This window comes from Malania oleifera, chromosome 4 (genome assembly GCF_029873635.1).
Source record: "Malania oleifera isolate guangnan ecotype guangnan chromosome 4, ASM2987363v1, whole genome shotgun sequence".
Lineage (NCBI taxonomy): Eukaryota > Viridiplantae > Streptophyta > Magnoliopsida > Santalales > Ximeniaceae > Malania > Malania oleifera.
In genome coordinates this window covers 119,301,022-119,373,110 of record NC_080420.1, presented here as the reverse complement: position 1 = coordinate 119,373,110, position 72,089 = coordinate 119,301,022, and the positions used below count along the sequence as shown (strand labels likewise).

Here is a 72,089-nt window from a genome sequence, read left to right as displayed (position 1 = left end):
TAAGAGCCCCTAATTAAATCATTCGCCTAGAGCCCCATATTATGAAGAGCCGCTCCTATTGAAGGCCATAACAAATCAACCTTGTTTTACTATATCTAGAATATATGATAAGCATAGCATCGAGACACCTTGCAATTATGAGGCAATCAAGTTGTATATATGTTTGAAAATAAATAAAGGACAAGTTAAATATCAAGCCAAGTTTTATTTAATTTGTAAACCCATTTTTGATTATTATTTAAAATGATATTCAACATAATTTTGCTTCCTAGCCTATTAAAAATAACTTCTTCTCACCTAAAAAGCCAAAGCTTTTGGGTGAATCAGTTCTTCATATTGTATTACGAATTTGTCCTCGTTTTTATGATTAAAATTTAGCAAATTGTAGCACAAGGTATGTGGGTCCTCTTCTGTATCTACTCTTCAACCCTAATGCATTTTAAATTGTAGCACAAATCTATTTTGCATCATATCTTAGGGATTTCTTAGTTCGGACCTAAGAAGCAATTTTCAAATTGACTATAATCTTTTTCTGTTTGTGAGCATCCCACTAGAGTGATAAAGAGAGGTTCAAAATCATGGGTAAATTGATTAAGCTAATATTACTATTTTACAAGCTAACACATTATAGATTCAAAATTATGGATAAATTCATAAGCATATAGTTATAGACCAAGAGATTCAAAATGAGGGCCTCAATCATCTAACAAGCTTAAAATTTTAGGCAAATTGATACCTGATATTTTGCACATTTTTTTAAAAGTAGGAGGTAATATCATTAAAAAGAAGAGAATTCAAGCAAGATGCTTGAATTCTTTAATCGAGACAACAGATGAAGGTGAGGATAGAATCGTCCTCCCAAATTAAGGAAAATACAAGAGAACTCTTCTCAATCTAAGGATGACAAAAGGGTATTGGACCTAGACCAATGATACATATTTGATAAACAACGGTCAAATACAATTGAAACTGTAGCGTAATTCTCCCTGAAGATTCTCTCATTTCTTTCTTTCCAGATTTCCCAACATATAACTACCGGAATTGTTGCTTTCAATCTTCTAAGACATCCTTTAAGCTTTGAGACGTTCAAAGCTAAAAACATTGTTGTCAAGGTATTCGACGTGATTATGTGATTAAGAATCCTCCAACAAATCATAACCCAAATCTGCTTGCTGAAATGACAATGTAGAAAGAGATGATTGACCCTTCACATTCCTTTTTGCATAAAACACACATAGATGCTAACGTCTAGCCTCTTTTTTGAAGATTATAGGTGGTGAGAATCCTGTTATTAGTTGCAAGCCAACAAAATATACTCACTTTTGATGGGATGATTGAGTTTCACAGCTAATTATAGGGAAGGCTTGGATTAATCTAAGCGTCCTTATGAGCAAGATAGTTGTAAAGACTTTATACTGTGAAAGTCTGGGTAGTGGAGAGCTCCCACAAGCATGAATCGATCTTCCCCCTACTTATCACGACATTGTAAACCAAATTGAATAACTTGATAACTTTGTTGGCCTTCTTACCTCTAACATATCTATTAAATGAGATATACCAAAAAGGCTTGTTGTTGTGGAAGCTAAGCAAGTCGGCCACTACAACATTCTTCTGTCTGGCTACCATGAAAGAGATTCAGGTATAGCTTCTAAAGCATGGATTTTGCTAGCCATTTGTCTAGCCAAAATTTTGTTTTTTGTTTTTTTTTTCCATCCCCTACGTTGATTCTCAGATTATCCCAAACGGTTCGCATGAGGTTAATGTTACTTCTCCATGGGCTCCACCCAGCTCCTCCCGAGCTTAACAACGAATACCATTTAGACACATTGTACATACTTAATGCAAATTATCAATTTCCAAAAACCTTTGTCTTCCCTACTGAATCGCCATGTCCATTTCCCCAAAAGATCTTTGTTCATCTTCTCTAGGTGTTTAATACCCAATTCGCCACAGTGGATATTTAAATGTTTCCTCTGTACCTCCCCAAAGAAAATTTCCTTGCAGCCTCTCTAAAGCTTGTGCCACCTACTTAGAAATGGAAAACATTGAAATGAAATTAATGCGTTGATTAGAAAGGACTGCATTAATAAGAGTCAATCAACCTCCCATAGAAAGAAATTTAGACTTCCAAGTGGCCAGCTTCCTCTCCATTTTTTCCACCACTGGGTCCCAAATGTGCCAAGAGTTTGATTTAACTCCCAAAGGAAGACCCAGATACGTTGTAGGGAAGGAATCCAGGTTGCAATTAAGAATTTCTGTCTTTCGCTCTGCACCTACAAAGGCTCCCATAAGAAAGACACTACTCTTGGAAAAGTTGATATTAAGACCCGCTACTACCTTAAAACAAAGGAGGATGGCCCGCAAATTTCTGAATTCTAATAAAGAGTTGCTACAAATTAATATCAACGTGTTATATGCATATAAGAGGTGAGATAAGTGGTGGAGTGAGACGAGTTATGGATATTAACTCCTTTCAATAACTTCTGTTAGCCTTGGTGGCTACACTATCATGGTTTATATGTTTTGATGATATTAAACCTATATGCGGTAAATCAATTAACTTCTGGCCCACTTGGAAATGAAAGCATAAAATTGACTCATGGACTGAGAGATTCGAGTACAACCTATTCTTTCATTGGGGTATCTGATCTCATTGAAATCTTTGCAAATGCACCATGGTAATCGTCTACCTTCCTTGTGTTTTGACAGTTATTCATCCCAAAAATTAGGTTCCTCTAAACTACTTTGTGGTCCATAAACTCTTGTGCATTTGTGAGAGGTGTTTCTCAAGACCTAACCTTCTATAATGATTGTTTAAATTCAAGTCTCCAGGCTATGCTTTTCTAATTGAAAATAGGCATTTCTATTTAGGTAGAAAGGAGGTAAGGAGCAAATACATGACTTTGATAGATTAATCAAATGCCCACAATTCGGACACATTGTATCAAGTAGATATCTAGGAGCTAAGGAGTGGACCCGTTGCCTTGACAAATTAATTAAATGCCTGGGATCCTAAACAAATAATATTGAAACAAAAAAGAATAGGAAACCTATTCATGGACAAGCCCATCACCATTAAGTCACCCTATGAATTTTATTTTTACAAGTATATTTAATTAATTTTTTTGTGCGAGCTTGTAAAATAATACTACTACTGTGCAAAAAGAAATGCCTATTTTCAATTAAAAAATATAGCCCTTGAGACTTGAATTTAAAAAATCATTATTGAAGATCTTGAATTTAGTGAGCCACCAACTACTACAAAAACTTGATTATGAGTGATCTATCAAAATCATTACTAATGATGCCATTAAAAATATTTTTAGTCACGGATTTTCCAATTCGCCATTGAGAGTTACTTAAAAAATAAGTTTGTCTCTAAAAAAATATAACTTTTGTAATGGGTCTTAGGAAAAATAAATAAATTAACAAGTGAAATCAAGTTAGGTTAACAATTAATATAAAACAAGTTTAAGATAGTCTCCATGTCAAGCCTAATCTCATGAACTTGGATATGTCAAGCACAACCCCCGAGATCTAATTCAAGCTTGATCATTTTTTTTTTTTCACATTTAATTGAATTCGAAAGCACGTGTTATAAGGTGAATACATAAAAAATATGCTTTACGCTGAATTGAATTAGAAAGCTATTTCCATTCAATATTTTTTTTTTTTTTTTGTATTTCATAGTTAACGTGAATATATAAAAAATATGCAAAGCCTAAAATACAAATAAATTTTGACGTTCTACTTTCTCAATCAATTGTTACTGTCTAATGTGACACATTTTTCAATTTTAACACAGACATAATCTGTTTTTTTATGAGTAATGTGTCAAGATTGTAGATACGGTGATAAAAAAAATTGACGATCGGCAGCATGATATTATTGAAAGCAAGAACTAATGAATAGGAATATAAATTAAATTAATTTAGCCCTATATATATGCACACGTGCGCAAGCTATTTATCCCCTTGAAAACATTTTAATGGCTAAGTCTCGTGACTTTAATATTAAAATTTTAATTGCGTTGAAAATAATATATCTAGTCGGGATATTAGTTGGGGAAAAAAATTTTAAAAAATAATATTTTATACACTTTCGATCATATATACCAAATCCTTGTGTTGAAAATAATATATCTAGTCGGGATATTAGTCGGGAAAAAACTTAATCATAGCATAAATTTCTTAGTAGGCCCAAAGGAGTATTTTCATTTTTCTTTGTTTTTTCAAAGTAAAAGTTGTGTGAACCTAAAAAAAAAACAAAAAAGTTGTGTGAACCTAGTGCAAATTGACATTTCATAAATGGTAGTCAAAACCGTGTACCCTATTTCCCGGCTGGCAAAGGAGACCGGCCGGTTCAACTCCGAACCTTCATTGGGCCAACTCGCCCATCCTCATGGCTCCCATGAAGTTTCTTATTTCCTACTTTCCCCAATTTCCCCTTACCCAAAACCTATAAGTTGGCAAAGCAGCCTATGCTAGGGTTGGTGTGGGTCAAATCCTCAACCCATTGGTTCAGTTTGGCTTTAAAAAATCGATAGTTTTGTTACGATTTAATTTATGGTTTAATTTAGCTTATGTGAAGAAATAATTAAGCATTTAATTTAGGTCGATTCAATTTAACTTGTTCTATAACTTGATTTAAGGAAATTATACTCAATTTTGAATCAAGCTCAAACTCTCTAAAAGGATATTATTTGAATTAAAATTTTGCAAATCTCAGCTTTTACTTTAGCAATATTTTTTGGATGGATTAAAAAGAAATTAACTTTTTTAAAAAAAAAAATTTGTTCAATTATTATATACGGCATGACATAAAAATCACCCTTTTAAGGATAACATGACTTTATCATTACATGTGTTATAATAAAATATAGAATTAATTTAGAATTTTTATTAGCATAAGACACTCACTTTTCTTGAGTTTTATCAAAAAGACTTTTTTGACTTCTTTCAAGATTTCAAAATTTTCGACAACTGCTATCATGAGGTTTCAAGAATTCCATAGATCTGCCTTGATTCTTGAAGTTTGTACATTTTGAAAATATCAATTGAAGTTCATAAGTTATTTATTTATTTATTTTGTGTTACATTATCTTCACTTTAAGAAAATGAAAATTCGACGCCAAAGTAATAAGCAGAATCCTTTTTATATATGGGTATGAACCTAATTTTATAACTCAAAGCCTAAATTGCATATGAATGAACAAGATATGGCAAAACCAGATTGAACTATCATGTATTTCACACATCATTTATAAAGAATAAGATAATAAAGATATAGAAGAGCCTGCAAAGATGGCTCAGGTGGTAAACTCAAGGCTCTCTCAGTTATATAGTTAGGGTTTGCGTCTTGGGAGTTATGACTTTTTATTTGAAATAATACCTTAATAGTTAATTGAATAATCGTAGAGGAACATACTCATTATCCCGATAGATTAGTCAAGTGTTCAATAAGTTTCGAACACTAATATTTTAAAATAAATAAGGACATAGAAAAATTCTTAATTTATGATTTTCGACTATTCAAAAAAATATCAATTTACAAAGGCTAGCTAGTGAAGGGCAAGAGGGTTGATTGACTACTTTGTCCAATAATTTATTTTAGTTACACCTAATATGAGTTATTAACAAAGCCTATCCTCTTTTCCAAAAAAAATAAAAATAAACCAAAACAAGTCTTTTGTGTGTATCTTAATGCGAGTGTTACACCAAATTATTCTTAGGTCTTTGACATTAGTTTATTCTTCAGTTTTAATAATTAATTTTTTATTACTAATCCTTATTAATTTTGTTTGTGTTGCAACTTCTTTTAATTATGTGTAAACGTGACTTATGTGTTCAAATTAATTAAAATTCCTTTATGACATGAGGGTTTTTTAAAATAAAAAAATGGTCAGTGAGAAAAATTCTTTGTCAAAGAGTTAATTTATATACGTGTGATGTGACTCGTAATTTTATTAGTCTCCATTTGAAAGTATTTAAAAAATATTTGTCACACTTATCATTTAAAATAAGCACTTTTATAAAAAAAAAATAACAATTAATTTATAATACTTTAACGTTGCGTTTGGGAGCATGGATTTTCAGCATTGAATTTAGATTTAGATAATTTCAATACAATTTTATATTACATTTTATTAAAATCCAATACAAAGCTGAATCTAAAGTATTAAAAAGTATAGGGTAAGTACTTTTAACTTTTTTTCAGTTCAATATTTATCATTAGCACTTAGTAAATTCAACCCTTTCTCAGAAAAGCACTTTTTCCTAAGTAGTTCCAAATGATGCCTTAGTCAACCAAGAAAATACATATATAATATTGTGTAACCACCTTAGTGAGCACAATCAATGAAGTAAATACAAAAATACAACAAAATAAAAAAATAAAAAGAAAAATCATCACTTGCAATGGTAGAATTCATGAGCTAAAAACATTTTTATTTTTTTGGGTCTTAAAACCATTTTGCAGCTTGCATGAATTTCGTATCTATATTTGCTCATAAAATTTAACAGCCTATAACAATTATACACACACACACACACACACACACACACACACACACACACATATATATATATATATATATATATATATTTAATGGTTACCAAATACAAAATTGTATTTGGAAGTTTTTTTTTTGGATAATCGAGGAACTCCAGACATCATTGCGCCAATTTTGACAATATGGTGTGACACCAAATTCGGGAGATGAAAATCGTCCGTCCATTGACGCACCCTTGATAATTCACCGGCATAATGTTTCAAAAGGGAATCAAACATGTGACCTTAAGATCACCAAAGTCACAAATTTTGTCTTACCGCGTGGACGGACTTGACGGGACAAGTCTAACCTTGGAAGTTGGCACGACAACATTCGATACGGATGTCACAATACCAAATATAAAAAATATAATCTCAAAAACGGTTACTAAGGCAACTGCGAGTTTGTAAGCTATAAAGAACAAAAGTCAATTTCAATTATAATACCAAACAAGGCCTAAAATTTATTATATATTAATTAAGTGAGAATTTGTCAGATGGCTGGAAAATAATTGCTGGAAAGCTATTATCCAAGGAACTTCCAAGATCCATCCAACGCCTTTCAAGTCAACTTCCCCTATATAAATAATTTATATATAATATGAAATCGCTCTGTAGGCATGCGTAGTAATTAATTGGCTCTGGCGTGTAATCAACAGTGCCCACTTGCTTAATTGATTGAAGAGACCTTAATTTTGGCCTACTCCCCTCAAGAATCAAAACCCTCGAATTGTCAAAATTTGACAACTTTATTTATTTTAGTACGCGTGTACGTTGGGCCACACATATATAAAAACCTAAAATCGAATATATATATATATATATAGAGAGATTGATTGGGAATTGAGACAGAGACAGTCATACAATTAAATCCCTTTCTGCTTGATTATTTCTGCAGCCATATAAATTCCCTTCTGCTTGATTATTTCTGCAGCCATATAAATTCCCTTCTGCTTGATTATTTCTGCAGCCATACGTATACATCTTCATTTTCAGTAGTGTGCGTACAACTTCATTATGGGGTGTTCGGACGTAAGCATGCTGCCGAAAGACTGCATTTCCGCAATTCTCTCCCTCACCTCCCCGGCAGATGCTAGCAGATCTGCCATGGTGTCGGCGGCATTCAGATCGGCGGCAGATTCCGACCTTGTTTGGGACAAATTCCTTCCTTCTGATTACCGGCAAATACTGTCCAGATACTTCACCACCACTCCCTTGAAATTTTCTTCAAAGAGAGAGCTCTATTCCCTTCTGTGTCATCCCAACCCCATTGATGCCGGCAACAAGGTGAGTACATATATAACCCATGCATGCATGCAGAACTAGTTTTTAATTAATTTCTTTTCTCTTTAATCATCCTCAAAAGAGAATGTATGTGTGTGTGTGGAATTTGAAAACAGGAAAGAAAACTATAAAGGATATCAAGAAAAGTGAGAAAAAATATATATATATATATATATATTTTTTTTAATGGTACTTAATATAGAGAAAATATATATATATATATATATATAAAATAAAAAATAAATTCTCTTATTTTTTTTTCCCCAGTAAAATTCATAATTCAAACTCAAGCTTCATATTCAATTTCCTTTTTCCTTGTAATGCAGATTCTGAGATTAGAGAAATGGACAGGCAAGAAATCTTATATTCTGTCAGCAAGAGAACTTTCCATTGCATGGGGAAATGACCCATTGTATTGGTGCTGGAAGTCCATACCCCAATCAAGGTTAGTTCTTCACTTCTTCCCATGCATAATTTCTTTTCTTTTTTTATTTTTTATTTTTATGAAGATGTGTTGAAACTCTTTCTAGATTCATTATTTAATGTTCGATATGCAGCTACGAAAAAAATCGAACTGATCTTTATATAACACTACAAAAAATTTGATTGTTAGTGACGGACCAAAACCACCACTAATAATCACAAATCATCACTAAATAGTAGTAACGATTTTTGTATAAAAAAATAATAATAAATTATTACAAAAGGCGCCTCATTATCAGTGATGGCTTCAGAAAATTGTCGGTAATGATAAACTAGAATTTATCACTAAAATCCCATTTCATATATAATGATTCAAGTATCCACAAGATAAGATTGTTCCAACCCGAACCAACATTAATTATAGAATAGACATAGTATGTGGCTTTGCATGCAGGCACATTCATGTTTTGTTAATTTACTTCTCTAATTGCAGATTCCCAGAGGCAGTCGAACTCAGAACAATATGTTGGCTAGAGATCCATGGCAAGATCAAAACCCAAATGCTATCACCCAACACAACTTATGGAGCCTATCTCATACTCAAAATCTCCAACCGGGCCTTCGGGCTCGACTCAATACCTTCTCAGGTTTCTGTCGAGGTGGGAAACATTGCGTCCACCGGCGCGGCGTATCTACGCCGCCACGACGACCAAAAAGGGCAGATGGAGGGGCTGTTTTACTCAAACCGCATGCAGATGTTAAGGTCAAGGGTGGTGAGTGGTGATGGAGTAGTGCAAAAAATGGCTTGTGAAAGAGAAGATGGGTGGATGGAGATAGAGCTGGGAGAGTTCTTCATCAATGGTGATGAAGGTTGTGATGAGGTGAAGATGAGTTTGATGGAGGTAAAGGGTCATCATTTGAAAGGTGGACTCATCATAGAAGGCATTGAAGTGAGGCCTAAATAAATTAACAGCATAAATGATGTATGCATATATGCTTTTGTTATTTTTCATGTTTTTGTGTATGTGGGGTTTAGCTACTTGATTCTTTTTGTATAAATTAATCAGGAGTTTTCTTCACAATATGAGGCCTTCAGCAAATAATTTAATTAGGAATCTTTAATATTTTATTAAATTTTTATTTTTATTTAAAATTAATTTCACCAAATACAATGATTTAATTAGGAATCTTTAATATTTTATTTAATTTTTATTTTTATTTAAAAGTAATTTCACTAAACAGAATTTTATAAATAATATTCACATTATTATATTAAAAATAAAAATTGGGGGCCCCAAAATTTTTAGGACCCTAGACGAGCACCTCAATTGTCTAAATGTTGAGATAGTATGGTTTCTCATTCAATTATATTCCATGCATATTGATCGTTTGCAGGCCAAGAAGATTTTTCAAAGTTGAAAATTGAAATGCTTTTGAAAAAGAAAGGAATGGAGATTGGTCTTTTTTTAATCTTAACTAGCCTTTCAATTAAGTTCGGTCAAATTCTTTAATGTGATATATATATATATATATTTACAGTTTGTGTGTGAAAGTTTGAAACGAATGTTCTGCTTTCTCATTTCTTAATTTTTCTTATTTTAGGTAATGATGAATATAGTTGTCTCAAATTATAAAAAAAAAAAATATATGGGACGAATGATGACTCAAATAAGAATGTTCATTATTGTTGCACATTTTAATATCATAGAATAGATTCAAGAACGAGACTTTCTCATGGTGTCTAATAAGAAACAATTCCTTCCGTATGGGATTTAGAACCATCCAATCATAAGATATTATATTAATATTTGGACGTACTAAATTAATTGAGACCCACAACAAGCAATAAGTGTATGGGTCTTGATATTGATGTGACATTTTATAATCAGAGGTTCCATATCTTACATGGAAGAACAACTCACAAATCTTTCTCAAATTTAATTAGGCTACTGTTACAACTTAAGGACAGGTACTTAGAAGGAACATTTTCTTTACTGTATGATTTGAAACCTATGAATTATAGGAGTGTTAATATTTGGACCAATATAAGTAAGAGGTTTGAGTTGGAGCGGGTCCCAATTATGTGGATCCCGCAACATCTTAGTGAGTGAGCCTAAATATTAAAAGAGAATCTTGTGCTTGGTGTACCACAAATCCTGGTAAGTATTTATTCAATTCAAGTCCTTAGGTACTGAGTTATTTGCGAGGGGTAAACTAAAACTGGCATGGGCTTTTTAACCTAAGGTCAGTTGAGAAGGCGGGGCACACTAGAGCTTGATCGTGCATGTATGGCTTGTGGTTCACTAATATTGATCAAAACATATGGGAAATCAAGAAGGGAGGAGAGGTCGCAGTTGATGCATGCAAGCAAATAACATCCCTTATTGGAGATACCTTATTTTGTCCGACACTTTATATAGTAGAACTTGAATTTTTTTCAGATTTAATTTTAGTGGCTTCTTGGGTCTTTTCCTAGTTCAATTTCAAATTTGTATACGGTTTTGTGAATATTCATTATTACAATGAAAATGGGAAAATACATAAAAATAAAAATAAAACTGAATGCATGGAAATAATTTTAAAAAAAAAACCCCAAGAGGGGGTGAATTGGATATTTTTCGAATTTTTATGACACTTACTCCTTCTATCAAATTCTTGGTGAGTGATAGTCTAGCATGTATATTCGACTAGTGATTGCAATTCGGAAGCTTAGACAAGAATAAGTTTATGTTCACTCACAACTCACCCTATATGGTTCAATAACCCAAGATTAAAAAAAAAAAAAGGAGAGAGAGAGAGAGAGAGAGAGAGAGAGAGAGAGAGTAGGGAGAGAAGTGTTCAAACTCTTTTATAGAGGTTTGGTCTCATTCATAGGAACCTACATCCACTCTCTCGACCAAATCCAAGCAGAAGTTTCACTAGCAAACTTCTTCCCTTTCAACTTGGCAATAGCACAATTACAAGACCTAATCTTTCACTGGGGCTAGAACAAAAAATGAGCCCTTCACCAAGGTTCAAACAACACTTACAATGATGAGAAATTACAAATGATATGTGGCTTAATACCTCTAAGTAGATTGATTCCACAACTTATGTTACGCCCTGAACCCGCAGATGGGTCTCATGTGTGATCAAAGTAACCTAACACGCCTCTATATCAATTAAAACTTACATGATACAATACAATAAAAGGGTCCGACCCCGTGGGGTATACGGATGTCCTATACACATATACATATACATCCATACTCATCCAATACGTAGCGGAAAATGTTTCATCTATCCATAATACATACCATACCAGAGTCTGTACAAAGTTGGGATACACAAACCCATACAATACTAAGGTATACAATCCCATAAATATCGTACATACTCCGGGTGTCTACAAAACCACCACGACAACCCAGTTACAAAATCTTGTACCTAATCAGGTTCTATCAGCAGCTAATGATACGCCTGCTTCCGATTTCTAGGATACTAAATACGGCTACCTGATGGACTTGAAAACATTGTACGTATATTCGGGATGAGACACCTCTCAGTAACGAAGAAAGCAGGTTATATCAGTGTGTGACATACCAGTGTTATTTTACGTAAAACATAACACTATACAATACGATACAGTTCGAAAATATTTACATACAGTTCCAGTATTTTCACAAATGTATTCTAGTACATACGATACCCAAAACATACGGTCATTATCGTCACACTAATACTCAACTACGCTATGAAACCCGAAACTTCACAGTGATTACATTGCCAATACGATGTAGCTCACACTAGTACGTGACTACTCCATGAATCTGAAGCCTCACAGCAATTTCATTGCTCATATGCAACTACTCCGTGAAACCCGAAACTTCATAGTGATTACATTGCCATTATAGTGTAGCTCACACCCTTCGGTGACCAATCGGGATACGTAATGATATTTCACACCCTTGGATAACTGGACACTCTCGGCCACGGTTTTCATACCAGTACATGGCGCAACATACAGTAATTAGCCGCCACATAGCTTATTCGGCGTACGGTAATTAGCCGCCACTAGCCGATTTCGCAAAACGTGGAATTATTTTGGAGCTTACACTCCTATACATATCAGCGTGCGGTAATTAGCCGCCACTAGCTATTTTACAAATACTTGGAACAATTACATCCAACAATACATGCCACACTTATTTGGTTTATGGAAAATCATATCGTTTTCCAATTCAAGTATACAGTTTATACAATTATGGATAACAGTCATTTCAATAATATAGTTTAAACAAAATAGACAGTTTTCCAAACAAAGTAGAGATGATACTCGAAATCCCAAAATTTTTCCAAAAACTGTAACCCGAAAATCCTATATTTTACCTGATAGATTTTCTCAAATAAGTTATCAAAACATACATACGATCGTAGCCTACAAGCTTTCCGATCCCAATTTCAAAAATAACTGATATAAACTGAATCCCCTTACCTTAACTCGAATTTCAACTACGAACTCTACAGTCCCCAAAACTACGAATCGAGATTCTGAAACCTCGACATTGTCCCAAAACACAAAACTGCTCGAAACGAGATTCTAATCCGCTAGAAATGTAGAGAATCCTTCCCTGATCCTCGCAGTAACGTCAGATTTATGAATCCGGCGACGAACGGCGAAGAAATCAAAAGAGAGAGAGAGAGAGAGAGAGAGAGAGAGAGAGAGAGAGAGAGAGAGAGAGAGAGAGAGAGAGAGCTTCGAGTTCTAGAGAGAGAGAAAAAAAATCAAGCTAACTTAGCTTGGAAGCAACCTTTTTGGATATTTATAGCCCTCTGACTCGGGTGAATTCGTCAACGAATTGGGGTCCTCGTCAACGAGTCTGCCATTACCTTTGTCGACAAGACGGTGGCCTCGTCGACAAGCTGAGGTTCCAGATTTTTCATAAAATCCCTTGGGATCTCCTTGTCGATGAGACACTAAATTTTGTCACCGAGAACATAAGGGACTTCGTTGACGAAGCTTGCCCAAATTACCATTTTACCCTTCTTTCAAATATTAAATCCACATACTACTGTTTGGGTTCTTACAACCTCCCCTCCTTACAAAAATTTCGTACTTGAAATTTGCAATCTCTCATTACGAACACATTCATACTACTACATACATAGACACTCTGAGGTGAACCGGTGGCCATGTATACGTAGTCCCTCTATGATACATATATACTTTAATGAAAACGGCGGCCATTTATACGCAGCCCTGTCATGATACATACATACACATCTATACATACATAATATTAAATCCACATATATGTTCCCTGCAACTGGTTAAAGAGATCATCTATACGAGGCAAAGGGTAACCTTTCTTCACCGTCACTTTGTTGATCTCACGGTAATCAATGCACATACGCATCGACTCGTCCTTCTTCTTTACAAACAAAACTGGAGCTCCCCAGGGTGAAACACTTGGTTGAATAAAACCCTGGTCCAGTAATTCTTGCAAATGCTCCTTCAACTCTCAAAGTTTTGCTGGAGCCATCCGGTACAGAGCTTTAGAGATCGATGCTTTACCAGGCAGCAACTCTATCGCAAACTCCACCTCACGATCTGGAGGTAAACCGGGTAAATCATCAGGGAAACACATCTGGAAACTCATTGATCACCCGAATATCCTTGAGTCTTAACTCATCCCGCGGCGGTTCCTTCACACAAGCTAGGTATCCTTGACACCCGTCCAAGAGTAGCCTCCTCGCCTGTAATGTAGATAAAACCTGTAGCGTCGAATGCACACACAATCCTACGAACTCGTACTCCTGCTCTCTAGGAGGTCTGAACATAACTATCTTCCGACGACAATCAATCACTGCAAAACTGGAGAATAGCCAATCCATCCCCAGTATGATGTCAAAGCCATACATGTCATATACTACAAGGTTCGCTGGTAGTAGTCTCCCCTGGATTTCCACTAGGTAGTTCCCTAACATCTTACTACAGATCGTTACACTCCCAGTCGGCGTAGTCACAGACAACATCTCATTCATCACACAGGTTTTAGCCCCACACAACTTCACAAATATAGCAGATATGAACGAATGGATTGCCCTCGAATCAAATAAAACAACAGCTCTATTTGAAAGCAGTAACATGGTACCTATCACCACGTTCCCAGCGTGTTCCGCATCTGCTGAAGTCAGTGAATATACCCTCGCCAGAACCGTGGTTGCCTGGTAGTTCCCTCGAAGCATCTGATTACTCCCATCGTTTTAGCTCTGTGCAGGCGTATCTCTCCTCAGTGCCTGACATCTCCGTGACATGTGGCCCGGCTTGCCACAGTTGTAGCAATTTCCCTAGAACGGTTGACATTTGCCATCATGCCTTTACGACTCTTGGCGCACGGTGCGGGGGATGGATCCCTCTGATAACGCTGCCGCTCGATGTTCTGCTGATAATCGGAACTATAGCTCTTCTTCTTCTTCCACTATCCCTGCCAAAGACCACCCTAAGGACCAAAAGATACTGGCCAATTCCCTTGATCCTACACCAGAACAGAAAACTCATGGATCTGCAGCATCCTCACAAAACTGTGGATGTCTTTCCTCAGACCTCTCTCAAACCTCCGAGCCTTCTCGTGCTCATTCAGAACCAAGTACGGCACAAATCAAGACAACTCGATAAACCTGGCAGCATACCTCTACACCGTCAGAGTTCCCTGCGTCAGGCCCGAGAACTCATCGGCCTTCACAACTGGAGTGGAGACCAAAAAGTATCTCTTTAAAGTGGCCCCACATCATACCAGATGGACCAACTTTCTGCCTCTCAAATAGACTCACCGCCGTCCACCAACCTCCTGCATCCCTAGTCAGTTGGAAGGTAGCGTATAAGACCTTCTACTTCTCAGTGTAGTGGAGGACTTCCAAAATCCCCTCGGTCTTCTCAACCCAGTCCTCCACCACTCTCGGATCAAGTCCTCCTATAAATGTCGGAGGGTGCATGCATGTGAACCTCTCGATGGTACACCCCGCATTAGTAGGAGAGCTCTCATGTCTCCTAACACTCCGCCCAATCTCTTGGATCACCTACCTCGCCAAACCACGAGACACAGAAGGAGACTCATCACTTGTCATCTCCTAGGAGCCACTCTGCAAGTTATTATCCTTGCGCTCCATTCTGAAAAAATATTAGGAACCGGTTAGAATTCCTATATCGTACACAGTTAACACCATCATAGACCTAATCATGTCAACTATTACTCTCACAGGTCTAAGCCTGCCCAATCATACCGACACGAACCCATCAATGGTTTGCCCTGTCTTTACTTAGAATTGTCATCCCAGGAAAAACACGAAATACAACCGACAAATCCCGGTCTAACAACAGAACAACCCTCGACCAACACTACCCATTTCCTACATCCTATACTCTGGTATGTACACATCAATACTCCTAACCAAGTCTACAAGACCTAGTAACCTGATTAGCCCTGATACCAAGCTGTCACGCCCCAAACCCCCAGATGGGTCCCAGGTGTGATTAAAGTAATCTAACATGTCTCTGTATCAATTAAAACTTACATGATACAATACAATAAAAGGGTCTGACCCCGTCGGGTATACGGATGCCCTATACACATATACATCCATACTCATCCTATACGCAGCGGAGAATGTTCTATCTATCCATAATACATACCATACCAGAGTTTGTATAGGATACACAAACCCATACAATACTAAGGTATACAATCCCATAAATACCATACATACTCCTGGTGTCTACAAAACCATCACGACAACACGGTTACAAAAGCTCGTACGTAATCAAGTACTATCAGTAGCTAATGATACCCCCGCTTCCAATTGCTAGGATGCTAAATACGGCTACCTTATGGACCTGAAAACATTGTACATACATTCAAGGTGAGACACCTCTCAATAAGGAAGAAAGCAGGTTATATCAGTGTGTGGCATATCAGTGTTATTTTACATAAAACATAACACTATACAATACGATACAGCTCGAAAATATTTCCATATAGTTCCATATAGCTTTAATATTTTCGCAAATGCATTTTAGTAAATACGATACCCAAAACATACAGTTAGTGTCGTCACGCTAATATGCAACTATGCTATGAAACCTGAAACTTCATAGTGATTACATTGCTAATACGATGTAGCTCACACTAGTACGCAACTACTCCATGAATCCAAAACCTCACAGCGATTACATTGCCCATACACAACTACTCCATGAACCCCGAAACTTCATAGTGATTACATTGCCATTACAGTGTAGCTCACACACACCCCTCAGTGACCAGCCGGAATACGTAGTGATATTTCACACCCTCAGATAGCTGGACACTCTCGCCCACGATTTTCACACCAGTACATGGCGCAGTGTGCGGTAATTAGCCACTACATAGCTGTTTCGATGTACTGTAATTAGCTGCCACTAGCCGATTTCACAAAACTTGGAATAATTTTGGTGCTCACACTCCTATACATATCAGTATACGGTAATTAGCCGCCACTAGTTGTTTTACTAATACCTGGAACAATTACATCAAATCATACATACCACACTTATTTGGTTTACGACAAATCATATCGTTTTCCAATTCAAGTATACAGTTTATACAATTATGGATAACAGTCATTTCAATAATATGGTTTAAACAAAATAGGAAATTTTCCAAACAAAGCAGAGATAATACTCAAAATCCCTATATTTTCCCAAAAATTGTAACCTGAAAATCCCATATTTTACCTAATAGATTTCCCCAAATAAGTTACCAAAACATACATACGATCGTAGCCTACAAGCTTACCGGTCCCGATTTCAAAAATAACTGATATAAACTGAATCCCCTTACCTTAACCTGAATTCCAACTACGAATTTTACAATCCCAAAAACTACGAACCAAGACTCCAAAACCTCGATTTTGTCCTGAAACACGAAACTACTTGAAACGAGATTTCGATCCGCTAGAAAAGTAGAGAATCCTTCCTTGATCCTCACAGTAACGTTAGATTTATGAATCCAGCAACGAATGGCGAAGAAATCAAGAGAGAGAGAGAGAGAGAGAGAGAGAGAGAGAGAGAAATCAAGCTAACTTATCTTGGAAGCAACCCTTTTTGGATATTTATAGCCCTTCGACTCGGGTGAATTCGTCGACGAATTGGCGTCCTCGTCGACGAGTCCACCATTACCTTCGTCGACGAGCCGAGGTTTCATATTTTTCCCAAAATCCCTTGGGATCTCCTCGTCGATGAGATACTGAATTTCATCGCCGAGAACATAAGGGACTTCATCGACGAACTCTGGCTTCGTCGACGAAGCTTGCCCAAATTACCACTTTAACCTTCTTTCAAATATTAAATCTACATACTATGGTTCGGGTTCTTACAACTTAAGCTTACAACTCAAATTCTCTCAAAGAAATAAGACTTGGAGCTTGAAGAGAACTAAAACTAATGAAAAAAAATTTATACAAGAAAGTGTTCTCTTAAACAAGAACAAAACACTCAAACACTTAGAAATATGGAGGAGAATGGGAGACCACTTTGATATTGATTTCTCTTCTACTTTTTCCTTGAAATTGTAGTCATTTTATAGCCAAAATTGTCCACTAGATGTTGGAGAGGTTTTTGGCTCTACATGATTAAGGTTAGAGCTAAACAATCAATTATATGAAAATAAATCAAATTTTTAGGTGAGATGATATATTTTATAAAATAAAAAATGATCAGTAAATATCAAATAAAATTCTATAAAAATTCATATCGATTTATCAACGAATCTAATTTCTAAAGAAAAAAGAATCACTCCAATTGGAATAGTCGTTGTAGAAACAAAATTCAAAAACTATAGATATGTTGAGCTGCTTTTATGACAGAGGACAAAATTTGTGAATTGAATTGTACAATTCATAACAAATCGGATATTTATTCAAATTAACTGTGTCATATCGTTATGGAATCCCCATAACGTCTACTTTCATATAGAAAAAGAAATAAATATTTTCATAGATTCTACAATAAGATATGTCCAATTTACTGTAGCATACTTATTTCTGATTCTACTTTATGAGAGTGCAGAATGACCAGATTGTTTTATTTATTAATTCTACATTATAGTTCCAAAACGTCTACATAAAATTTTTCTAAAGAGAATGATGAGTCTAGTTTTATGTGAAATAATATTATAATTTTCAGACTTACGTAAGATAAAATATAGAATTAGATTCACAAATAGTATAGAATTATAGTCTGACTTTTTTAACAAAACAAAACATCCATTTTAGTTCTAGGTATATAAGAGTCAAATTGAATGTTTTTAAAAATATTTGAGTTAATTTTTAAATATAAAGGGTCTTGTCATATTTGGAGTTTTCAATAAAAATATATAGTCATTTTTACCATATGATACTCAAGTTGGTACATTTGCTTCCTAGCTAGGTATAAACATACTTAGCCCTAAATACCAAAAATGATTTCCATATATAAATATAAAAGAAAATAACTATCAGATAATAATTCATGGAGCAAAAATTCATATAACACATGCACTAATTCTTATTTAATTTATCATCATCGAAATCAACATGAACCCTCGTCGGCTAACAAGAAATTAAAGTTGAATGATTGAAATTGAGTGATTGGAGAAAGACAGAGGAGTACGAAATGCAGAGAGTGGAAAAAGTTGGGCACTAGAAACTTAGAAGAGTTCAAGTAAAGAAAGAACAGGTTTGCAAATTGGGAGATTTAGAAGCAGAGGTTGGTTATTTAAATTTTATATTAATTAGTTCAATTTATTTTTATTTTTTGAATTTCTAGCATGTTCAAAATTATTGAATTTTAAAATTCAACACTTTGTAATTCAAGTTCAAATTTGATCAAAGCTTTGAAAAAAAAATCTCAACTTCAATTTAATAAACCAAAAAAATAATTGCTCCTGAATACTCCAAACAAGCATAGGTATTTTGTGACCACGCTTAAAATTTCGTTTAAATTAAATTCTCTGATACCACCTGTAGTGACTTGAATATTTCATATAGCGGAAGACCTCCAATACACATTACCAGAGTACTAATTATCCTAATATAACAACATCGTTTTCAATATCACAATTAACACCCCCTAATACTCTAAATACATCAAAAACATAATTTAATAAAGATCTATTCTAAATAAAACCTTCTATCCCACCTACACTTCCACTGCGCTACTCTGATTACTTGCTCCTCAAGGCATCTGAAAAGTATTAGATAATGATGGGATGAGACACTTCCTAATAAGACGAAATAGATTATCATTAGTGTGTGGCAATATGAGTTCTGGTGTAACATGAATATATACTTCAAATAATTAACTTTAATTGATAATATCATGTAAATCTGTACTCACACCTATATATATATTGGCCTTATAAGGCTTAAAATTTTGTTTTGATAATAACAAATTAGAGGAACTTAACATATTTGGTAAAGTAATAATGTTTCAGGAAACAAGCATAAAAGTTCAAGATCGGATGCTCAAAATGCTCACAAGCCTTATCAAAGGAGAAAACTTATATTTCAAAGACAATCAAATGAAAGCTCACCGGATATTGAAGCTTAGATTTAATGAGAGATAATAGACAACTCTAATAAAGCTTGAAGTATATTGAGACATAAAGTCAAGATGGACTCAAAGACATGGAAAAAGCATGAAGACTTAGTGCTTAAAGTGTTTACATTTAAGAAGTCTTATGTAAGTACTTAATTCAATATCAATATGATTATATGAAGCTCTTTACGATACATTATAGACTTAGAGGCCAATTTTTGAAAACCTCAAAAAATAATTTTTTAAAGTTACATTTGAGTTTTTCAAAAATTAAGGATTAAAAGTATTGAAAATTTGAAAATTGTGAAAATTTGACTACTCAGCCGACTGACCAGAAAGCCCAGACGACTGACAATTTTTCAACTGAATTTCTGCTCAAACAGAATGGACTCAATCGACTAACCACAAGCTAAATAGGCCCAATCGACTGACTTGCGGAAATTTCAAATTTTAAACAGCAACGAGAAATTTCCAAAAATAAGTTTTTGAAATTTAAACGTTGTAAAAACTTGGAAAACACTCCAAGTAACGTGGGAAACAAGGAATTACTTTCTAAAACTCTATATATACTCCCTAAACCCAAGGATTTTTACACATCAAGCAATACAATCAGCATTCCAGCACCGATATTGCAAATTCTTCTAAAGCCCTCTATTGCTCAAACTCTTACCGAAGAATACTACTGATATTCTACTAATCAAAAGCCTACGGTTATTAATTTGCTATTGCGTTTTCAATACTAAGAAAGAACCTCCGGTGATATTCATTCTTGAGCTTCATATTGTCTTTATTTGATATTTGATTTGAAGTATATTTAGTGCTGAATTATTGTACTAATCTACTCAGGTTTGAGAGTGTCTTTGTATACCGATATTTGTTTCTTATTTTGTAGACAGTTCAGGTTCTTGAATTATGTTGGACCAAGCATGGGGTATCGCTTGGAGAAGAAAGCTTTATCATATTAAAAGAGTGACCGAGCGTGGGGTATCGCTTGGAGAGGGAGCTCCACCCTAAATGAGGGATTGTAAAAGGTTCGTTCCTCCCGGAAAGGAACGGTATAGTGGAATCCTTAGGTGGTCTTGCCTAAGGCGAGAACGTAGGCTGGGTATAAGCCGAATCTCGTAAAAACTCTCGTCTCACTCTCTTCCCTACTCTCTTTAATTTTTCGTTCATATTAGTTGCATGGTTGATTGTTTATTTTTCAGTTCATATACACTGCGTGAATTAGATTATAAATAAACTGAAAATTAATTTGACATTGGGATTGCAGAAACCAAAAAGGGAGTACATTGGTTAATCAATACTAATTATGGAAACCATAAGAGAGTACGTTGATTGGTTAACACCCAATACTCATTAATTGAAAGCTTATTTAAAATCTAAGTTTTGGAAGAGTGTTGAAAATTGATATTGTGTTTCATATTGAGAAATCAAGTTCACTAATATAGGGCTATTATCAGCTACATACATACACTCTACTTTGAGTTACTCAAGGTGCTGTAACTTTGAAAGTATTGCTAGAATCATTGTGGATTGTGTTGTGGTCATCTTGATTGAATTGAATTGAATTGCTGAAATGGATATTCAAATTGGTATTCCCATTCATAAAGTTTTTAACTAAGTTAATTTTCCGCTAAACTGATAATTGTACAAACAACTTTACTTGTAAGGTTGCTGAACTTCTTAAGTTGAAAAAAAAATTATTCACAGTAAGCATACTCATTCATTAAGGTTGATAACTAATTTAATCTTTCACTATACTTAATGGTTTTAATCAATTTCACATATGTAATTGTTAAAACTAAAGAGGAATGAGAAAGAGTTTATTAAAAAGGATTTAAAGAAAATTTTAAAATCTCAATTCACCTCCCTCTTGGGAATACACCTTCATTTTCAATATCTATATCTATATATATATATATATATATATATATATATATATATATATATATATATATTCAAAATACATACTTTTCAACATAAATATACTTTATTGTAATAAATTTCTCTGTGTACGTAAATCATCTGATATTTGTAAACATAAAGAATTTTTCCATAGATGGACAATCATATAGTATCATATAATAACCTCACATGATCGGGTTGTGCGGGCCGTGGGCGGGACTTGCAATGACTGACCTACCCTGCTAAGTCAAACATAAAGCGTCTATAAGTATGATTGGCCCACAAAGCCTGGTCCGGACTGCCGAGGGGGTACTCTACTCTTCTCTAGACACAATCGATTATCCATACATCAACACTCTATCTGAGTAGTGTGGTGGCACTGACTGATCTGGTTAGTTACAGTACCGTACTCTAAATATAATTGGTCCATTAGAGTTCTAATACCATATAATACTGTCTACACATATATATAATAAAAATGATACATGATTTCATTTCATAAAACTTGTCTAAAAACTATCATATCTTAAATCTGTTTGAGTACTATCATATCATAATTATGTCTGTATACTGTTAGATAATAGATTTATCTGAAATTGTCATATCATGAAACTGAATAATATTGTTTTGAATAATACTGTCGTATCATGATTCTGTATAATTTTGTCATAATCATAAATCTGTCTGAATTCTATCTTTTCATAAATCTGTATAAAATCATACGCTGTCGTGTATCAACATAAAATATTACACAGACTTATCTATGTAGTGAGTCATACTCATGCGACAAAATTTGAGTAAATATTTCATAACATAATAATTTGCCTAGAAAAACTATATTCTTCTATTGAAAATATTGGTATAATCATCTTTAGGGTTTACTCAAATTCAAATACCAGATTTCCTCTCAAAACATACATATAATAAATTCAAAATTTACCATTCTCATACGCTTGAATACTCAAAAAATCATATATATTATTCTTGTAATCATACTACAATTTAATAATCAAATATTACAATTTAATAATCAAATACTACAATTTAATCGGTTAAATTTTTCTGAAAATAACTGACATAATATATTCCTCTTACCTTAACCCTGAAGTGGTGTCTACGACGTCCCAACGACGAATTCACTCCGATTAAAACATTCAGGAGTAGAGGTGGGACCTGGATATGGTGTTAGTTTTTCGATTCGGTCGAGAAATGGAGAGAAATTGAGGGGAGAGAGAGAGAGAGAGAGAGAGAGAGAGGGCTTTCAAAAGGGGGGGTTTAATGGATAGCTTATATATAATATTATATTATTATATTATATTATGTTATTAATAATTATTATTTAATTAATTTATTTTACTATCACACTTACACACATTATTTTTGGAGTCGTTACATGTTTCACTGGAATCCCAAATGTTGGACCCGAATTTGAATCCGGCCAGATTTGAAAATCCGAACACCCATGCCTATCCAATAATCTAGATCCGAATACCCCAGATATGACCCGAAGACCTGGGTCAACTTAACCATATCCAAGTCCTTTAACCCTAGAACCCAAGTCCACCGTATTCAAACTCAGCCCATTCATAATCCATTAGACTCTGACCAATTGGCCAAGTCTAATTGAATTTAAGAGCTAGGCTCATTCTAGTTCTGTTCAAATCAAGCTCAATTGGGTTTTGAATTAATTCAATTTGATCACAGCTTTAAGCCCATCTATCCAGGACCAATTAAGTCCTATATCGCAAGACCCCAAATGGGCTCAACCCAAGGCCAACCAACCCAATTGGATTTAACCTACGCCTAGAGCCCAGAACCCAGCCAATTAATCTGCCAGAGCCCAGAGCCCAAAATTGAATAATTCGGCCTACCTAAATCCAACCATAGTTGGTTTGATTTAACCTCAACCACCCAACCTAGGTCAATGAGCCTTCAACCTTTTGTCCTATTTGGATCGAGAGAAAATCACAAGAAAATCTCAGGAAAATAGAGAGAAAACAGAAAAACAAAATGGAAATGCAGAGAAATAAACGTATCTGCATAAATTGGATTGGAGATATTTTGGTAAAGAGTTCAAAATTCTGCCTTCATAGATTCGTTTTTCAACCTGCAGAATAAAAAGGAAAAATAAAAAAGAAAAACAAAACTGAAAGAAAGAGATGCAAAGAGAACGAAATCGAGAGAGAAAATGAAATAAAGAGGAGGAAGAAAAAGAGAGAGTGAGATGTGTGAGAAGAAAAAAGTGAGCGAAGCTGGGAGAGAGAGAGAGAGAGAGAGATCTATGAGAGCTAAAAGAGTGAAATCTAATAAAGAGAAAGGGGCAGAGAGAAGAGAGAAGATTGAGAGAGAGATTTGTGAGAGCTAAGAGAGTGAAATCGAAGAGAGAAAAAGGGGAGCAGAGCGAGAGAACTAAGAGGGAGAGCAAAACAAAAGAGAAAAGAGGGTAAGGTGAGATCTATGAGAGAGAGAGAGAGAGAGAGAGAGAGAGAGAGATCGGGAGATGAGATGAGAGAGATTCAATGAAAAAGAAAAGAAAAGGAAAAAATAAATAATATATTTTTAAAAAAAAATAGTGAGACATGTGTCACCGTCAGTACGGTGACACGTAGCACAGCCAAGACCGCGCATTCGGGTGTGCAATTCTAATAGTCCAATATGTGTTTTCACTAGACATCTAGATTGCTGCATGATCTGTGTTATATTCCTAATGTCCATTGCATCTTTATTCCTTTTTTCTGTTCATTTGGGGACCGTTCATCTTTTCACAATAAATTTAAAAATAATATTAATGAAATAAAATTAAAATTAAAAATAAAAATCTCCTACTCCATGTGACACCTTCAACTGACGCATGATAGCCTTTTTTTAAACTGGGTCAATCGGTTTGACTCTAGTCAATTTAGGTTGACATGTTGACTCGGTAAATCAATCTAGCCAATCCTGAACCACTCGCTTTATTTTTTATTTTTAAAATTAATTTTTAATCTTTATAAATTGGGAAAATAGTAAGAAATTCATGAAATATTAGGAAACTTATGAAAAAAAATTATAAAAATAAATAAATATTATTTGAGTCATTTTTTACTCATATGCTCAAAAAATGAAAAAATAAATAAAAATGGAGAAAATTCTTTTTAAAAAATCCAGAAAATTGCAAGAAAATATTATAAAATTTTCAAAAAATTCCTTAAAAAAATTTGGAAACATGGGAATGTTTTAAAGACTTTTTTGCATGAGTTTGATGAATTTTTTATCATTTTATGTTTTATATATATATGCAGAGGTGAGAACTCCCTATTAATTTGGTGATTGTCATTGCAAATCACAATTGAATGACCCAATAAATTTCTTCTATTTTCTCCACTAACTAAATTAACAAATTTTTAAAGCATGGAAGTTTAAAATGTGATAAATTGACCTTTCAAAATGTTAAAATAAAAAATTTTAAATGACGCTAACCTCTTTGAAAAAAAAAAGAAAAAAAAAAAACTCTCCTTATATTTCAAAAATTCCTTTAAGATTTCAAAATTTTTACAAACATCGTACATTTGATTTTTAAGACATTTACACCCCTCAAGAAACTTGTATTTTTACAAAATATAAAAAGAATTTGATGTCTCTTTGGTCCGTGAAATTCTTAAAATCTCAAATAACATCTCTAAAATTCTTAAATTTCAATAAAAACGAGCCAATTCTCATACCCATCTTCTTTGGAAATTCAGCCTTCCTTTATATCTTCGCCATCTATTCGAAGGACTCGTTATTCTTTTGATGGTGGACCTCATTAAATCAATGAAGATGATGCGTCCAATCGCACAAAAATCTTTTTTGATATTAACTTTAATTTTGCAATATTTTTCTTTTTTAAAAAACTTTAAATAATAATTAGTCCGTTCTAAACTACCCAAAAAAAATTTAACACAGCACACACACACCTATATATTTCTTATTTCAATAACTTCATCTTTCTTTTTGCAATATTTTATTATTTTTAAAATATGTGGCCATTACCAAATCATCTTAAGGCATTGGTTGGTCTGCCAGATATTAAATATCTGTAATATTCATCATATATAATCAGATTCAAATATAAAATATATAATCATGTATTAATTGACACTCGATTTTTGAAAATATTCTATAATTTCAATTTTAATGTGACCGCAAAGCAAATAAAATTGAAAGGTGCCAAATAGATATAATCTTCCTGTTCGAATTGTAAAAATATCGCATTATTTTTTATTTTGAAAACCAATAAAAATATTTTTAAATTTATTGTTCGAATTTAGAAAAATAAAAAATAAGGTGACATTTTGTTATTATTTTGAAAACTAAAAATATAAAATAATGTTCTTTTCTGCTAATGATCAAGGACTATTCTTTTTATTTATCAAAATAAAATAAATATAATTTTTATAAAAATAAAATAGAAATTGACCCCAAATTTGAAAGTTTAGAATTCAAAAGTTAGATTAGCATTTGTGTGCATTTAAATAAAACACAACATGAGTCATATTGAGTTTTATGTAAATTTACACAAATTCAAATATGAGATTTGAATCTCATACTCCCAAACACAGCCAAGATAATATTTAAGGAAAATTTTCTAGGTAGTCTAGGACTACCACATTATTTATGAACTAACCCAATAAGACGGTAACCACTCGGGCATTTTTTTTTTTTCTTTTTTGAGTTCTTTTGAAAAGAAAATAAGTTATGGTTTGCTTGTAACACCCCGACCCCGAGGGGCCTGGGATATTAACTTTTTACTTCTGATTTACAGCGGAAGCAAAATAAACTCAATTTTTATTAAACCAGAGCGCTAATTATTCATGTTACAATCACTTATTTCAAAAGAAGAAAATTACACAAACGTAAATATCTGAAATCATACTAATGTTTTTAATTAATCTTTATTTTTCTAATCCCCACCCGCATGCTTGCTAAGCCTGATTTCCGACATGTCCTTCAGAGTTATCTGAAATAAAATATGATTGGGGTGAGACGACGCTCAGTAAGTAAATAAGATTATTATTAGTGTGTGGCCAAAATGAGCTTTTAAAGAATTTCGTAAAACAATATTTAATACTATAACTTCAAAACTGCTTTTAGAATAAACATAAATTTAAAAATTCCTGCATAAAACTTTTTCATCAATTTTAACAGTAAATTTTTATAATCATATACTATAACTGTTAAATTAAACTTTTAACTTTAAAACTGTAAAAATATTTAATGATAAACATACATATACTTTTCCTTGTACGTTTTCCTTAGATCGTCATTTAAGCACCAAAATGATCCTTTTCACGTAAACTTACACTTTTCCTTCAAATCATCAGTAACTTTGTACACGTAATTAAATATGTATAAACATATATTGTAAAAACCACCCTTAGGCCTGTTTGCCGTAAGTCATGTTTACCCCCATGACTGGGTTGTGCGGTCCGAAGACTGGACTTAGCTGGCTGGCCGACCAAACTAAATCAACGTACGTAAACTTTAAGTGAGATTTTCCTTATTAAGTCCTGGACTTAAACCAGGTGTGCACTCAGGAGAAATCCACTAACATAAATAACCACTCTGTAAACAGTGTGGGTGCACTCTGATCCGTATAAACTTTAAGCTGCGGTACCGAGCATCTGTAACTTTGAACTTCCGTTGCCATAAGGGGTTTTAAAATCATCTTCTTATAATTTATGCAAATTTAAAAATAATATCGTGAAAATCTCATCTTTACTCATATTTTCTTAAAAATGCAACATATAAATAAACTCATGCCACACAATTTTTGTGTTAAAAATATATATAATTTTATTTTTGAATAGAAAGAAATGCTGAAAATTTACCCGAGGGGATTGGAACATTTCTTAACCCAAAAATAGATGCAAGTATATTAAAGATAGAACTGGTATAATTAAATATGCGTAAAAATAAACTCATGGAAATTTTGTGGAACTAAGTAACATAATTAAAATTTACGTACAAAATAAAATCGGGTATGAATTTAAAATAAAAAGGAACTAACATAATCAAAATTTACTTACCTTCTTCTTTTACCGTGTGCTACGAACACAATAACTATCTTTAAGATATGAGATCGGAAAGAGTGGGTGAGTGAGAACTTACTCAAAATTCTCACTCCACCACAAATTCTTTCACTCACTAATCCTTCTCTTCCTTAGAAAATTGTTGTGAAAAATGAAGGTTGAGAGCTCCCTATTTATAGGAAAATTTTGGGGAAGAAATAGAATTTATAAAAGTGTGGGGAGATGGGTGAAATTATAATTTTTTTAAAATTAAATAATGGGCAAGGGATGGGCAAGGTATGGGTTGAGTATGGGATGGGGATGGAGGCCATGTGGGAGTGCTTGCCACCATTCCCATTAAATAAATTTTTAATTAACTACTTACCTAATTAATTAATCAATTAGTTAATTAATTATTTTATTATTTTATTATTTTTCTTAATCATTATTGTCATTATTATTATCATTGTTATTACTTATAAACTATTTTAAGTATTTATTTATTTTATTATTTATTTTTGAACAAGAATTAAATTTAAATTTTGAAAACTCATGTGGGTCCCACATGGTCTTGTGGGCCCCACACAACTTCGAGACCCGAATGAATCCTACGTAACTCGAATAACTCTTATACGATTTTATGCATCCTACATAACTTTGAGACTCGTGTAAACCTCCATACGGCTTCGGGACTCATGTGGGCCCCACACAGTCTTGTGGGCCCCGCATAGGATACCTATATTATTATTTTATCATATATTTCTTCAAATTATATCAGTTAAAACATTATTTTATGTACTTATTTACGTATATAAACAGTGTCTTGTGGCTCCGGGACTCATGTGAACCCCACATAGTCTTGTGGGCCCCACATATGATACCTATATTATTATCATCTTATTATGTATTTCTACAAATTATGTCTGTCAAAACACTATTTTATGTATATATACTTATTTACGTGTACAAACAGTGTCTATCCTGTTTATCCTATGAAATTCCATTTTGACCAGGCCGACCTCCAGGGAGCGACTGAGCCGCAATGGTCTCTGAGCACTCGCTAAGACAAGGTCTTTCTTAGGCATCAAACATGGAATCAAGGATCCTACAGAAAAACACTTCCGTATTGATATTAACTTAATGACTATTTTTATTATTTTATTATTATTATACTTTAATCATATATATATATATATATATATATATATATATATATATTTTTGGGTCATCACATTGCTTATGTGGCATAGTGTATGAATTGTTTTACTGGATTAATCTATGAATAGCATAACAGACTTAATCTACCTAATTATTTCTCGTATTTGAGAGCATGAATTTGAGGAATTATATTTAGATATTTGAAACAATTGTTCTATGATTATCACAGGTCCACATGACAATAAAAGAAAGAAGAGTACATAGGCCCATAAGCCTCTCTCTTCTTTTCACTTGTTACTAAGTGGACCCATAAACTTCAATATTTTTATATCTAAAATAGGTGTTTCATACATTTTATTTTATCTTTTTTTAGGTGACGTCCTGGGTGTCCATGTCTGTTTTATGGTCCGTGACTAATCCCACGCCCCATGGAGTGGCCCCACAACACCATGAGGAGGTAAATTCAGGAGCCCAGGGGAAGAATCGAACCCAGGAGGCGCATTGCTGACCTCGTGAGAGGCACTCCCAGAACCCGACCTTACCACTGGAACCACGCCCTAGGGGCTACATTTTATTTTATCTTGACTATGTCTAGATGTTCCCCAAGAATGATTGATGACATAGGCTCATGTCATCACAAACCCACGTGACAGGCCCTCATGCTATTTTATTCAATCAAGTCCTACCATGTGAACATGTGATGACATGAGCTGTTTGATTGTCTTGATTACTTTTTTGGTCAATTGAAAGTCCATAATGGACTTACTTTACACAATAAGAGGTAGTCCATCTCCTATCTTAGATATATCCCATCCCTCCCAAGATTCAAACCCAAGATATATAATCAGGATTTTACCACTAAACCTTGGAACAAAGAACACTAAATTTTTTGTTAAAAAAAACACTAAAATTATTATAAATGCTAATTATCGCAACTTCCCGGAGAAGGGTCTAGAATGACGAGCAATAATAATGTACGTTTGATGGAGTTACCACTAACTTGTTATTTACCTAGGTGTGGTTAGTTCACCTAATTACTACTTGTCGATTAGTCTCTAGACTAATCTTAAGGTCAAGGAACTAGTAGCCTCGGTCTACAATTATTAGAGTTGGGATCAAGAGTTCAATTGTGCGAGGGGAATGTACTAGCACCCCCTAGATACCCATTCTACAAACGGTACCTAATTAACCTTAAATTATCCTTAAACTGAATCTAATGGTCTTTACTTAACTCTTTTAAAAAGAATAAATAAAATTTTAAATTTTAAAATAAAATGTAAAATAAGGTGCGATTTAAGAATGTCTAATAAGACCTCCAAAGGAGGATATCTTATTAGATAATCCCCCCCTCCCTCGAAACTAATATATGTGAGGTCTAAAATACCACTTTACCATTTGTTTAATTACTAAGACGAACACACACAAAAATAGAATATATATATATATACACACACACACACACACACAAAGATAATAATCAAACAAATTCATCAAATTTGATCAAAAAGAGTCTTTAAAACATTCACAAATTTTTTTCAAAATTTTTTAGAATCTTTTTAAAATTTTCTACTGTTTTCTAGGAATTTTTAAAGAATTTTTCCTCCATTTTTGAAATTTTTATTTTCCCATTTTTTGTATCCAAGTCAAAATAACTCAAATAAACTTTATTTATTTTTTTTCTAATTTTTAATATTTTATGATTTTTTACTATTTTTCCAATTTTTAAAAATTAAAAATCAATTTTAAAATCAAATAAATTAAATCAGCGATTTGGATGAGCCAGACTAGTTCAATCGGTCTTAACCAGGTCAACGAGTCAACTTCGTTTGACCAAGGTTTTTTTTTTTGTAGTAGGGTGACATCACTGTGGCAAGTCCTGATTGATCCTGAGTGTTTTGACATCGATCGCTAACATGGCAGCAATCTATTCTTCCAAAGAAAACATACATTGGACGATTAGGATCACGTCACATCGTTTCTCAAACATACGGTCCTAGATGCGCCACATGTCACCATCCATACGGTGACATGTGACCCACTAATATCTTATAAAAACCCTTTTTTCTCTCTCTCTCTTTTTCTTTTCCTTTCTTTCCATTCCTCCATTCTTCCCACTCTCTCTCTCTCTCTCTCTCTCTCTCTCTCTCTCTCTCTCTCTCTCTCTCTCTGTTTCTTTCCTTAATCATTTGTTCTCTTTTCTCTTCTTTTTTCTTTCTATCTTCCTCTCTCTCTTTCTATCCTCTCTTTCTCTCTATCTTCAATCTTCTTCTCTCTCTCTCTATCTTCGATCTCTCCTTCTTTGTTTTCTCGCAGATCCCATTCTCTCTACTTTCTTTTGTTTCTTTCTCCTTTCTTTCTATTCTCTCACTCGATCTCTCTTTGTTACAAGTTTTAATGAATATTCGTGAGGTTAAAGCTTTTTATCTCGTTTAGATCAAAGCTTGTATTTCTCAAAGAGGTAAATCTGATCTTTCGATATCTCTCTCTCTTCTCTCTGTTCTTTTAATTTCCTTTTTTTTTCTCTTTTGATTTTTTCTCTTTCTAAATCTTTTCTCACTTCTCTTTTGCAAGTTTTGATCAAGAATCCCAACTAACAGAGTGTAACTCCCTGAACCTGAAAGTGGGGCCCGAGGTGCTACTTTAATAATATATGTATTTTTGATACCATAATCATCATATAAAAGCAGCAGAAATAATTTAAACATCTTCAAATACATTATCAGAATTCTAAACTACTACCATATGTAGGATCTCCAAGTATCAATATTACAATCCAAAATAAAAGGCAGAAACCAACTCCGTTCTTACAAACCACATAACATACTAGACAATCTAAAAACCTAGCCTCTTAGCTCACTGAGCACGGTCCCTAGAATCTCCTGAAAAGCCTCTCACTTCTTCTCTTTTGTTGCTAGGTGGACCCATAAACTTCAATATTTTTGTATCTAAAATTAAGGATGGCAAAACGAATTGAAACTCAATGGGTGACCTATGACCCGTTGGGTGACCCATTTATCTTAATATATATATATATACAGAATACAGTGCTATAAAGCCTACATAGAACACAACCTACACTGCCACACTGCTACACAGAACACAACCTACACTGCTACACAGCCTACGTAGAACACAGTGCACTGGTCCACCACCTTGTACCTAAAATTGTTTACAAGAGGCGGCACTAGTGGACTTGGCGCCTAGTGCCCACTATGCAGATTGGCAGAAAGTGAAACTTTGAATCCCTCATTCCCCATTTCCCCCAATTTTACAGTTTATGCTTTTTTATTTAGATATTAATAAATAAAATAAAGGAGTGCTATTTTTAAAAAAAAAAATTATGCCTTTTTTACATTGTATATGAAATTTTTAAAAAATTTAAAATAAATAAATTATATTTTTAAGCGGGTGATCTATTTATTAAACGAACGGATTTAAGTTTATATATTAGTCACCCGTTAATAAACAGGTCAACCCAAACCCAAACTCATTAATCCCTATTCATTTATGACCCGTTCAAACCCGCCACGTTAACCCGTTTTACCGTCCCTATCTAAAATAGATACTTTCACACATTTATTTTGATCGTAGTTATGAGCCTAGACATTTCCCATAAATACTTGATGACATAGGCTCATGTCATCATAGACTCACATGATAACCCTGAGTGGATGAAATTTTATTTGGCTCATGTTATTTTATTCAGGCAAACTCTGCTACACGGGCCTATGATGACATGAGTCCGTGTCATATAGCATTATTATTTGTATGTCTTGATTATAATTTTTTTATCATAATTGGAAGTTCACATTAGACTTAAGCTACGGAATGAGAGTTAATCCATCTTCTATCGCATCTCTCTCCATCCCTTTCCAAATTCAAACTTAAGACTTACAAATATCTCACGAGACATCTTGTCTTGATTATGCATGCGTACTTGGACCAAAGAATCCATAAATGCTAATCAAGGATGACATATAACAAATTCAATGTATACATTTATACAAGTTCAAGTACCATACTTCAACGGACATGTTTATCATGCAACTATGCAACACCATGCATGCCTACCCAATATTATGACCAACCTTCCATCCTCTTCAATTAATAGTGTGTTTGTTTGTTTGGCTTGTCAAAATCAAACTTAGGAAATTTTTCTGGTACACATTTTTGGACATGTCACATCAAATTCTTGAATTTTAAAATCAAAAAAGAGGAAAAAAATGTGTTTAGTTAAAAGACTGCTCTATAAATTAGTGTACATCACAAAAGAAAAATAATTTTTAATAGCCAAAAGTAATTCGAATATTTCATTTTAAAGTAATATTTAACAGTTTCGATTAGTCAAAAGGAATTTAAATATTATTATTTTTTATTTTTTTTAGAATACGCATCGGGTATCCACGCATCCGTTTTACGGTCCACATGACTAATCCTGCGCCCCTTGAAGTTGACCCCACAATTCCAAAGGGAGGGTAAATTCAGGAGTCTAGGGGCGGAAACGAACCCGGGAGGGTTTGAACACCTGACCTCTTGAAAGGCACTCTCGCAGCCTGCACTACCACCTGAACCACACCCTAGGGGTATTTAAATATTATTCTTGAACTGATATCTAATGGTCAAATCAATATAAAGGCATAATTAGCCCAATTGTAATTAATAGAAAGGAATCTTTTAAAAAATAACTTGATTTAGTTGGACATTCGGCCAACCTGACCCCTGGGACACATCTCCATTACCATCCACAATCCTCGCTGGCTCACAGAGAACTCTCACCATCCACGGTCTTCGTTGGCTCATAGAGCGAACTCTCACCATCTACAGGCATCGCTGGTTCCGTGAGTGTATCTACCTGGAATTGAACCCTCGATACTCCTTCTTACGTGCTGATGTCTTTCCACCGCGCCATGCTCGTGGGGGCTATATACTTACTTATTTTAAGTATGCAAATGTGCAATATATGTGTTACAAATGAGAGGAAAATGGTGCCCCTTTATAGGGACAATAAAGATAGCAAATCATTTATTGGGGTGGAAAACGACTATTAAATCTTTATGATTTTTATAATATTTTTCACAATAAAACTAATTGAAAGTTAATTTTTAGAAAAACTCAAACTCACTTTAAAAGTTATTATACTTACTATTAATTTACTTTTTTAAAAGAAGTAAATGAAGAAAATAAAGTATTAAATCTACCAACCTACGTGACCTTACCAAATCAAACTGAAGTATTTCCAAGGAAAATAATTGCATTCCGTTGGCGTGGAAACCAATTACGAAATACTAATTTTAAATATGAACTACAAACAACCAAAGTTGAGATGGCCGAGTTGGTCTAAGGCGCCAGATTAAGGTTCTGGTCCGAAAGGGCGTGGGTTCAAATCCCACTCTCAACACAAAACTCATTTTTTCTCTTAAAAGGAAGGGATATAGAAAACAGTTTTCTTATATATATATATATATATATATATATATATAATTGTCACACAGTTCAAAACAAGTATTTTTTGCACCTATTTTTCCATATATTTTTTACTTTTTTATTTATAAGGACCCACACAATTTAAAATAGTTTAAAAAATTATTAAGAAAATAATTAATAGTTTAAAAAATATTTAATTTCAATTTTATATTTATTATAGAGGAATTTTTTAAAATATAAGAGTGTTTTAGAATAATTATAGCAGTATTTTGATATAGTTTGAGTAGTTATAGAAATAAATTTGACATAACCATAAGGACATCGTAGGGTAGTTATAAATTATAAATGATTACAATTTATTGAATTATTATACTAGTTGTGAGTGCGTGCCCTACAACTCTTATTTTTAAAAAATTATAAAGAAAATAGTTAACAGTTAAAGAATATATTATAGAGGATTTTTAAATTTTTAATTTTATATTTATCATAAAGGATTATTAAAAAATTTAAGAGTGTTTTAGAATAATTATAGATACTTATAGGAATAAATTTGACATTATCATAAGGGCATTTTGGGATAGTTATAGGTAGTTATAGGAGTATTTTAAAATAATTATGAGTACTTATAAAGATAAATTTGATATTTTTTATAAAAAAAACCATAAAAGGAGGAATATCCTTTATAGTATTGAAGATTTTAAATCGTATTGTTAGCCTTAGAGGTTATGTGAGCTTAACTGCATTGTTTTGATGATAATAATCCATTAGTGGTTCTAGGTAAGCTTATCTTTGCATATCAAACCATGATTAATATAAATACAAATACAAAGATTAAGTAAATTAGTAATAGGTTAGACATTATCAAAAAAGGAGAGAATGTTGGCCTTAGTGGCTACACCATCATTATTTAATGTGTTTTGATGATATTAATCTATATGTTGTTCTTAGTGTTTTCCTATCTTTGCAGATCTTATTTAGTACAGGTACAAAGTGTCGGATACATGGAAGTACCAAATCAAAAGCAAAGATCGGAGTGAGTAGACATCAAATAGGAAAGATCGGAAGAACGCTGACTCAAAAGTACCAAAGCACATCCTGAAATTTTTATTGTGTATAAATTAATTGTAATGAGGGTTGTGTGAGTGAGAGCGTATTATAACTCTTGTGGTGTGTGTCTTGCATGATTTTTGAGTAAGAGTTGAGTCATTGCATATATGTAAGAACCCGAACCGTGAGAAATTGGAATTCTGCAAATTTCATCGACGAAGTCAGAATTCGTCAACGAAGGTAGAAGGCTTTTCGTCGACGAAATTCAGAGATTCGTCGACGAAGAGAAGTCGAGAGGCGAAAGTAGGAAATATCAGGGTTCGTTGACGAAGGCACCATTTCGTTGACGAAATTCCCAATATTTTTTCGAAGAAGACATCATTTCGTCGACAAAATTGGGCTAAGTCAAGGGCTATAAAAGGGAATTTTCATTTCTTCTTCATTAAGCAAACTTAATATCTCTCTCTCTCTCTCTCTCTCTAAACTCTCTCCACTCTCTCCTTTTCTCTAGATTTCTTTGCCGTTCGTTGACGAAATCGAGAAACGGAAGTTACCACGAGGATCGTGGAAGGATTCTCTACAACTTCTAAGGATTAGAATCTCATTTCGGAGGTTTTCGGGTTTTGACGAAAAATCGAGGTAAGGCTCGGTTTTTATTTCTGGTCTGGTAGTTTTGTAGAGGATGGTTTTGTGAGTATATTTTGTACTGTGATTTGTAGGTTTTGGAACTTGATTCGCAGTTAGGAGCCTTGGAGTTCGAGTTTTGTTATATGGGGTTAAGGTAAGGGGAAACTGTGTTATATTGATTTTTTTTGAAATCAGACTCGGTGGAACTGTGGTCCATGGTCCTGTGTGTGTTTTGGCTACTCATTTGGGAGGGATTTAACAAGGAAAACTATGGGTTTTTCATTAATGCAGTTTTGGGAAAAAGGGGGCGACGGGCTGAATCCCGGGTTTTGTTGAAAACCGAGTATATGTGTGATTATACTACGTGATTGGGATAGTCGTGCCTTGACTGTATTTAAACTATATTTCTTTGGGAAACCATGATTTAGATTACCAAATAAGTGTGGTTTGTTTGGTTATATGAGCATGCATGTGTGTGTGATGTATTGAATTGCTCATGGGACCGCGATTCCAAAGTGAGTCTAGGTACTAAGAGTGTCCGGCTCTATATCCGAAGGTGTGTGTTATCGCCTGCCATGTAGGCAAGAGTGTTTGGCTCTATATCCGAGGGCGTGAGCCTATTCCGGCAGATCAGGCCGAAGGGTGTGGATCCACCAGTTAGTGTCGGTACGATGCCATGGGAGTCGAGGACTAGCCATGTGCCGGTGGTGCCGTGCTTCGCGGATGGCTACGGGCCAACGCTGGATTGTCGCGGAACAGCTTCGGGCCAATGGATGTGACGACACAGGGTTACTGATCATGTGTGTGTATTGTGATGGGGCTGCGTATAAATGGTCGTTGTATATGTGCATGAACGCACTGTGTGAATTAGTACTAGATTCCATTCAACTGCATGTATGTTATGTCATGATAGCACTCAAATGCCACACACTGATATAACTTGTGTTCTTCCTTACTGAGAGGTGTCTCATCCCTGCTGTACGTACATTTTTACAGGTCTTTCAAGTAATCGGAACTAGCGTTTTGGTGTAAGGAGCATAGTGGCCGGTGTACTGCGTTAGCGCTTGGGTAAATATTAGGACTGTAGTTTTGTGGGGTTGCCATTTTAGGTTGTATTTGGGCACCCAGTTTGTACATTTTGTTAGAGCCATGTTCTGCACTTGTATAGACTCTGGTATGGTACTGCATATGTTGATATCAAATGACTTTTTCCGCTGCGTATATGATTGTGTTGAATGTGTTTTGGGTGCCTGGGAACCCCACGGGGTCGGACCCTCATCCATTGTCCTATATCTTTGATGATTTGTATGATATAGGGACAGGTTAGGTTACTTTTTCACCCTTGGGTCCCATTTCGGGGTTCGGGGTGTGACAATATAAGATCTGCACAAAAGTAACAAACTCACAATTCTTAGTTTTCTAAGTTAAAATAAGAATTTTTCAAATGAATTCTAAAACTCAAATATGTTTTCAAAGGGACAAGTTTTTAACATCTTAATTTTAAGAACATTTTTATACTTAGTCCCGATTGTGTTAAAACAAGTTTCATGTCCTAAAGGTTCAAAGAAAGTCTAGTATATTTATAAAAGGACATGCTAAGCATATAAGATATCAAAATGGGTTTTCAAATGTGTTTTATTAATTAAGATATCTTATATTCAAAAGAAAATTCATTTGGACAAGTTTTAATTTTCATTAGACTTAATATATTTCATATACTTTTGTCTGAGAATATTTTGAGCAATTAAAACACTTTTTGACAAGGAAAAACAAAGCAATCGTCACTACTGTAGTGCAGCCTTGAGTCCTGAACACCTTACGGTATTTTGGGTATAACTTTTTATAGAAAATTCCAAATGGTACGATCTTGGTGTCCTTAGAAAGTTAAGACAAAATGCCACAACTTTCATTTTAATAACTTTTTTTGATTCAGGGACCTCGTCGATGAACACAAAGGATTCGTCAACGAGTCCAAAGGGCAGAATGACGCTAACGGGCGAAAAATGATTATTTTGCCAAATAAAATATCTTTTCTTCCCCCCAACGACTAGTTAATGACTCCTAAGACTCTTGGGCTATAAATACAAGCTATTAGACTTGTATTAACATGGTTTTGAAGGTCTTTGATCATTATTAGTAAAAAAACATCATTTTATACAAAACCTAACACATTGCATTTTTGTTTTTCATTACATGTGCTCATTCTCTCTTACTCGCTTATTGTGTTTGATTCAATTTTTGAGAGAATAGTGTGAGATTTGAGTTGTAAATCATATTTTCTCATTATAAGGAGCATTCTTTGTAATCTTCAATCTTCTTGTGAAAGGTTCTTTGTGAACCAAGTTGTAAGGTTCTTTGTGAACCGAATCGGTAAAGACTCTTTGTAAGCGGTAGAGATTTGTTCCCAAGTTAGTAAAGTTTGCTCCGCTGCGGAATGAGCGATTATAGTGGATTGTAGAATCCTTGACTTGGTGCTAAGGCGTGGACGTAGGCTTGGTGCCGAACCACGTAAAAATATCGGTGTTGTTCTTTCTCTCCCTTACACTCTTTATTTTATATCTTGTGCATGATTTATATTTATATTGCGATATAATTTCTTGTATCTTGCCAAAAGTTTTTATTTTGTAGAAATATACATATTCCACAAAAAGAGTCTATTCACCCCCCCCCCTCTAGACTATATACTCCGGGCTAGGACTCCCAACACATATATTTTACAATAACATGTAATTTATATTTTTTACTGTATAATTCTTAACAAATTAAATAGTCAAAAATTTTGTCCTAGTCACATAAATTTAAGCCACATGTTAAGAAATTATTAAGCATCTAAAATTTAATGTAACTCCGCCTGTGATGCACTTAATGTCCTAATTTTTTCACACATAGCCGGTCCCAAGCCCGGGTTAAGGAGGAGGGTTGCATTAGGTAACTGACAGCCAGCGTAAAATTTATTAGATCACTATGATATGAATCCTTACCGAATATTTGCTGGGACATCCCCTACGAGCGACACGTTGCACTTGAACCACCCGAGTGTAGCAAAAAGTGGGCGAGGGTGGGCTAGGTCGCCGCCCCGAAGCGACGCGCCGTGTCGGCGCCCGGGTACGGTGTCAAATATGCGAGGGTTCCTGCATCATTCTGAACGTGGGCAGGTAAAGACGTTAGTTCAGGAAACTAGGATTAGATTAGCAACTTGGAATATAGGGACACTTACGGGTAAAAGCATGGAAATTGTAGATACAATGATTAGAAGAAGAATTAATATAATTTGCCTTCAAGAAATTAAGTGGGTGGGGGAGAAAGTTAGAGAAATCGATAAATCAGGATTTAAACTTTGGTACACTGGAAAAGAAAAACATAAGAATGGAGTAGGCATTATTATAGACAAAAACTTAAAGATAGCGTTGTTAATGTAACTAGAGTAAGGGATAGAATTATAAAAATCAAAATGGTAGTAGGACAAGAGATAATAAATATCATTAGTGCTTATGCTCCTCAAGTTGGCTTAGCAGAAAATCTTAAGAGACAATTTTGGGAAGATATGGATAGTATTATACAAGGCATACCAGGTCCTGAGAAAATATTTATAGGAGGAGATCTGAATGGACACGTTGGAAGAGATAATAAAAATTATGAAAGGATACATAGAGGATATGGATATGGAGACAAAAATGAGTCTGGGGAGATGATCTTAGACTTTGCTATGTCATATGATTTTAGTATAATGAATACTTGCTTTAAGAAGAGAGAAGAACACTTAATAACCTTTAAAAGTGGACAAAATAGAAGTCAAATAGATTTTTTTTTAACTAGGAGGGTAGATCGTTTATCATGCAAGGATTACAAAGTTATCCCAGGTGAAAGTCTAACCACACAACATAGAGTGTTAGTGTTAGATATATGCATTAAAAAATGGAAGAAAAAGAATAAAATAAACCAGTGTAGGAGAATTAGATGGTGGAACCTAAAAGGAGAAAATATAATAAAATTTAAAGATAAAATGATCAAAGATGGGGATTAAACGTTAGGGGATGGGATAGATTCAAATACTCTTTGGAATAGATTAGCTAGCTCTATCAAAAGGATAGCAAAAGAGATTTTAGGCAAATCAAGGGGAAGATTCTCAAATAACAAAGAAATTTGGTGGGGGGATAAAGATGTACAAAAAATTATAAAGACAAAAAGAATTTGGTATAAAACGTGGCAAAAATGTAGAAACAGAGATAACTTTGAAAAATATAAGGAGGCAAGAAAAGATGCAAAAAGGGCCGTTAGTGAAGCTAAACATAGATCATTTAATAGTTTGTATGATAGATTAGGTACAAAAGAAGGGGAAAGAGATATATTTAAACTTGCTAAAGTAGAGAAAGGAAGAACAAGGACTTAGGAAATGTAAAATGTATAAAAAGTGAGGATGATATTGTCTTGGTTAAGGACGAAGATATTAAAGAAAGATGGGGAAGTTACTTTAGTAAGTTGTTTAATGAAAACCAAATAGAAGACTTAAATTTAGAATTGTCAAATGAGAAAAAGACTAAAAATATAAGATTTATTCACAAAATTAGAATTAACGAAGTTAAGTTTGCACTAAAAAAGATAAAAAAAATGGGAAAGCTATGGGACCAGATAACATCCCAATTGAAGTTTGGAAATGCTTGGGTGATAACGGAATTATATGGTTAGCTAATTTATTTAATACAATTGTAAAAACTAAGAAAATGGCATATGAATGGAGGAAAAGCACTTTAATACCTATATACAAAAATAAAGGGGATATTCAAAATTGTAATAACTATCGTGGAATAAAACTTATGAGTCATACGATGAAACTATGGGAAAGAGTAGTTGAACAAAGATTAAGGTTAGAAACGAAGATCTCAGAAAATCAATTTGGTTTTATGCTTAGGAGATCTACCACAGAAGCTATTTATCTTTTAAGAAGATTAATGGAAAGGTTTAGGGAAAAGAAGAGTGACTTGCATATGATATTTATTGACCTTGAGAAAGCATATGATAGGATACCTAGAGAAGTTCTATGGTGGGTGTCACGATGTCCCGGACCCGGCCCAGAGAATCAATCTCTGATTAAAAATGGGTTCGGCTTGCGAACTGGGAAAAATGAATGTGTATTTTGAAAATATGAATTTTTGTGGAAAACGATGTGTGGTGGAGTTGCCACTAACCTTTTGAAGTGTGATTAGAACACTTGATTGCTACCCCGTTAGGGGTAGAATCGGTCTGCGTCACCAAAGTCGGGCTCGGGAGTATGGTTACGCAAGGAGAAGGTCTTAGCACCCCCTACACGCCCATTCTTACGAACAGTACCAGATTAATAAAGAGTTTTTTCGAAATAAATGTAATAAGCCTTTAAAGATTACTCCCTTTCAAAAGTCAAAAAAAATGAAAATACTATATAGGTATTCCCTCAGAACCGAGGCAATCCAATACCCCAAAGAGCCAATGCTCTTGGTTGCAATCATTGGGAAGGAAAATCGAAAATAGGATACAAAATACGCTCTCGGGAATTTTGAAATCTATAGGTGTTTTCTTAAAGTATAAAAAATACTATTCCGGGAGGTTTTTGAAATTTGTTCGGGGTTGGAATGATTTTTTCTTGTGCCTAAAAGGATATTTTTGTGATTTTTCCTAAGTGTGAAAATGATTTTTGTGATTTTTCCCGAACTTTCAAAATAACACAAATGAAATCAGTTGAAATCAAAATGTGAAAATATTTTTGGAATTTTTGAAAATTTCGTGATTTTTGTGAATTTTATGGATACAACAATAATATACAAGAGAAATGGAGAAAATCGGGGTGAACCAGTTCAGGAATGGTGAGCCGGTCAAACGTTGACCAGTTTGGGGGAAAAACCAATTTAAGGTCTTGGTCGAGACCAATGATTTTTCGGGGTTTTCCAATGTTCTTCCGAATACAACAGAATTTTAGACAACAATCATAAAAGTCATAGTTTTAAATACATGACTTTAGAATGTATTTTTGAAAATTTTGAATGTAAAGAAAGAGATCTAACCTTTGCCAAACATGTTGGAAACTTTCTTGGATTTTTCTTTCCGAAAAATTTATTTCAAATGTAAATAAGTTTCAAACCTTAAAAATTTTGAATTTTCCTTTGACACTTTTTTTTTTGATTTTTGTGTTCTTTTATGAATTTCTTTTTATTTTTATTTTTTATGAGTTAAAAAGATCCATTTAAAAATAAAATAAGAAATGAAATAGAATCAAATCAGAGGTCGGTTTTTCGGAAAAGGGGGGCTGAGATGTAACATAGGAGAGAAAGTCATTGGTTTTACCTATCCGCTTTTCTCCTCCCGGTCTTCTTGTCCATCCTGTGAATCCACAGGGTTTAGTCTACAGCGCCTTCCCGGAGGGTTGTTCTGAGCTCCGACCGGCACTAGTGAGTACTTCTTCAAATGGAGTGACCACCCGGCACCGGTAGGAAAGTGGATCAAATTGATCGCTGATCTTCTTTCATTTCCCTCTGCTCCGGTCTTCTTTTAAATGTTGATGAGTCTACTAAGGTCCGCTCTAGCAACGTCTTCCCGATAGTTGTTTCTTGAGCTCTATTGAGGCACTACGGGTGCCTTCTTCAAATGGGGTGACTCGCACTGATAGGAACCGAGATCAGTCGACCTCTTGATCTTTACTAAAAAAAAACTAACTTCACAAACTCATGATAGCAAACTTACAATCTATTTTGAAATCTTCTGCTTATACCACCACGAAGAGCTCTTCCCCCCCTTGTGCTTTGAATGAGAGGGCTATTTATAGCTTTAGCTTTGGGGCAGCATAGGAAGAAGACATAAGGGAGTGGATGAGGGGGACCAAGTATGGGGGGAAGAATGATGAAGGTAAAGTTAAGCATGGAAAATGGATGAAGGGAGATCATGACATGTAGTGAGTGATTGATTTGGGGGCGAACAAAGTATGGAGATGGAGAATGATGGAAGGGAATATAGCATGGGAAGAATGATCAAGGGAGAAAACTGACATGTGGTGAGTGATGATGGAGGTGAACAAATTAATGGGATGAAGATGATAAGATATAGTATAAGGATGGGGCTCTCTTGTGCCGCTTGCTCCCTGGTCTGCCCCCCTGCCCTTTGTTCGTGACTATTGCTGTACCACCTTGGGATTCATCACTGCTTACTCTACTATCTCATGGGCGATTGATAACTGGAATGAAACATGATATGTGGGTGAGGATGCTGGAGGTCCACCAACTTCTTGTTCTTCCGCCTTTGAAGGACCTATGTATGGTACTAATTATAAGGAATAAACATGACATGTGGTAGTGATGATATGGGGACAAAGTTTCTTGCTTTTGACCAAATTTAACATAAATAAATAAATACTAATAACTAATATAATATGAGAGTTCTATAAGCTGTGCGGAGCCATCGGATATGTGTGGGCCCACTTGCCATGTGGGTTCACAATTCCGTTTTAGGGTTACAGAAACCCGAGCTAGCAAGGCTTGGATATGTGGACATCCGAGCTAGCATACCAAAGGGGGTAACGGCACCGGATGTAGGAATCCAAGCTAGCGTACCAGGAAAGTGGGGCCCACAAACCATATGGGGCCCAATGAGATATGTGGGGTCTCATGACCATTCAAGGTTATAGGAACCCGAGCCAATAGGCACAAGCATGCCAAAAGGATGTAACGTGCATCAGATTTAGGATCCTAGCGAGCGTACCAAGCGGGTATGTGCAACCAGATGTATAAACCCGGCTAGCGTAACCACCGGGGGTAACGTGCTCGGAGTAGTAATCGGACTAGTTTTACCAGATGGGGTAACGTGCATTTGATTGTAGAATCCGAGGCTAGCTTAACGAGTGGGTAAAACGTGCATCGGATGTAGGAATCCGAGTTAGTGTACCAGATGGGGTAACGTGCATCGGATGTAAGAATCCGAGATAGCGTACCACGAGATGTGGGGCCCAATGGAGATATGTGGGGCCCACAAGCAATATGGGGTCCACGAGCCATTTAAGGTTTATAGGAACCCGAGCCAGTAGACACAAGCATGCCAAAGAGTAACGTGCATCGGATGTCGGAAGCCGAGCCTAGCGTACCAGATGGGGTAAGTGCATCGTGTATGAATCCGAACTAGCGTACCAGGAGATGTGGTGCCCAAAAATGTGGGGCCCAATGGAATATGTGGGCCCACAAACAATGTGGGACCTAACAAATATTGGTGGTGGGGTCCCAGCATTGTGGGACCTACAAGGTGTGTGGGTCCATAACCAGTATGGGACCTACAAGAATGTGTGGGGTCCACAACCGATGTGGAACCTACAAAGATGTGTGGGTCCCAGAACAGTGTGGAAGGTTTTTGAACATTAGGTCTCCTCGGAAATGCCTAGTAAAATTGGGGTGTCTACAGCTACCCCTCTTAATAGGTCTTGTTTGCGTTGGGGTAACAGTAAGACTCCTATGTTATCTATAAGGGCACACACAGGGCCTATAAAGATAACAGAAACATTTTTAGCCAGGCCATACAACTAATCACGTGTCGTCTTCTGAGTAAGGTTATTTGCCGATAAGAAAAAGGGAAAGATGGAGGGTAGCCCTGAATTGAAGACGTTGCATCATCGTGTCCCGTTTTAGGTGAAAACATAAGATCGTGCCGTTAAGGAGAGGTGCCCACGTGTCAGTGATTCGGTGGCGGTGTATGTGGATGTGGATCGATACGTGGCTCAATCCCATCCGTCTTTGAAAACACAATCGTGTGTTGAGGAGGGTGTCCATGTCAGTGACCTGGAAGTGGCTAGTGTACGTGGGTATGGATCCTAATGTGGCTCACCAAGCGGTCCTTGGAAACATAGTGTGCGGTTGAGGATGGGTGTCACGTGTCAGTTGACTGAGTGGCTGTTTATGTTGGATGCGGATCGATGAATTTGGCTCCATCCATGCCATCCTTGAAATACAGTCGTGTGGGTTGAGGATGGGTGTCACGTGTCAGTGACTGAGTGTTGGTGTACATGGGTCGTGGATCGATGACGTGGCTCATCCAAAGCCGTCCTGGAAAGCAACAGATCGTGTGGTTGAGGAGGGTGTCAACGTGTCAGTGACTAAGTTGTTGGGTACGCAGGCGTGATCGAGGATGTGGCTCAATCCAGGCCGTCCCTTGGAAAACACGATCATGCAGTTGAGGAGCCGGGGCCACGTGTGAGTGACTGAGTGGCTGGTCAAATGTGACCCGGATCAAGGCGTGGCACATTCTGACCATCTTGGAAAACACATTCGTGCCGGTGCTCAGGTTGGCCACGCAGACTTTGTGTGTGGGGAAAATGAGCCACGTGTTGGTGACTGAATTGGCTGGTCAAATGTACCCGGAGTTTAGCATGACACAATCCTAACCGTCCTTGAAAACACAAATCATGCCGTGATCAGGGCGGCCACGCAACTTTTTTGTGCTCGCACAGGACGGCGGATTGCACGTGGTTGAATCCTGTGGCTCCGGGGCTTTATATCATTTAAACCTAATTTTTTTGTTCTGTTCATTTCCCTACGTTTTCATTCTCTCAAAAGCCCTCTCTTCTCGCTCTTCTCGTCTTCTCTCTTCTCTCTATCTTCTTCTCAGGCTTCTCCTCTTCTTTCACCCTCTCTCTGTTCTACTCTTCAATCTATGTGCCTTTGCTCTTCTTTGCTTACAACTTTAAAACCCTAGCCCCCTCTGTAATTTCTTTCCTACTCTTGCCTATCTCTCAACTCTCTCTCTACATACCGTTCTTTAGAGACCTTAGATCTTGGCAAACTAAGAATCCCAAACACCTTTAAAAGGTGATCCAGCTTCCGATCGGCCTCCTATTCTGTTTTCGCGGTCAGATCTGGAGATATCTGGTGAGCCCAGACAAATTATGATCACCAGGGCGTGCCCCGATGGACGATTCCGCACAGATGCAGGGGAGTTCTTTTGAACTCCCAAGGACGATCAGCCTTTCTTCTTCTCTTTTATATATATATTTTTTCAATCTGTGTATGCTCATTACTGTTTGTTATTTGTGTGGAAAATTAGGGGCTTGAGGTATTTCTTTCTGGTTTGGAAGTTAGGTTTAGGGTTTCAGTAGGGTGGGTGAGGTCAATGATGAGTCAACTCGTCTTCGAGCAAGTGAAGTTGGTGAATTCGGGGGATCATGAGCGACCCCTGGGGCTCTATCACGTGTTCAGGTCACGTGTGGTCTTTGGGACAGGCTTGAGTGAATTGGGCCCGAGTTTGCTTTCGAAAAATGGGTTTTGATTTTTAAAACGGGCTGACCCAATTCAGAAAGAAATAGGGCCCAAGTCATTTTTAAAACAGGTCGGCCCACTTTTTTTAAAAAAACAAAAGCCCACGTCTATTACAACAGTTGGGCTTGGATGGAGTTTTAAAACTAGGCCGGCCCGATTCAGAAAGAAACAGAGCCCAAGTCATTTAAAACAGGCCGACCCACTTTTCCTTTTAAAAAATAAGGCCCGTGCCTAATTAAACGATTGGACTTGGATAGAGTTTTAAAACTAGGCCGGCCCAATTCAGAAAGAAACAGAGCCCAGGTCATTTAAATCAGGCCGGCCCACCTTTTTCTAAAAAAATAAACCCCGTGTCTATTTAAATGGTTGGGCTTGGATTGAGTTTCAAAACCGGACTGAACCAATTCAGAAAGAAATAGGGCCCAAGTCATTTTTAAAAGAGGCCGGCCCACTTTTTGAAAAACAAAAGCCCATGTCTATTCAAACGGTTGGGCTTAGATTGAGTTTCAAAACCGGGCTGAACCAATTCAGAAAGAAATAGGGCCCAAGTCATTTTTAAAAGAGGTCGGCCCACTTTTTTAAAAAAACAAAAGCCCGTGTCTATTAAAACGGTTGGGCTTGGATTGTAATTTTAAAACTGGGCCGGCCTGATTTCAGAAAGAAACAAGCCCAGTCCATTTAAAACAGGCCGGCCCCACTTTTCCTTTTAAAAAATAGCCCGTGTCTAATTAAACCGATTAGACTTGGATGGAGTTTTAAACCGGGGCCGGCCCCATTTAGAAAGAAACAGAGCCAGGTCCATTTCAAAACAGGCCGGCCCACTTTTCCTTTTAAAAAAATAAGGCCCGTGTCTAATTAAACGATTAGACTTGGATGGAGTTTTAAAACTGGGTCGGCCCAATTTAGAAAGAAACAAAGCCCAGGTCAATTTAAAACATAAACAGGAACGGCCCCACTTTTTAAAGCCATGTCCTATATTCAAAACGGTTGGGCGTGGATTGAGTTTCAAACCGTACCGAACCAATTCAGAAAGAAATAGGGCCCAATCCATTTAAAAGAGGCCGGCTCACTTTTTTTAAAACAAAAGCCCTTGTCTATTAAAATGAATTGGGCTTGTGGATGGAATTTTAAAAACTAGGCGGGGGCCCCGATTTAAAAGAAACAAGAGCCCAGGTCCATTTACAACAGGCCCGCCCCTTTCTTTTTAAAAATAAGGCCCGTTCTAATTAAACGATTAGACTTGGATGGATTGAAAACTGGGCGGCCCAGTTTAGAAAGAAACAGAGCCAGTCATTTAAACATCGGCCCACTTGTTAAAAGCCCATCTCTATTCAAATTGTTGGGGCTTGATTGATTTTCCAAACCGGGCCGAACCAATTCCAGAAAAAAATAGTGGCCCAAGTCATTTTTTAAAAGAGTCGGCCCACTTTTTTTAAAAAAACAAAAGCCCGTGTCCTTATTAAAACGGTTGGGCCTTGGATGGAATGTTAAACTGGCCAGCCCGATCAAAAGAAACAGAGCCCAGTTCATGATGGAAATTAAAACTATCCCGGCCCCTTTTCCTTTTAAAAATAATTCCCGTGTCTAAGTAAACGATTATACTTGAATGGAGTTTTAAACGGTCGGGCCCAATTTAGAAAGAACAAGCCCAGGTCATTTAAAACATGCGACCCACTTTTTTTTTTTTTTTTAATAAACCCGAGTTTTTATTTCAAAGTTGGGCTTTGTGCAAAACAAACCGGGTTTTCGGGTTCCTTTTTAAAAAATAGACCCAAGAATAAATGCGCCCCCCCCCCCTTTTTCTTTCCTTTTTCTTGTTCCTCAGGTTTTTAGGTATTATGACTGCGCCACGTCTTTCAAAATCTCCTCGGGATTATTTTCGCCACTTGGGAACATAAATCCTCGCCACTGAGGCGACTGCCAACTCCCATAGCGTTACCTCACTCTGACAACCTTGGGGCTCTCGATGCGGTGTCGCCTCTCTCGTCTCGCCTGTCAGACACACACTCAGCATACAAAATCCTTTTTATTCATTTAAGCAGACTTTCCTCTCGTCCTCTCACATTTAAACACCACAGCCAACTCCACAAGTGACTGTAACCTATCTTTGCCATCCTTTGTTACGAGAAACCGTACCGTAACCATCTCAAATCTCTCAACACTCTTAACTGTATCTCATGCTGGGGGTTTCATCTCTAAGCAGGTTGCCCGATTTGAATGTGGCACAGAGGTGCATCCTGTTCTAACTGTTCTTTTAGTTCCTTTCCTCCAGCTCTCTCCTCAGTTCCAAAAAGAATGCTGAGAATGATGCATACTGTCCACGATTATCCGATCTAGTCATAGTCAATCATGCACTCTACATAGTGCCCAGGCAATGTCTCTACATCTCAACCTTGTCCCCTCGCTTGCAAGACAGAAACGAGACCGTGACCCTCCTTTGGGAATGAAACCTATGGCCTTACGAACGAAATACCAAGAGGACACGGAAATTGAGAAACCTTAAGGCAAGAAAATTGATGTTAAAACGAGAGATCGTGACTTGAGAAAAATGGTGCAGTTTACTCCGACGACCTAGGCCTGAATTCTGAGTTAAGAGAAAAGCCGAGAGGACATCAGCGGGAGCAAAAATGGCTCAAATCATGGCACTGGAAAAGGTCCACTTCTCGTTCTTCAACCTGAAATGAAAATCCGTCTATACGTGACCTGGAAAAATCAAATTTTTTTTTTTTTGGGTTTTGGGAGAGTTCTGGTTTTAATCTCCCAGGACCATGACTGTAACCACGGTATTCCTCTGCCATAAGTGGCAATTAATAAAATTTGAGTGTTTTCTCTTTCCCTTTTTTTTTATTATTTTTTTTATTACTGAGGACAATAGTGTTGCTGGTACACTGAACCGGGTTGTAATATCCTCTGAATGGCTTGTTATGGAATGTTAAAAATTTGGGTCCATTGGGTAACATGACCAAACCCCTACGCGGGTTGGCTATGGATGCAACAGGATTAAGCAAAAATTTATTCAATCATGCAAGTATGAATGAATGGTGTCTCTACTTACTATATGTATGCGTGTTTACTAAATTGCGATACTTGAATGCAAATAGGCCCCCCCCCTGTGTTATATATACATGATGCCTGTTACAATTATATGTCTGTATGCTCTTTCCATATGGGAAGCCTTTCACTAATGCTGAGGATGCAATGAGTGCATGCATGAAAATGTATGAGGATGCATGGCCCTTCTTCTAGTCCGTCCCAGGATTTTGGCCACACTTTTAAAGTTCTAGTATGGCATGATGGTACTTTACTTCGCCTAAATGGAACTCAACAACTACCCTGGTTTCATCCATACGCTATTAGTCTTTACTTACTACCTGCGTTTTGGATTCCAAAAGGGTTTTCGAAATCTGGCCCATGCTTTCTTCGTCACGACTTCTGACCATTTTTCAATTTTCACAGGCACTCAAATTCTGCCCCAGTGTTTTGACTTCGGTACTTCCCGAAGATTACTCAACATTTGTTCCTGTCAACCCTTTCCTTAAATCCAAAGAGGCTCATTTTCTCTTCTGCCCCACCGCGTCTGCTATCGGGTACTTCAGATTCCAAAAGATACTCAAATCTGCCCCAGTGTCTGGCTGTCAGTACTTATTCCATGATCTTCCAAACTCGGGTTGTTCAGATCTACCTATCAGTTAAATCACTAACGCTTCCAGAGATCCCCAAAACTCGAATGAGTACGCTGAATCTGACCCAACATTCCCTTCATTACCGATGTGTGACATGCTTCAAGGCTCCCCATGTGCCTGAACACCCTCCTGGATGGTATTGGGTTCTGATTTTTTTGACCTCATAAACGGGGGATCTAAAATAGAATAATCAATGCATTTATTTCATTAATGTGCTGAATCAAGGGTCGTCATCACCTGTTGCGAAATAGGTTGTTCTAGTACATTCAAAATTTATTCAGGAGAAAGATAAAGTTTTTTACAACAGCATCCTTGTTTTAAAAAAAGGTATCGACATTTAATTTGTGAAAACTAAAATCTCTTGTTTTTGCGATAGAACTGCCCCAGTTTTCAACTAAGGAATTTGACCCCTTTGGACTGTAAGGTATGAATGTGCCCTTAGATCTGTTGTTTGCTCCATGCTTATTTTGGTGCTTTGCTTCACGTTTCGATCTATGGATGGTCTTTAAGACTCTGGATGAAATGTAGGCTCGGGGATTTAGGTTTTCAGGAGAATAAGGAAACCAAGGCTCAAAAACCCATCCCATGGCAACAAATCCTACCCCAGTTTGGGGTGAGACATTTTTGTAAGAGTTTGACCGAACTCATCCTTTTGAACAAGCTGCCTATGTACCTTTTTAGGATCAGGTCATTACGTAGTTCAGACTCAATATTGAGTCTGATAAATCATTTGAGGCAACAACATATGCCAATCTGGTCAGGTCTTTTCATTCAGGTTGTAATGTAGGTTGTGGGTAATGGTTAAAGAAGAAAGGGTGCATGAGGCTCGAACTTATGAATTTTACCAAAGGGTGAATTGGCCAAAGATCACAAACGACGCATACCTCCTGCCCTTCTTGTGCTTTGATTTTCCCCTTGTTTTTTTTTTTGCATCATTTTCCCTTTTTTTTTTACGGGGAATCGTGCCTCCATTTATTTATTTAGGCTTCATTTGAGAACGGTCTTTCCACAACTGCCCCAGTGTGAGGTGTGATCCTTGGGCGGGTTTAAACGAAAGAGTAAACATTTTTAGACATAATAGGGGGTATCAAGGGGTGTTTTCTTTCTCTAACTTTTAGGTAGTAGAAAAATGGTCTGCCGTCATTTTGGCACTACATTATTGCCTCGCATGATTTGTCTGACCTTTGAAAATCCCAACTTGATTTAAATTTTGGGAAATGACTTTTTTGAAGAAGATGGTTTCGATTTTAAAGCTCAAAAAGGTTCATCAAGTGATTAAAAATATTGGGTTCTTTAAAGGAACTGGTGGTCCAAAAATGGTCATCCGTCATTTAATCGAAACAATGAGCAAAGAGGGAACACATGAAATGATCCTTTCATTAATTTCTTTTGGAGATGTATACAACCATCAGGCATAATATTTCTTTGCAGCATCAAAGTTAACGGGGTGCAATAGGTTGGTTCCGTCCATATTTGATAATAGTAGGGCGCTTCCTGAGAATGCCTTCTTTACCACGTAAGGCCCTTCATAGTTTGGTTTCCACTTGCCACGAGGGTTCGTATGAATCGGTAAAATCTTTTTCAGTACTAGGTCCCCCTCCTGAAACTATCGGGGCTACACTTTTCGATAAAACGCTCTCATCATCCTTCTTTGGTACAGTTGTCCATGAGCCATGGCGGCCATCCTTTTCTCCTCGATCAAATTTAATTGGTTCTTTTCTTCTCCCTTTAATAGTGCCGCGATTTTCATCTGCTTGGGTTCTTCCTCGGTTCCAAGATTAATCACGACGGTGGGATCGCTGTTGGTCAAGCTTGGTTTTTCATCGGACTTTAACATTCTTTCCATTTTAGGGGACAACTTTATTTCTTGATCTTCAACTTCGGTTTCATGGATTAGATTTTCAAAGTTAATGTCAATTACTTGGTGAGGGATTCGGGTGTTGTTATTTTCTTTATTCCTGTATGAAATTAACAAACAAATTTTGACAGTTGATTTCCAAAATGCACATAAATGACAAGGAATGCATGATTCATTTTCATTAAGGAGCTTCCCCGATTTTTTAGTGGCCGGGGGAATATAAAAGAGAAACATAACTAAACGAATCCTGAAAAAAGATCATTACATGATGATATCTGGTAAATCAAAAGAACTCAAGTTCTAAAGCTGTACTCCTGGTTGGAGATGACGAATCCACTCTGTAGGGGATTTCAGCATCCAAAGCCAAATGATCTTGGTTGGCTTTTTGTGGCTTTCTGAGTTCTACCCCGACCATACGAATCTGGTCTCCCTCATGATTGGGTAAAGGGTTTCCCTGAATGCCCGTCGGCTTGTCATCAAAGGCCAGCCACCCCGCATCCTTCAATGACTGAACTTTATATTTGAAAGTCCAGCACTGGTCAATGGAGTGGCCCGGAGAGTTTGCGTGGTATGCACAGTGGGCATTGGGATCAAACCATCGTGGTGGGGGATCGGTGACGGGAATGGCAGGTATGGTCGTCACCATTCCTCTCTCACACAGTTGAGGAAACAAGTCGGCATAGGGCATTGGGATTGGGTCAATCCTTCTAGCATTCCTCGGTGCATCCCTTTCTCGAACTTGATTGTTTGTTGGTGCTGGTCTTAGTCGAGGGGTTGCAAACTGGGGCCTCGGGCCCATATGTAGTGTTTGGTTCACTTTTGCTTCCATGTAGAAATTTCCCCTAGGTTGTTGACTTGCCCCTACCGCCGCAATGTGTATGAAGTTATGAGGGGTGGACCCTACCAGATGTGAACGGTAGGGATCTTTTAACGTCCCTACGAACATCGATATTGCCTCACGGTCGCTGACCGGAGGGTCCACTTGAGTGGCTGCGTCTCTCCAACGGTGTGCATACTCCCTGAAAGTTTTTGTTGGCTTCTTCTCCATTTCAGAAAGAGAGATCCTGTCCGGAGCCATTTCCAAGATATGACGATATTGCGCTTCGAAGGCATCGACCAAGTCACCACACGTACGGATTTGGGCCTTATTCTGCTGGACATACCATCTAGCCGCTGTCCCGATAAGACATTGCTTCGGAAGCAATGCATCATTAACTTTTCATTATCGATATAGGCGGCCATCGATTGACAATACATCCGGAGGTGGGTCTGAGGGCATGTGGTCCCGTCAAACTTCTCGAAGTCTGGCATCTTAAACTTTGGAGGAAGGACTACATTAGGCACTAGGCAGTAATCTGAGGGTCTAGTGATACTGGCGGTTCAAGTCCCCTCTATGGCCCTTAGCCGCTCTTCCAGCTCGTCACAACGGTATTCCGTCGCGGTCTTGCTTGTCCCTACACCTGCAATTGCTGATGAGGGCATCCCCATTCCTGTCATTGCCGGGATAAAAGGTGGTGTGTCATACAGCGGTTTCTCCGAGGTGAATGGGGACGGACCAGAAGATTGCCCATGAATTGGCATAAAATCGGGTGGGTGGATAGGGTCATTTCCTTCTTCATGATCCTGATCTTGGACTGTCTTCCCTTTGTTCAGTAGTAGGTCCAATATCTTCTTCAGCTGATTGCTCAGCTCTTCCTGCCCCTGCTCGATCCCCAGAACACGGCTTTCCAACTATTCTGCCATAGATTTTGCTTTTCTGTGGGTGTTGTAAAGGTGTGTAGTAGTGGGCTCAATGTTGGGATTCTGGATTTAACTTTGCCTATCGGGAAGTCAAAGAGTGATTATCGGCCCCTTGGAGAAGAACATGTATGCATGGAATGCAACCTAATTAATCATTTGGCCAAGGTTCCGGAAAAAAAAACTCAATGATCTCAAGGATGATCCATTTTCCCCTGGGTAGGGTACTTTAAGAGATAAAGTTTGACTTTTAAGTGAATCAGGCTTTTTTTAAAACATTGGCCAAGTGATATGGATGTCTGACATGGAGGCAGGATGTACAAAACACAAGGCATTTCATATATACAATAGACATGGATTATAACATGTGGAGAAGGATGTGGCTTCTATCCCGACCCCGAGGAAGGTATGTACATAGGGTCCTCTAAGGCTCTAACCTAGGCTAGAGATTATGGACAATCATGTGTGGTTAAGCTCTAACCCCTATCGAAAAAGGTCCCCAGATCGAAACTTCATCCTCCCTCACAGAGGTCCGGAAAAAGCTCACACTGAGCGGAGTGGTTTGCGGGTCCCCATAGGCCATGCCACATGGGAACTGGCACTATTACACTCCTTTCTAATCCTAGCTGGGAAAGCTCGGGTGTAGAGCTGTGAGAGTGTGTGAGTTTAACCATTTCAACCTACACCCCCTACCCCACATCCATCCATTATTCAGAACACATGCTTAACAAAAAAACAAGGGAAACAAAACATCATACTTATCCAAGGTACTGCTAATCACATGCTTAGCGAAAACAAATAGAACCAAACACATGCTTATTCACGAATCAAAGTAAGCAAGGCATTCACAATTATTCACGTATATACAAGCAAATTTGTACAAAAATGAAAGGGAGTAATCAAAAAGGCTTATTTAGATTTGAGATCGGGATAATTCTTAATTAATCACTGCCTCAACTCTCAATGTCCCCAGTGGAGTCGCCAAGCTGTCGCGACGTCCCGGACCCGGCCCAGAGAATCAATCTCTGGTTAAAAATGGGTTCGGCTTGCGAATTGGGAAAAATGAATGTGTATTTTGAAAATGTGAATTTTTGTGGAAAACGATGTGTGGTGGAGTTGCCACTAACCTTTTGAAGTGTGGTTAGAACACTTGATTGCTACCCCGTTAGGGGTAGAATCGGTCTGCGTCACCAAAGTCGGGCTTGGGAGTATGGTTACGCAAGGGGAAGGTCTTAGCACCCCCTACACGCCCGTTCTTATGAACAGTACCAGATTAATAAAGAGTTTTCCCGAAATAAATGTAATAAGCCTTTAAAGATTACTCCCTTTCAAAAGTCAAAAAAAATGAAAATACTATATCGGTATTCCCTCATAACCGAGGCAATTCAATACCCCAAAGAGCCAATGCTCTTGGTTGCAATCATTGGGAAGGAAAATCGAAAATAGGATACAAAATACGCTCCCGAGGATTTTGAAATCTATAGGTGTTTTCTTAAAGTATCAAAAATACTATTCTGGGAGGTTTTTGAAATTTGTTCGGGGTTTGAATGATTTTTTCTTGTGCCTAAAAAGATATTTTTGTGATTTTTCCCAAGTGTGAAAATGATTTTTGTGATTTTTCCCAAACTTTCAAAATAACACAAATGAAATCAGTTGAAATCAAAATGTGAAAATATTTTTGGAATTTTTGAAAATTTCATGATTTTTGTGAATTTTATGGATACAACAATAATATACAAGCGAAATGGAGAAAATCGGGGTGAACCAGTTCGGGAATGGTGAGCCGGTCAAACGTTGACCAGTTTGGGGGAAAAACCAGTTTAAGGTCTTGGTCGAGACCAATGATTTTTCGGGGTTTTCCAATGTTCTTCCGAATACAACAGAATTTTAGACAACAATCATAAAAGTCATAGTTTTAAATACATGACTTTAGAATGTATTTTTGAAAATTTTGAATGTAAAGAAAGAGATCTAACCTTTGCCAAACATGTTGGAAACTTTCTTGGATTTTCTTCAAAAATTTTCAAATGTAAATAAGTTTCAAATCCTTAAAAATTTTTGAATTTTCTTTGACAATTTTTTTTTTGAATTTTTGTGTCTTTTATGAAATTTCTTTTTATTTTTATTTTTTATGAGTTAAAAAGAAGCCATTTAAAATAAAATAAGAAATGAAATAGAATCAAATCAGAGGTCGGTTCGGGAAAGGGGGGCGGAGATGTAACATAGGAAGAGAAAGTTCATTGGTTTTACCTATCGTCTTTTTCTCCTCCGGTCTTCTTGTCCTATCTGTGAATCCACAGGGGTTAGTCTACAGCGCCTTCCCGAGGGTTGTTCTTGAGCTCCGACTCGAGGCACTAGGGAGTACCTTCTTCAAATGGAGTGACCCGGCACCGGTAGGAAAAGGGATCAATTGATCGCTTGATCTTCTTTCATTTTCCTCTGCTCCGGTCTTCTTTTAATGTTGATGAGTCTACTAGGGCCGCTCTACAACGTCTTCCCGAGAGTTGTTCTTGAGCTCTGATTTGAGGCACTACGGGGTGCCTTCTTCAAATGGGGTGACTCAGCACTGATAGGAAACGAGATCAGTCGACCTCTTGATCTTTACTAAAAAAAAACTAACTTCACAAACTCATGATAGAAAACTTCAATATTTGAAATCTTCTCCTTACCACCACTAAGAGCTCTCTCCCCCTTGTGCTTGGAATAAGAGGGCTATTTATAGGCTTAGCTTGCGGCAAGCATAGGAAAGAAGACATAAGGGAGTGATGATGGGGGAAACCAAGTATGGGGGGAAGAATGATGAAGGGAAATTAGCATGGGAAGAATGATGAAAGGAGATCATGACATGTAGTGAGTGATGATGGAGGGAACAAAGTATGAGATGAAGAATGATGAAGGGAATATAGCATGGGAAGAATGATAAAGGGAGAAAACATGACATGTGGTGAGTGATGATGGAGTGAACAAAGTATGGGATGAAGAATGATAAAGAGAATAAAGCATGGGAAGATTGATAAAGGGAGGAAACATGACATGTGGTGAGTGATGATGGAGGGAACAAAGTATGGGATGAAGAATGATGAAGAGAATATAGCATGGGAAGATTGATAAAGGGAGGAAACATGACATGTGGTGAGTGATGATGGAGGGAACAAAGTATGGGATGAAGAATTATGAAGGGAATATAGTATGGGAAGAATGATAAAGGGAAGAAACATGACATGTGGTGAGTGATGATATGGGGACAAAGTATGCTTGCTTTTGATAAATTAAAATAAATAAATAAATAAATAAATAAATAATAATAATAATAATAATAATAATAATAATAATATGAGGGTTCTAGAAGCTGTGCGGAGCCCATCGGAGATGTGTGGGGCCCACTTGCCATGTGGGGTCCACAAGTCGTTTGAGGGTTACAGGAACCCGAGCTAGCAAGGCATTAGATATGTGGATCCGAGCTAGCATACCAAAGGGGGTAACGTGCACCAGATGTAGGAATCCGAACTAGCGTAACGGGAGAAGTGGGGCCCACAAATCATATGGGGCCCAATTGAGATATGCGGGGCCCACAAGCAATGTGGGGTCCATGAGCCATTCAAGGGTTATAGGAACCCGAGCCAATAGGCACAAGCATGCCAAAGGAGGTAACGTGCATCGGATGTAGGAATCCGAGCTAGCGTACCAGAGCGGGTAACGTGCACCGGATGTAGAAACCCAAGCCAGCGTACCAAAGGGGGTAACATGCATCGGATGTAGGAATCCGAGCTAGCGTACCAGGGAGTAAGGTGCATCAGATGTAGGAATCCGAGCTAGCGTACCAAATGGGGTAACGTACATTGGATATAGGAATCCGAGCTAGCGTACCAGGGGGTAACGTGCATCAGATGTAGGAATCCGAGTTAGCGTACCAGATGGGGTAACGTGCATCGGATGTAGGAATCCGAGCTAGCGTACCAGATGGGGTAGCGTGCATCGGATGTAAGAATCCGAGCTAGCGTACCATGAGATGTGGGGCCCAATGGAGATATGTGGGGCCCACAAGCAATGTGGGGTTCACGAGCCATTTAAGGGTTATAGGAACCCGAGCCAGCAGACACAAGAATGCCAAAGGAGGTAACGTGCATCGGATGTAGGAATCCGAACTAGCGTACCAGATGGGGTAACGTGCATCGGATGTAGGAATCCGAACTAGCGTACCAGGAGATGTGGGGCCCACAACACATGTAGGGCCCAATGGAGATATGTGGGGCTCACAAGCAATGTGGGACTTACAAAGATGTGTGGGGTCCACAAGCAGTGTGGGACCTACAAGGATGTGTGGGACCTACAAGGATGTGTGGGGCCCGCAACCAATGTGGAACCTTCAAAGATGTGTGGGGTCCAGAACGAGTGTGGGAAGGTTTTGACATGAGGTCTCCTCGGAAAGGCCCGGTTAAAATTGAGGTGTCTACAGTGGGTTTTAAAAAAAAAAGGTGTATGTTGTAGGTATACCGATGTCATTAAGGATATGTACGATGGAGTAATGACTAGTGTAAAGACTATAGATGGAGAAACTAAAGAATTTCCAATTACCATAGGTGTGCATCAAGGATCTGCTTTGAGTCCTTATCTTTTTGCTTTAGTGATGGACCAATTGACTAAGAGTATTCAAAAGGAGATACCATAGTGTATGTTGTTTGCAGATGATATTGTATTAATTAACGAAACTAGGGATGGAGTAGAGGCTGAGTTAGAATTATGGAAAAAAGTTTTGGAATCTAGAGGCTTTAAGATAAGTAGAAATAAAATAGAATATATGAAATGTAATTTTAGTAATGATAGGAGGAATATTGGAGACAAAGTTAAACTTGATGATGAAGAAATAAATAGCACTTGTAGATTTCTATACCTTGGATCTATTATGCAAGCTAAAGGATAAATTGAAGATGATGTAATGCATAAAGTTAAAGCAGGTTGGGTAAAATGGAGAAGTGCTTCAAGTGTTCTATGTGATCGTAGAATACCCTTAAAATTGAAAGGGAAGTTTTATAGGATAGCTATAAGACCAGCTATGCTATATGGATCAGAATGTTAGGCGACGAAGAAACATAATATCCAAAAAGTAAAAGTTGCTGAGATGAGGATGCTTAGATGGATGAGTGGTATAATATTGAAAGATAAATTAAGGAATGAACGTATTCGTGGTAAGTTAGGTGTAGTTCCTATAGAAGATAAGATAAGGGAGGGACGACTCAAATGGTATGGACACTTGCAACGTAGGCCTTATAGTGCATCTGTGAGGAAGAGTGACTTAGTTACTGTGGGGGGCAGTAGAAGGGGTAGGGGTAGACCTAAAATAACTTGAGAGGAGATAGTAAGTAAGGATTTAATATCTTTGAATCTATCAAAAGAAATGGTCCATGATCGCATAAATTGGCGGAAAAGGATTCATATAGCCGACCCCACTTAGTGGGACTAAGGCTTAGTTTTGTTGTTGTTTTGTTGTTGTTGTTTATTTAAAATTTAATGTGATTAGACCGTCTAGCATAATAATTTCTCTAGTTCTAAGATTGTTACAGGTCACTAGGTTAGACCTTTAATTAATTGATTTGGTTTGATTTAAAAAATGGGTAATTTGATTACAACGGAAGATTCTCCTTCTTCATTTATAGTTTGCTTTTGTAGTTTAGCACGTGTAAAAAACATTGAGTGTTTAAATTGGTTTGATTAACTCATTTTTAACTCGGTTGCATTCAATTATATTCAACTTCGAGTCAAGCTCAAACTCTCTGAAATGATATTATTTGAACTAAAATTTTTCCAATCTTAACTTTTAGTAACAATATTTTATCTATGTTTAAAAAGGAACTAATTTATTTGATTGGTGCTTGATTATTATATATGACATGGCATAGAAGTCAACTTTTTAATGATAACATGAACGAATTTATCAATGTGTTATAATAATAAAATTAATTTAGTATTTTCAATTTTTTCTGTTTTTTAATAATTTAATTATTTAAATTCAATCATAATTGTTGTAAATTATTAAGCAAAATTAGTTAAATAATTTTTTTATTGAAAATATTAATTTATTAGATCATTTTAAAATTTTAAAAATAAGAAATGAAAAAAGAAATGTAGTTTACCAAATAGTTGATTATAATATATTGTATTAATTTTTATTTGTTATAAGTTATTTAGTGCTTATTTAGTATTGTTACTGTTTTTTGTTTTTTGTTTCTACATTTGCATATGAAGAAATAGATTATAAAAATGTATTTGTTTATGTTGTCAATTTTTTGTTCCATTGTTTGCGAAAATTTGAAAAATAAATTTTATAATTTTTAATTATTTTGACAACTTGTTGCCATAAATTTTAATAATCAAAAATACCTCTTTTGAATATTTTACACACTTTTAAATTAAAATTAAAATTAAAATTAAAACAAAATAATCATATGAATTTAAATAAAATTAAAATATAAATATAAATATAAATATAAATTTTAAAAAATAATAATTAAGCCAATTACAAATTATTTTTACTATTTTCCAATTTTCACATCTAATAAAAATTTTATTTTAAAGTAAAATTTGAAAATATAACAATTAAGAAAAATAAACATGATAATTTTTATTTTTATTACAGTTTTTTTAATATGCATTATTTTACAATTATATTATTAAAATATTTAATTTAAAAATAAAAACAAGCATTTTTAATTGAATTTATAATTTATTTTAATTTTAAAAAATATTAATGTATGGGTTTGTTGAACCCAGTTGGCAGTCTCGGAACCTTTTCAAGATATAGAAAAGATACGAAGGTGGGCGATGTATTTGCAATTTACTAACTTTTGCTCTAATGTAGAGGAAGGTAGGAAGATTTGGTTGTTTTGGAAAGATGATGTTCAAGTGGATTGGGTGGGTACCTTAAATCAATGTTTGACAGTTTTGTTAACAAATGATAGAGGCTCCCTGTTTCTTACTTTTGTATATGCTAAATGTTATCATATTGAGAGAAGAGATTTATGGGAACAGCTTTAGGGGATGTCGAGTTTTGATGTGGCTTGGGTTGTTATGAGAGATTTTAATGTAATTCGGTCAAATGAGGAAAGGGTGGGAGGTAGACGTCGCTTGGGTTTGTCTATGGCTGAATTCAATGGTTGTATTAATAGTTGTGGGTTATTGGACCTCAAATTCGAAGGAAGTCAATTTTCATGGTGTAACAGCCAACAAGGTTTGAGAAGAAGTTAAGCGAAACTGGACAGAGTGCTGATTAATAATGTGTTTTCTATAAAATATGGTGAAGTTAAGACTTATTTGTTGAAAAAAAATACTTCAGATCATTCTCCTATCTTATTACAGCTATGTGTGAGTATGGAGAGGTATGGGCCTGCGCCTTTTAGGTTTCAGAATATGTGGACGTCACATGGGGATTTTTGGAAATGGTTGAATCATCTTGGAGAGAACACATTGTGGTGGATTCAGGATTATGTAAATTTGCGGGTAAATTAAAAAGGTTAAAACAAAGGCTTAGGGTGTGGAATAAACAGGCTTTCGGTCATGTTGGTAGATTTATTTGAGAGTTGGAAGAAATTGTGGAAAAATATGAGAATTTACTATAGACAGAATACTCGGAATCAGTTGAAGAAGAGTTACTTATTTCTAAGGCTGAATTGGAGGTTCGGTATAGAAGGGAAGATGATAGATTGGCACAACAAGCAAAGATGAAATGGTTAATAGATGGAGATCAGAATTCAAAGTTTTTCCATATTGTGATTACACAAAAAAGGCGATATTCTTGTGTAAATTCAATGATGCTTCCTGATGGTTCGGTGTTGGAAAATATACAGATGGTCCATGATGTGGCTGTGAAGTATTTTGAGCAATTCTTGGGGCAAAATAGTTTAGTGCAAAGGTCAAACCTGGAAGATATCATCCATTTGGTAGTTTCTAAGGAGTCTATAGGTCAGCTGAGGGAAGAATCGACTGAGGAGGAGATTTATGAAGTTATTTCATCTATTTCTATGAATAGTAGCCCGGGACCGAATGGGTTTGGGTCTTCTTTTTATATTACCTGTTGGAAGATTATTAAAAATGATGTAATGGATGCGGTAAGAGAATTCTTCAGAGGTGATATGTTGCCTCGATATTTTTGTTTCTCTTACATAGTGTTTATTCCTAAGGTAAAGGAACCTCAGTCTTTTGATAAATTTCGGCCGATAAGCCTTTGGAACGTAATCTATAAAAAAAATTTCTAAAATCCTTGTTGGTAAGCTTTCGTTGGTGATGGTGATTTAATATCTTTAGAACAAGGTGTTTTTGTAAAAGGGAGGAGTATTTTTGAAAATATAACGCTTACTTAAGAGATGACAAAATTATTATATAGACAGGTGAGATGAGGTAATATAATGCTAAAACTTGATATGAGCAAAGCGTATGATTGAGTGGAGTGGTAGGTGGTAGATCAGATTTTTCAAGCTCTTAGTTTTCCAGATTGGTTTTGTAAGTTGATTCAAAATTGTATTTTCACTCCATGGTTTTCTGTCATGATACATGACACTTATAGAGGTTTCTTCAAGTCAAAAAGGGGCTTAAGGCAAGGGGATCTGTTGTCGCCATATATTTTCATTATCATGGAAGAAGTTCTTTCTAAATTAATTCAAAAAAAGTTGTTTGAGAAGCAGATTGCACACCCGTGTGGTGCACTTATTATATCGCATTTAATGTGCACGGATGATGTTGTTATTTTTGCAAATGCTGGAAAAAAATATGTTAGTCAGTTAATGGAGGTGATTAAGGAGTATGAAAACTACACTGGCTAAAGGGTGAATAAAGATAAATCAACTATTTTTTTCTCAAACAAGTTGGGTATTCAGAGGAAAGGAGAAATTCTTCAAGAGACTGGTTTTATTGAGGGTAAATTTCCTTTTACGTATTTGGGTGTACCAATAGTGGATGGTAAATTGAAAAATTGTCATTTTGACCCTTTAATCCAAAAAATCAGTAAGAGAGTTAAGGGCTGGAAAGGTAGATTGTTGTCTCAAGGAGATCGTTTTGTTTTGTTGAGACATGTGCTTTTAAGTATGTCATTGCATCTGTTAGTTGTTCTAAATGTACCAAAACTAGTGATTAAAAAGATACAAGGTATGTTTGCTTCTTTTTTCTGGAGATTTAAGGATGGAAAATAAAAAATGAAATGGAGGGCTTGGAAGAAATTGTGTGTTCCTGTGGAGGAGGAGGGCATAGGAGTAAGGGACATTTCGGAAGTGCAACAGTCTTTGTTCATAAAGTTTGGTTGGCATTTATTAACGCAAAATTCTTTATGGACTAGATTTTTTAAACATAAATATGTAAAAGGAGGGCATATTGCTCTTTGCAATTCGCATGGATAGGATTCTTCCTTTTGTAGGAAAGTACTGCAGGGTATGCCTGAACTGTTAAGTAAATATAAGTGGAAGGTTAAAGAAGAAGATGTAAAATTGTGGTATGATAAGTTTTTAGATTCGGAACCTTTGTTTGCAAATTGTCCAAATGGTGCACAATCTCATATCAAATTAAAAGATTTGGTTATCAATAATGCGTGGGATGTAAAAAATTTGCAGAGGATTCTGGGGTTTAGTAAAACGGATGAAGTGATGGAAAAGGTGGGAACTCTTAGAAATTCTTCGGACATTCTATTATGGCTCCCAGAAAATGATGGTTGTTTTAATACAAAATCCACATGGGATGTTATCAGAGTTAGAGGTTTGGAACAAATGGTTATCGAAGAAAATTTCTATCTGTATGTGGAAGGCTGCTTTTGAGTGCCTAAGTGTTGATGAAAAGGTAAGAAGGGTGGGGATTTCACTTGTTTCAGCGTGTTATTGTTGTGAAATGAGGCAATCAGAAGATTTAGAGCACGTGTTAAATAAGGGAGACCTTACTTCTAAGGTTTTGAGGAAGGTTTCGGTGGAGGTAGGTGTTCCTTTCCTTAGGCAACAAAGTTAGAAATAAAGAGTCCAAATGTGGTTTAATAAGGCTTCCAGGTTCTCTCATCTTAGTTCATTGATGGGTTTAATTCCTTATTTAGTAGTTTGGAGGCTATGGAGAAGGAGATGTGTGGCTAGAATGGGAGAAAAATTAGAGAATAGTACTGATGTGTGACTCTCTATTAAGTATTAGGTGGGGGTTTTGAGTAGAAACATGATAGAAATGATTTAGTAGGATGCTGATTTTCGGGCATTGCAGAATCTAGAAATGTAAATTGTGAATAAAAAGAATTAAAACTATGCAAAGTGTGAGATGACTAAAATCGAGGCAAGGGAGGTTGAAACTAAATTTGGATGGGAGCAGCCTGGTGAACCCAGGGCCGGCGGGTGGTGGTGGCATCCTTAGAGACCATACAGGTTCTTTTGTGATTAGTTTTTCAAAATATTTTGGTTCTTGTTCAAATAATAAAACTGAATTGAGAGCTGTGTTGGAAGGAATAAAGATTTGCAAACATTTGGGTCATACCTATATGGATATTGAATGTAATTCGAATATTGTAGTTAATTGGATAAGAGCCAGAAAGTGTTCCTTGTATTATTTATGAGATTTTTGGAAGTAACTTATTGGTTTATTAGAGGAAATAGATTTTTCGATAAATCATTGCTATAGAGAAGGGAACAAAGTGGCAGATGCCTTAGTTCGACAAGGTGTTATGGGGAAAAATAGTTTGTTTACAAATAGTAGTCAACTCCCTAGAGTTAGTAAGGGTTTGTATAAATTGGAGAAGATGGAGACGGCTTATATGAAATATGTTTAGCTGATTTACTTTTGATTTTAGCTTATGTTTTATGGTGTTTATCTTTTATTTTGTTTTGTTGCGTGAGATATCCTGTTTTTTTTTTTTTAACTTGTAACCCGATTTTTGGGTGGATGTTGGTGTTGTTCTTTAAGAGGTTTTTAACGTGTTCTTTTTGTTATTTCCTTTTGATTGTCTTATAATTACGGTATTCCTCCGCCAAAAGTGAGGAATTATCAATAAATAAATGAAAATGCTGCCCTTCTTTTAAAAAAAGAGAGAGATTAATTTCGACACGTGGCAAGAGGAACAAAGGCCACGTATCTTTTGTCTTGGAGTATTAGGAGGCGACTCAGGCGAAGCAAGTTGAATGTCCTCATCGGCCCGCTCGATGTCGTCATTCACTTTCCCCATTTGTACCATTTTGAGCTTCCTGCTTCATTTCCATATCTCTCGTCTCATCGCACCCACCAATATCTATATATATAAGTATAATATAATCACTGGCCGCAGAGATCTCCCCGTGAACAATTCACAAACAGATCAAATGGCGAAGCAGCTGGATCTCCTCCCTCATGACTGTATTTCTCACATTCTATCATTTGGGTCTCCTCCCGACGCCTGCCGCTCCGCCGCCGTTTCCTCCGCCATCCGCTCCGCCGCCGACTCCGACGCCGTCTGGGAGCGCTTCCTCCCCGCAGACTACCCCACCATCCTGTCCAGGCTGGTGCTTCCCCCGCCGTCCTCCTCCAAGAAGCACCTCTTCCTCGCCCTCTGCAATCCTCTGCTCATCGATGACGGCACCAAGGTAAATTACTAAATTCAGTTCAGTTGAATTCAATTTTTTTTTTTTTTTTTCAAGTGTTTGGGTTTTTGAAGCGTTTTAGAAATTTTAATTGATAAAGAACAATTAATGTATAATATTGAATTTTGGGAGAAGCAGAGCTTTTCATTGGAGAGAGCAACGAGGAAGATATGCTACAGGCTAAGTGCGAGGGAGCTGGCAATTACGTGGGCGGCCAACCCTCTCTATTGGGCCTGGAAATGTCACTTTCACTCCAGGTTTGGCCCATTTGCTATTTCAATCATTTTATTTTATTTTTAATTAAAAATTCAAAGCAATAATAATTGTCAATAATTTCTGTGCAAATTTTGGGAGTAGAGTATATGTAATGAAATACCTAATTAAATTTTAGTCAACTAATTGATTTCTTATCGTAAACTCGTCGCCTTGAGATATTTGTCAACACACCATTTTGTCAAAGGCTTTATACAACAAAAGTTAGACTTATCATTTTACCATTCAATTCAAATTCATACATTATCTTGTAAATATTGATTTGTACAATTTCAGATAAAATAAGAAGAGATTTCACAGGTAAGAAGAGATTTCTATTAGAGAAATGGATGGTAATTACAAATCAAAATTGAAACAAGAAAAATCAATCTATCTATTTTTAATTTGATTGACCAATCAGAGTTAATTGGGTTGCTCTCCTCCGAGCCTATCAATAGTGAAAGGGGGTGGGGAGAAGAGAAGAGAAAGAAAAATTTAATACTGAAAAGGAGTGAGACAAGGCTGAGATTATTAAAAGGTTGAAATTTGAAGAATAAGAAGGAATTAAGAAATTGAAAGCAAAAAAAATTGGAAGGATAGTACATTGAAGCCTACAGAATTTAGACGCCAATGAAGCAAAAAGACTTCTTAGGGCTTAAAAGGTAAGCATGTCTCTCTTTTTCAGTATCTAATTCCTCTCTTCTCTTCAGCCCCTCTCTAAAGATTACTATTTGTAGGCCCAGAGGAGAGTAATCCAATTAACTCTAATTGATCAATCAAATTAAAAATAGATTAATTATTTTTTTTTCTTATTTTCAATTTTGATTTCCAATTATCTTTCAAATCTAAATTAAATCTCTTCTTGTCTGTGCATGTGTAAGCATGAAGGAGCTAGTCCACTAATTTTTAAAAAAAAATAAAAAATATAAAAAATTCATGTTCCTTATTTATTTTATCTACAAATTAATATTTACAGGAATGTATGAATTTGTATGAATTTGAATTGAATGGTGAAATGACAAGTTAAATTTTTATTATATAAACTGCTCGAGCAAATTGAGATGTCTACAACTTTATTTATATCTTTATCTTCACCTCCTTAGAGCCTATCACTAGGAGTTTCAATCCAACAATAAAAAAACATTAAACAATTTTTAAAATAAAAATAATTCATATACCTTTATATTTTGAAAATAGCTTATTTTCAATATAATTATAGATAACGTAAATGCCATTTACATTATAAAAATATAAAATAAAAAAATCACGTTAAATTTATTTTTTATTTACATTTTGAAGCAAGATTTGATTAAACGTAGAATTATTCAAAGCGGGGTTGATTCTACATTTTCTCTCAATCACAAAATTCATCTCAATTAATATCTCAAACGTATTTATAAACTATAAAATCATCCCAACTCAAACCCATTTACATCCTGGGCCTACAATTGATGATTTTTTTGTTCAACATGTAAGCTAGGAATGTGCATAATTCTGTAAAAATCAAATTGACCGAATCAAATTAATTAAATTTTAATTCAATTCATTTCGATTTGATATTATATTTTGGCAAAATTCGGTTATGGAAATTGCATTTCAACTTACCGATTTAACTGAATTATATAATTAATTAATAATTAAATATAAATAATATAATTTATAATTAGGGTTCCATGATTATTATATAATAAATAATTAAACATAAAGAAAATATTAAAAGCATACAATCAACTTTTTTTTCATAATTAATTATAATTTGAATCGGTTAAATTCGGTAACCAAATTGGAATGAAGAATACAACATGAAATTGGGAGTTGAATTTAGATTTGTGAATTTAAATAAATCTCAATACAATTTTGTATTATAAAAAATAGAGTAAGTTATGCATAAAAAAATTCCATGCCTGCAAGTGCATGCACACAAAACATACAGAGACATTTGGTGGCGAATTTTAGAGCAAATTTAGGTTGAATTCTTAACATAATATATTATCCAAAGTGGGTGAGAATCATTCAAAGCAAGAGAATAATACTCTTGCATATCAAAATTGCCTCAAAGTTATGAAAGTTTAGCACTAATTTTTCCTTATTTTCTTTCAATGTTAAGATTTGCAGAAGTTGCAGAGCTTCGAACAGTTTGGTGGCTAGAAATTATTGGCAAAATAAACACTCGAATGCTATCCCCAAACACAAAATATGGAGCCTATCTCATAGTGCAATTTGCTAATCATGCTTACGGCCTGGACTCCCTCCCTTCTGAAGTTTCGCTTCAAGTTGGAAACTACAAATCACAAGGAACCATCTACCTTCGTCCCCAAAAATGCAAGAAACACTCCTTAGAGCAGGTTTACTATTCTAATCGGATCGGAGTGCTCCGATCTAGGGTTTCGACAAGTGGGGAAGAGCGGAGTCCCAAGGACCGGGAAGACGGATGGGTGGAGATCGAATTGGGCGAGTTCTACAACGGTGGAGAAAGAGATGAAGAGGTGAATATGAGCCTCAAGGAAATAAAGGGCGTGCATTTGAAAGGAGGGCTTGTTGTCGAGGGAATTGAGATTAGGCCTAAAGAATGAAAGAGGATTGGATTGATCTTGTTTTCATTGTTTTCCTGGATTTCTTTTAAGCATGTTGAAGCATTGTTCGATGAATTTGGCATAAGGCCTAAATTGTCTGGTTAAATTAAATTTTATTATTTTTATATATTTCTTGGAGAGTAAATGCAATTATAAACTCAACATACATTCTAAGCTCAAAATTCAACCCAAATCGATTTATAAACTAATGAGATCTGTTATCAAATTCAAACCACCCTATTTACTAAGCATGCTAAAATAGAATTGGTTAATTTAGAAGAAGAAGAAGAAGAAGAATAAATTGGAAAACAGAGAGTTCCCTCAGAAAATGAGAAAAGAAGGTGATATAATCATGGGAGAATCAGCATTAGCATGGTCTACATAAAATCATCACCGGGAACTCCAAAAATAACCTTTTTGCATCAAAATAAATAAAAGGACAACGAAATTCTTCAGAAAAATTGAAGGAAATAGACGAAAAAATGAAAAAAGAAAAAAGAAAAAAGAAGAAGAATAGGGGCCGAGGAGCTCAGACAGATGTTAAGTAAGTCTTTTCCCTGACCTTTCGAAGGTCTCATAATGAGCTGGGATTAACATTTATCATCATCGCACAATCAAATCAACTCCGATTCTACACACACACACAATCGATCTTATGGCCTTACAAAGGTTTCACAGAGAGCGGCGATTAACCTTTATCATCATCGCACAAGTAGATCAATCAGCGAAACAGAGAGAGATTACCGTTCGCAAGCAGAGAATGGCAGATCGGTGGAGGCGACGAGTAATGAGGGAGTTCGGATTTAAAAGGAAGAGACGGCCCAGAGCTAGGGTTTTCACCAAGTATTATTGTCAATGGGTTTCCAGAACTGACCCTGCTATTTGCACTTAATTACGATTATATCCGAACTCAACTCGCGGTTAATGGGCCATTGGATGAACGATCTAGGCCTATGAAACTGCAGGCCCAGTTGAATTGAGTTGAATAATGAGCCCACCATCTGCACAAGGATTTGTTTGGTGATGATTAGGGGTATATAAGAAAATCCAAAAAAAAAAAATTAATCAAATTGAAATATTGGTTAATTATTTTTTCAATTCAGTTTCTGTTCGACCTATTTAATACCCACAATAAACCAAACTTTACAAATATATTTAAATATATATAATATTTTAAGCACTTAAATTAAGAAAAGTTGTGTTGCACTAAGATTGATGCTTAAATTTTAATGATTGGAATTTTTTATTTACATGTTGATTATTATAAAAGAAAAAAATATGTATCATTTAAAATAACTTTTTAATCACTTATAAGTGAAGCTATACATTAGTGGGATCAATTTTGCTAATATAAGAAAATTTAGTTTCTATTTTATAATTTAAAAATATATTAGAAGGTAATCATATATTATTTTATAATGAGACAAAATTCAATTATGAAATGAAGAAGAAGAATACTAATTTAATTTTAATATAATTTAAATTAATATTAAAATTTCAAAATACTAATTTAATAAATTAGTATGATAACCATATTTTACAAATATAAATTAAGAACAAGATTATTTTTAATAAAAAATAATATTATATTATTATTATTTAGTAAAAATATTTAAATATTAATTAAAAATAACATTTAACATAATTATTACTTAGTTTTTAATTATTTTTAAATATTAATTAAAATAATAGTTAATTAAATGTACATTAATAATATGATTTTTATTAATTAAAAATAATACTTATATATTTTTAATGAAAAATATTTAAATTTTAATTATAACTTATTATTAATAAAACTATTAATTAAATTTTTTTTTAATATTTTTAATTTAAAATATGTTTTAAAAAATCATATAATATCTTGTAATAAAAGTAAACATCCAAATACCACTCATTTTAGATACAAACCAAACACCACTTTCAGCACTTTTCTATTTCAACACTTATTATTAACACTTATTAAATTTAATATTTAAAAAAATACTTCTACATAAGTAGTTCTAAACGATGCTTAAATTTATTTGGTTCATCATATTTGTTGAGATTGTCAAATCAAAACCAAACAAACAATAAGAAATTTAAAATTTGAATCAAAACATAGCCAATTAAAATAGTTGTCCCATTTTTCAATTTAATTTGCTCCAATTTTGAAGTTGAAAATAATTTTAAAAAAAATTTTATCCAATCCTAATGAAAATTAGTCATAATTTAATGGGCCGATGCGGGTCGCTAGGGGTACAATTTTGAGCCCATTCAATTTGGTTTGGGCTTAACCAAGTTTGGTTTGGGTTTGTTGTGATTTCAATATGGATCATGAATTTGAGTTGTTTAAGATCGGAATTCGGTTTGTTTTGAACCGGGATTTATGTCAGGCTACTTGTTGAAAAATTGGACTTGATCCCGATTAGAGCTGTTGCAATATGAAAATTTTGAAATGAAAATCTTAGCATCGGGCTTTACTTATCTATGTATCGTTCCATTAATCTTTTAGGTCTTGTAATTTCACCTTGAACCATAGTTATATTTTACTTAAATCATTGAATCATTACATTTCTCTTAAAATTTCTTCATTTTTTAGAATGTCTACTGTCATTATGTGTTACATCTCATATAAAACTTAATAGTATAATACTACTTTTACGAATAGGCCACCAACTAAATTTGCATATCAACAAATGAATTAGTATTTTATTATTTGAAATTATTCTTAGCCCATTTTCATTCATCCTAAGAACATGCTATGTGTCATAATTGCTAATTTATTTTGTATTATGTTCATTTTTCTTATTTTATTATTGTTATGAGATTTCCATTTAATTTTTGAAAGTAGGTAATGCTTTTAATAAATCAAATTATTAAACTTAAATTCGACAGTGCAAAGTAGAGACCTTATGAGGCAATAAAAAAATATTTTTCCACATTCTTATACAATTAATAAAAATATTTTTTGAAAACAATAATGTTTATAAATTTTAAAATAATTTAAACAAAAATAATAATAAAATATTAATATGTTTTATGATTAAAAAATGCCAAACAGTCGACATGGTTGTTGTTAATGTCATCTACTTGTGCTACACAACCTTCAAATTTTTATTTTAAAGAAAATTAATTTGCCCATTAATTAAAATTTTTATTTTAATATTAAAATTGCAAAGAAGACGTTTGTGCCCCATTTTGAGCTCAAAAAATATTAAAGAAATGAAAGGAAAATATCAAGAAATCTTTATTTTCATGTTTGGATATTAAGGAAAATAAGAAAGAAAATAAAATATATTAATTCTATAAAAAAAAATTTGATTTTACACATCATTAATATTTGATTTTTTTCTTAATTTTTGGTCATATTAATATAATTTTTTATTTTTTTAGTATTTAATAGATAAAGAAATATAAAGAAAAATGAGTTTCCTACTTATTTTCCTTTCTTTTTCCCTTTTTCACTTATATTTTTTTATTCAAACGAATTCTTAAGGAATGGGGACGGAAAAATACATATCGAAAACTAAATCATATTTCTTTTAATTATTACTAATTAAGGATTCATGTAAGATTTCTCATCTTGGCCTATAAGTAATCAGCTTGGGTTAACTGACCTATTGACCTAATATCTACCCAAGTCTACTTAACTTGAACTAAGCCAAGTCCATATAATCCAAGTCCAAACCAGATCCACTTATAAGACCAACCCACTCTCAAATTGAGTCCCTTGGGCTCAGCCCAATTCCCTAAACTAAGCTTAGCTTGGTTAATTAAACCATTAAGCCCAATCCGGATTTAATTCAATGACCCAAACTTAACTAAACCCAAGTTATATTAATCTAACGGGAGCCCCTAAATCCGTTTGATTCCCAGAAAAATTAGAGAAAACCTCAAGAAAATTCACAAATTACCCAAAATGTCTTGAGCAAATGGAAATGCAAAATTTAGGTGAAAAAATTGATCTAAGTTTAAATTTGAAAACAGAAGAAATCAAGGTTCTCCGTTTGCCTTCTACTTTCAAAATCTGAACCTGCAAAAAAAATAAAAATAAAGAGAGGTGAGATTTAAAGAAATGCAAAGAAAATGAAAACACTACCCCCAGGGTGTGGTTCAGGTGGTAGTACGGGCTATGGAAGTGCCTT

General features: G+C 35.5%; 2 protein-coding genes and 3 non-coding genes across 5 annotated transcripts; 3 read left to right on the top strand and 2 right to left on the bottom strand.

Moving 5' to 3' along the window:
- Nucleotides 1-7,399: 7,399 nt before the first annotated feature.
- LOC131154181 (F-box protein PP2-B15-like) lies at nucleotides 7,400-9,336 on the top strand. Its single transcript, XM_058106765.1, has 3 exons — nucleotides 7,400-7,836; nucleotides 8,160-8,278; nucleotides 8,750-9,336. Exons 1-3 carry the CDS (start codon nucleotides 7,567-7,569, stop codon nucleotides 9,219-9,221), a joined length of 861 nt encoding a protein of 286 aa, XP_057962748.1. The 5' UTR covers nucleotides 7,400-7,566; the 3' UTR covers nucleotides 9,222-9,336.
- A 24,922-nt stretch (nucleotides 9,337-34,258) lies between these two features.
- TRNAL-AAG (transfer RNA leucine (anticodon AAG)) lies at nucleotides 34,259-34,339 on the top strand. The gene has a single exon. It is a non-coding gene; the product is annotated as a tRNA-Leu (tRNA).
- A 30,367-nt stretch (nucleotides 34,340-64,706) lies between these two features.
- LOC131154180 (F-box protein PP2-B15-like) lies at nucleotides 64,707-68,091 on the top strand. Its single transcript, XM_058106764.1, has 3 exons — nucleotides 64,707-65,140; nucleotides 65,276-65,394; nucleotides 67,497-68,091. Exons 1-3 carry the CDS (start codon nucleotides 64,724-64,726, stop codon nucleotides 67,960-67,962), a joined length of 1,002 nt encoding a protein of 333 aa, XP_057962747.1. The 5' UTR covers nucleotides 64,707-64,723; the 3' UTR covers nucleotides 67,963-68,091.
- Nucleotides 68,092-68,276: 185 nt separating this feature from the next.
- Nucleotides 68,277-68,363, bottom strand: LOC131154715 (small nucleolar RNA snoR53Y). Its single transcript, XR_009136629.1, has one exon. It is a non-coding gene; the product is annotated as a small nucleolar RNA snoR53Y (small nucleolar RNA).
- A 120-nt stretch (nucleotides 68,364-68,483) lies between these two features.
- Nucleotides 68,484-68,579, bottom strand: LOC131154705 (small nucleolar RNA snoR69Y). The gene has a single exon (XR_009136620.1). It is a non-coding gene; the product is annotated as a small nucleolar RNA snoR69Y (small nucleolar RNA).
- Nucleotides 68,580-72,089: the final 3,510 nt, after the last annotated feature.

Bases quoted from the DNA above. Each gene is read 5' to 3' on its own strand.
- LOC131154180 (XM_058106764.1), top strand. From the start codon at position 64,724: ATGTCGTCATTCACTTTCCCCATTTGTACCATTTTGAGCTTCCTGCTT. The intron at 65,141-65,275 runs GTAAATTACTAA...TGGGAGAAGCAG, and splicing joins TCATCGATGACGGCACCAAG to AGCTTTTCATTGGAGAGAGC. The intron at 65,395-67,496 runs GTTTGGCCCATT...TTCAATGTTAAG, and splicing joins AAATGTCACTTTCACTCCAG to ATTTGCAGAAGTTGCAGAGC.
- LOC131154181 (XM_058106765.1), top strand. From the start codon at position 7,567: ATGGGGTGTTCGGACGTAAGCATGCTGCCGAAAGACTGCATTTCCGCA. The intron at 7,837-8,159 runs GTGAGTACATAT...CTTGTAATGCAG, and splicing joins CCATTGATGCCGGCAACAAG to ATTCTGAGATTAGAGAAATG. The intron at 8,279-8,749 runs GTTAGTTCTTCA...CTCTAATTGCAG, and splicing joins AAGTCCATACCCCAATCAAG to ATTCCCAGAGGCAGTCGAAC.